We start from the raw sequence: 72089 nt of genomic DNA on the forward strand, positions 1-72089 counted from the left end.
AGCATTCTTGCTGAGAATATAATGTAACTCTAGGTCCAAGAATTCTCGCTGAGCATATGACACAGCACGGGACCCAAGCATTATCGCTGAGAATATAACGTAACTCTAGGTCCAAGCGTTTTCGCTGAGAATATGACACACCACGGGACCCAAGCATTCTCGCTGAGAATATGACACAACCACGGGACTCAAGCATTCTTGATGAGAATATACGTATCTCTAGGTCCAAGCATTCTCGCTGAGAATATAGCACAACTCGAAGTTCAAGCATTCTCACTGAGAATATGATACAGCACGGGATCCAAGCATTCTCGCTGAGAATATAATGTAACTCATGTCCAAGCATTCTCACTGAGAATATAACGTAACTCTAGGTCCAAGCGTTCTCGCTGAGAATATGACACACCACGGGACCCAAGCATTCTCGCTGAGAATATAATGTAACACTAGGTCCAAACATTCTCGCTGAGAATATGACACAGCACGGGACCCAAGCATACTCGCTGAGAATATAACGTAACTCTAGGTCCAAACATTCTCGCTGAGAATATGACACAGCACCTTGCTTGGACCTAGAGTTACGTTATATTCTCAGCGAGAAAACTTGGACCTAGAGTTACGTTATATTCTCAGCGAGAAAGCTTGGATCCCGTGCTGTGTCTTATTCTCAGTGAGAATGCTTGGATCTAGTGTTACAGTATATTCTCAGCGAGAAAGCTTGGGTCCGGTGCTGTGTCATATTCTCAGCGATAATGCTTGGACCTAGAGTTACATTATATTCTCAGCGAGAATGCTTGGGTCCGGTGGTGCGTCATATTCTCAGCGAGAACTCTTGGACCTAGAGTTACGTTATATTCTCAGCGAGAATGCTTGGGTCCCGTGCTGTGTCATATTCTCAGCGAGATGCTTGGACCTAGAGTTACATTATATTCTCAGCGAGAATGCTTGGGTCCCGTGCTGTGTCATATTCTCAGCGAGAATGCTTGTACCTAGAGTGACATTATATTCTCAGCGAGAATGCTTGGGTCCCGTGGTGTGTCATATTCTCAGCGAGAATGCTTGGACCTAGAGTTACGTTATATTCTCAGCGAGAATGCTTGGACATGAGTTACATTATATTCTCAGCGAGAACGCTTGGGTCCCGTGCAGTGTCATATTCTCAGCGAGATGCTTGGACCTAGAGTTACATTATATTCTCAGCGAGAATGCTTGGGTCCCGTGCTGTGTCATATTCTCAGCGAGAATGCTTGGACCTAGAGTGACATTATATTCTCAGCGAGAATGCTTGGGTCCTGGTGTGTTATATTCTCAGCGAGAACTCTTGGATCTAGAGTTACGTTATATTCTCAGCGAGAATGCTTGGGTCCCGTGCTGTGTCATATTCTCAGCGAGAATGCTTGAACATCGAGTTGTGCCATATTCTCAGCGAGAATGCTTGGACATAGAGTTACATTATATTCTTAGCAAGAATGCTTGGGTCCCGTGCTGTGTCATATTCTCAGCGAGAATGCTTGGACCTAGAGTTACATTATATTCTAAGCGAGAATGCTTGGACATGAGTTACATTATATTCTCAGCGAGAATGCTTGGACCCCGTGCTGTGTCATATATTCTCAGCGAGAATGCTTAAACATCGAGTTGTGCCATATTCTCAGCGAGAACGCTTGGACCTAGAGTTACGTTATATTCTCAGCGAGAATGCTTGGGTCCCGTGCTGTGTCATATTCTCAGCGAGAACGCTTGGACCTAGAGTTACGTTATATTCTCAGTGAGAATGTTTGGACATGAGTTACATTATATTCTCAGCGAAAATGCTTGCGTCCCGTGCTGTGTCATATTCTCGGCGAGAATGCTTGGACCTAGAGATACATTATATTCTCAGCGAGAATGCTTGAACATCGAGTTGTGCCATATTCTCAGCAAAAATGCTTGGATCTAGTGTTACGTTGTATTCTCAGCGAGAATGCTTGGACCTAGAGTTACGTTATATTCTCAGCGAGAATGCTTGGACATGAGTTACATTATATTCTCAGCGAGAATGCTTGGGTCCCGTGCAGTGTCATATTCTCAGCGAGAATGCTTGGACCTAGAGTTACATTATATTCTCAGCGAGAATGCTTGGGTCCCGTGCTGTGTCATATTCTCAGCGAGAATGCTTGGACCTAGAGTGACATTATATTCTCAGCGAGAATGCTTGGGTCCGGTGGTGTGTTATATTCTCAGCGAGAACTCTTGGACCTAGAGTTACGTTATATTCTCAGCGAGAATGCTTGGGTCCCGTGCTGTGTCATATTCTCAGCGAGAATGCTTGAACATCGAGTTGTGCCATATTCTCAGCGAGAATGCTTGGACATAGAGTTACATTATATTCTCAGCAAGAATGCTTGGGTCCCGTGCTGTGTCATATTCTCAGCGAGAATGCTTGGACCTAGAGTTACATTATATTCTAAGCGAGAATGCTTGGACATGAGTTACATTATATTCTCAGCGAGAATGCTTGGATCCCGTGCTGTGTCATATTCTCAGCGAGAATGCTTAAACATCGAGTTGTGCCATATTCTCAGCGAGAATGCTTGGACCTAGAGTTACGTCATATTCTCAGCGAGAATGCTTGGACATGAGTTACAATATATTCTCAGCGAGAATGCTTGGGTCCCGTGCTGTGTCATATTCTCAGCGAGAATGCTTGGACCTCGAGTTACGTTATATTCTCAGCGAGAATGCTTGGACCGAGAGTTACGTTATATTCTCAGCGAGAATGCTTGGGTCCCGTGCTGTGTCATATTCTCAGCGAGAATGCTTGGACCTAGAGTTACATTATATTCTCAGCGAGAATGCTTGGGTCCCGTGCTGTGTCATATTCTCAGCGAGAATGCTTGGACCTAGAGTTACGTTATATTCTCAGCGAGAATGCTTGGACCGTGAGTTGTTATATTCTCAGCGAGAATGCTTGGACCTAGAGTTACATTATATTCTCAGCGAGAATGCTTGGATCCCGTGCTGTGTCATATTCTCAGCGAGAATGCTTGGACCTAGAGTTACGTTATATTCTCAGCGAGAATGCTTGGACATAGAGTTACGTTATATTCTCAGCGAGAATGCTTGGGTCCCGTGCTGTGTCATATTCTCAGCGAGAATGCTTGGACCTAGAGTTACGTTATATTCTCAGCGAGAATGCTTGGACCTAGAGTTACGTTATATTCTCAGCGAGAATGCTTGGGTCCTGTGCAGTGTCATATTCTCAGCGAGAATGCTTGGACCTAGAGTTACATTATATTCTCAGCGAGAATGCTTGGATCCCGTGCTGTGTCATATTCTCAGCGAGAATGCTTGAACCTAGTTGTGCCATATTCTCAGCGAGAATGCTTGGACCTAGAGTTACGTTATATTCTCAGCGAGAATGCTTGGGTCCCGTGCTGTGTCATATTCTCAGCGAGAATGCTTGGACCTAGAGTTACATTATATTCTCAGCGAGAATGCTTGGGTCCCGTGCTGTGTCATATTCTCAGCGAGAATGCTTGGACCTAGAGTTACGTTATATTCTCAGCGAGAATGCTTGGGATCCCGTGCTGTGTCATATTCTCAGCGAGAATGCTTGGACATAGAGTTGTGCCATATTCTCAGCGAGAATGCTTGGACCTAGAGTTACGTTATATTCTCAGCGAGAATGCTTGGGTCCCGTGCTGTGTCATATTCTCAGCGAGAATGCTTGGACCTAGAGTTACATTATATTCTCAGCGAGAATGCTTGGACCTAGAGTTACGTCATATTCTCAGCGAGAACACTTGGACCTAGAGTTACGTTATATTCTCAGCGAGAATGCTTGGATCCCATGCTGTGTCATATTCTCAGCGAGAATGCTTGAACATCGAGTTGTGCTATATTCTCAGCGAGAATGCTTGGACATAGAGTTACATTATATTCTCAGCAAGAATGCTTGGGTCCCGTGCTGTGTCATATTCTCAGCGAGAATGCTTGGACCTAGAGTTACGTTATATTCTCAGCGAGAATGCTTGGACATAGAGTTACATTATATTCTCAGCGAGAACGCTTGGACCTAGAGTTACGTTATATACTCAGCGAGAATGCTTGGGTCCCGTGCTGTGTCATATTCTCAGCGAAAATGCTTGGACCTAGAGTTACGTTATATTCTCAGCGAGAATGCTTGGACCTAGAGTTACGTTATATTCTCAGCGAGAATGCTTGGGAGTGTCATATTCTCAGCGAGAATGCTTGGACCTAGAGTTACGTTATATTCTCAGCGAGAATGCTTGGGTCCCGTGCTGTGTCATATTCTCAGCGAGAATGCTTGGACCTAGAGTTACGTTATATTCTCAGCGAGAATGCTTGGATCCCGTGCTGTGTCATATTCTCAGCGAGAAAGCTTGAACATCAAGTTGTGCCATATTCTCAGCGAGAATGCTTGGACCTAGAGTTACGTTATATTCTCAGCGAGAATGCTTGGGTCCCGTGCTGTGTCATATTCTCAGCGAGAATGCTTGGACCTAGAGTTACGTTATATTCTCAGCGAGAATGCTTGGGTCCCGTGCTGTGTCATATTCTCAGCGAGAATGCTTGGACCTAGAGTTACGTTATATTCTCAGCGAGAATGCTTGGACCTAGAGTTACGTTATATTCTCAGCGAGAATGCTTGGACCTAGAGTTACGTTATATTCTCAGCGAGAATGCTTGGACCTAGAGTTACGTTATATTCTCAGCGAGAATGCTTGGGTCCCGTGCTGTGTCATATTCTCAGCGAGAATGCTTGGACCTAGAGTGACGTTATATTCTCAGCGAGAACGCTTGGACCTAGAGTTACGTTATATTCTCAGCGAGAATGCTTGGGTCCCGTGCTGTGTCATATTCTCAGCGAAAATGCTTGGACCTAGAGTTACATTATATTCTCAGTGAGAATGCTTGGGTTCCGTGCTGTGTCATATTCTCAGCGAGAATGCTTGGACCTAGAGTTACGTTATATTCTCAGCGAGAACGCTTGGACCTAGAGTTACGTTATATTCTCAGCGAGAATGCTTGGGTCCCGTGCTGTGTCATATTCTCAGCGAAAATGCTTGGACCTACAGTTACGTTATATTCTCAGCGAGAATGCTTGGGTCCCGTGCTATGTCATATTCTCAGCGAGAATGCTTGGTTCTAGAGTTACGTTATATTCTCAGCGAGAACGCTTGGATCTAGAGTTACGTTATATTCTCAGCGAGAATGCTTGGGTCCCGTGCTGTGTCATATTCTCAGCGAGAATGCTTGGACCTAGAGTTACAGTATATTCTCAGCGAGAACGCTTGGACCTAGAATTACGTTATATTCTCTGCGAGAATGCTTGGGTCACGTGCTGTGTCATATTCTCAGCACGGGATCCAAGCATTCTCGCTGAGAATATAAAGTAACTCTAGATCCAAACATTTTCGCAGAGAATATGACACACCACGGGACCCAAGCATTCTCGCTGAGAATATAATGTAACTCTAGGTTCAAGTATTCTCGCTGAGAATATGACACAGCACGGGATCCAAGCATTCTCGCTGAGAATATAATGTAACTCTAGGTCCAAGCATCTCGCTGAGAATATGACACAGCACGGGACCCAAGCATCCTCGCTGAGAATATAACGTAACTCTAGGTCCAAGCGTTCTCGCTGAGAATATAATGTAACTCTAGATCCAAGCATTCTCACCGAGAATATGACACAGCACGGGATCCAAGCATTCTCGCTGAGAATATAATGTAACTCTAGGTTCAAGAATTCTCGCTGAGAATATGACACAACACGGGATCCAAGCATTCTCGCTGAGAATATAATGTAACTCTAGGTCCAAGCATCTCGCTGAGAATATGACACAGCACGGGACCCAAGCATTCTCGCTGAGAATATAACGTAACTCTAGGTCCAAGCGTTCTCGCTGAGCATATGGCACAGCACGGGACCCAAGCATTCTCGCTGAGAATATACTGTAACTCTAGGTCCAAGCGTTCTCGCTGAGAATATAACGTAACTCTAGGTCCAAGCATTCTCGCTGAGAATATGACTCAGCACGGGATCCAAGCATTCTCGCTGAGAATATAACGTAACTCTAGGTCCAAGCATTCTCGCTGAGAATATAATGTAACTCATGTCCAAGCATTCTCGCTGAGAATACAACGTAACACTAGGTCCAAGCATTCTCGCTGAGAATATGGCACAACTCGATGTTCAAGCATTCTCGCTGAGAATATGACACAGCACGGGATCCAAGCATTCTCGCTGAGAATATAATGTAACTCATGTCCAAGCATTCTCGCTGAGAATATAACGTAACTCTAGGTCCAAGCGTTCTCGCTGAGAATATGACACACCACGGGACCCAAGCATTCTCGCTGAGAATATAACGTAATTCAAGGTCCAAGCATTCTCGCTGAGCATATGGCACAGCACGGGACCCAAGCATTCTCGCTGAGAATATACTGTAACTGTAGGTCCAAGCGTTCTCGCTGAGAATATAACGTAACTCTAGGTCCAAGCATTCTCGCTGAGAATATGACTCAGCACGGGATCCAAGCATTCTCGCTGAGAATATAACGTAACTCTAGGTCCAAGCATTCTCGCTGAGAATACAACGTAACACTAGATCCAAGCATTTTTGCTGAGAATATGGCACAACTCGATGTTCAAGCATTCTCGCTGAGAATATAATGTATCTCTAGGTCCAAGCATTCTCGCCGAGAATATGACACAGCACGGGACGCAAGCATTTTCGCTGAGAATATAATGTAACTCATGTCCAAACATTCTCACTGAGAATATAACGTAACTCTAGGTCCAAGCGTTCTCGCTGACAATATGACACAGCACGGGACCCAAGCATCCTCGCTGAGAATATAACGTAACTCTAGGTCCAAGCGTTCTCGCTGAGAATATGACACAGCACGGGACCCAAGCATTTTCGCTGAGAATATAATGTAACTCATGTCCAAGCATTCTCGCTGAGAATATAACGTAACTCTAGGTCCAAGCGTTCTCACTGAGAATATGACACACCACGGGACCCAAGCATTCTCACCGAGAATATGACACAGCACGGGACTCAAGCATTCTTGATGAGAATATAACGTAACTCTAGGTCCATGCCTTCCCGCTGAGAATATGGCACAACTCGATGTTCAAGCATTCTCGCTGAGAATATGACACAGCACGGGACCCAAGCATTCTCGCTGAGAATATAACGTAACTCTAGGTCCAAGCGTTCTCGCTGACAATATGACACAGCACGGGACCCAAGCATCCTCGCTGAGAATATAACGTAACTCTAGGTCCAAGCATTCTCGCTGAGAATATGACACAGCACGGGACCCAAGCATTCTCGCTGAGAATATAATGTAACTCTAGGTCCAAGCATTCTCGCTGAGAATATGAATGTAACTCTAGGGACCCAAGCATTCTCGCTGAGAATATAACGTAACTCTAGGGACCCAAGCATTCTCGCTGAGAAATATAACGTAACTCGATGTCCAAGCATTCTCGCTGAAAATATGACACAGCACGGGACCCAAGCATTCTTGCTGAGAATATAACGTAACTCTAGGTCTAAGCATTTTCGCTGAGAATATAACGTAACTCTAGGTCCAAGCATTCTCGCTGAGGATATGACACAGCACGGGACCCAAGCATTCTCGCTGAGAATATAACGTAACTCTAGGTCCAAGCATTCTCGCTGAGAATATGACACAGCACGGGACCCAAGCATTCTCGCTGAGAATATGACACAGCAAGGGAACCAAGCATACTCGCTGAGAATATAACGTAACTCTAGGTCTAAGAATTCTCGCTGAGAATATGGCACAACTCGATGTTCTAGCATTCTCGCTGAAAATATGACACAGCACGGGACCCAAGCATTCTCGCTGAGAATTTAACGTAACTCTAGGTCCAAGCGTATAAGCCGACAATATAACGTAACTCTAGGTCCAAGCATTCTCGCTGAGAATATGACACAGCACGGGACCCAAGCATTCTCGCTGAGAATATAACGTAACTCTAGGTCCAAGCATTTTCGCTGAGAATATGACACAGCACGGGACCCAAGCATTCTCGCTGAGAATATAACGTAACTCTTGGTCTAAGAATTCTCGCTGAGAATATGGCACAACTCAATGTTCTAGCATTCTCGCTGAAAATATGATACAGCACGGGACCCAAGCATTCTCGCTGAGAATATAACGTAACTCTAGGTCCAAGCATTCTCGCTGAGAATATGACACAGCACGGGACCGAAGCATTCTCGCTGAGAATATAACGTATTTCTAGGTCCAAGCGTTCTCGCTGAGAATATAACGTAACTCTAGGTCCAAGCATTTTAGCTGAGAATATGACACAGCACGGAACCCAAGCATTCTCGCTGAGAATATAACGTAACTCTAGGTCCAAGCGTTCTCGCTGAGAATATGACACAGCACGGGACCCAAGCATTCTCGCTGAGAATATAATGTAACTCTAGGTCCAAGCATCTCGCTGAGAATATGACACAGCACGGGACCCAAGCATTCTCGCTGAGAATATAATGTAACTCTAGGTCCAAGCATCTCGCTGAGAATATGACACAGCACGGGACCCATGCATTCTCGCTGAGAATATAACGTAACTCTAGGTCTGAGCGTTCTTGCAGAGAATATGACACACCACGGGACCCAAGCAATCTCGCTGAGAATATGACACAGCACGGGACCCAAGCATTTTCGCTGAGAATATAACGTAACTCTAGGTCCAAGCCTTCTCGTTGAGAATATGACACACCACGGGACCCAAGCATTCTCGCTGAGAATATAATGTAACTCTAGGTCCAAGCATTCTCGTCGAGAATATGACACAGCACGGGACCCAAGCATTTTTGCTGAGAATATAACGTAACTCTAGGTCCAAGCATTCTCGCTGAGAATATGACACACCACGGGACCCAAGCATTCTCGCTTAGAATATAATGTAACTCTAGGTCCAAGCATTCTCGCTGAGAATATAACGTAACTCTAGGTCCAAGCGTTCTCTCTGAGAATATAACGTAACTCTAGGTCCAAGCGTTCTCTCTGAGAACATAACGTAACTCTAGGTTCAAGCGTGCTCGCTGAGAATGTAACGTAACTCTAGGTCCTAGCGTTCTCGCTGAGAATATGATAACTCTAGCCCCAAGCGTTCTCAGTGATAAATTGACAGAAGTCATGATCCAATCTTTCTTGCTGAACATACGACACAACTCATGGCCCAAGCGTTCTCACTGTAAATATGATACAAGTCGAGGTCGAAGTGTTCTCGCTGAAATTTTAACCCAGTCCACAGTTCAGGGGATTATTTCACTTGATACTAAATTGCCGATGTATAATACTCGTATTTTACTTTGTTCCGAAAACAGTTTTTCTATAACATTAACTTCCGTTACATATGTAGTTATGATTGCAAAGATCAACTGATCTTCAGTAACCGTATTTTAATCTCTTTATGAATAAAACGGTAAGGAATATAGGTAATGGAAACTACTGCACTATACACCCATATTCTTCCTTTTCCCACTTTAGAAACAAATCAGCTCATATTCCGTGTATATCATACTGACAAACCGCTATAAAATAACAATAATCCATAGTTAGTTAGTTTTAATTTGTGTTACAAGATTTGGTAATGAGTGTTCATCTTTTATAATTCAAAATTAGAGCTTACTATTTATAAGCAGCAAGTCGATTACATAATTTATTCTAAAAATCAGTCTCTCCTTTTTTCAAAATTTCCGAGAATCAATTTCACACTCCTTATAAGAGCAAATGTCACATAACTTCTTTTCCACATTCCCAATGTATTACATAGAAATTTGAAAAAAATCACTTACAGATGAAAAAGATTGTACAAAAAGAAGTTTAAAAAAATATTTGGTTAAAGGACAGTGCTTTTCTTTTTTATCCCATAGAAAATCCTTTGTTTTGTACCGGAGAGTACAATTTGCAGCGACAATGGGCCAATGACTGGAAGTTTTGTTGGAATGGCAAGGACTTGCTTGTGTCTGTAGTAGTTGTCAGCGGATCGTTGGCTGGGATCGGAATTGTGGCCAATAGCAAATAGCGGACCTGCCCGATTCTTTTGTTTGACGTTTAACAAGTGGAGCCTGACAATCTCAGCTACCCCTCCACCCACCCTCATACACAACCCTCTCCTTGCAACCAGCTCAAGGTGATGAACTATTTTCAGTTATGATAGATCTCTGAAGCATCCAGATACAAGTTATTAGTGCGCCCGTTAGACTCTCCAATATTCATCAATAGACTTTCTAAGTAAGTTTTACATTTGGATTCTTATACTTGGTTTTTTAAATTTGGATTTTAAATTTTTTTAAATTTTACTTTTGGATATCAAAACCTTTTGGGTTTGTAACTTTTTAGATCCATGTTGAATTCGGAGTAAATAATATAATTTTTATTATATATTAGTATTTGAAGTAACGTTCAAAGGATTTTCATTTCTAAGCAATTTAATTTTACTATTCAACTTGTTTAAAGTAAAGTAAAATAGTAATTACAGTGTTGGATCAAGATTTATTATAGAGGCGTATTTTGTGAATTTTTAGTTGAACACTTACAGCAAGGATAGATACATTTTTAATTTGAAAGATAGCCAGACTCTTTATTTAGTTTTTGTATGTGAATAAATATTAAATTCAAAACAAGAAATCATAAAACCATTTTGTAAATTTTGTAAAAGAAATAAAAACATCGAATGAAACCGTGGTTTTTGAAAAATATTGCTATTATTTTTTGGAATTATATTAAATACTATTTATATAAATTGACATTTTACTGTGTATCGTAATTAATTAAGAATACGGTACAGCTTAATGCAAAATAATCGGAAAACATACCTATAATAATAAGAATATTATATGTATATATATATATATATATATATATATATATATATATATATATATATATATATATATATATATATATATATATATCTTATTCTTGCGCGTGTGTATAAGTTTTTTATGGAAAGTTATGAAAATGTATATAAATGAAGTATCTGTTAAGTTTTAAGTTGTTTGCCCAATTACAAATACTAAATTCTAATTAAACTCTAAACAATACAGACTATTTATGAATCCTGTATAATTTTCAAAACATAGTTTAAACATAAGGTGTTTCATTTTTTAATACTTTAAGTGAGCCTTTATAATGAACATAAAAATTAAATGCAAACCGATTTATACGATTAAATTATAATTTTGGGTTAATTTCAAAGTTGTCTACACATACAAAAGAAATTTACTTTAGAAAGAAGACAGGAGCACAAAAACCTTCCCAGTTATTATCCTTTAAAAAAAAAAATATATATATATATATATATATATACGTATATATATATATATATTTAGTTTCATTTGTAAAGGGTTATGAAATTTATCTAAATAATCAGTCACGACTAAAGAGAAACCACCTTCCCACCGTAGGAAAGGAAGTGTAGTAATACAAACCATACTGTAAAGAGTACCGACTGTCTGGTTACACGGTGGTATCCGGTGAGCGGGTACCGACTTCCGCTCCCATGCAGCTGTTAGACAACAGGACATGATCATCATTTTAATTTCTCACTAATCATGCTGATAAAAAAATATTAGTACTCACCAATCACCAGCAGAGATTCGCAATAGGCGTGGTCCAGGAAACGGAGGGGTATGGTCCAAATACAAAATCCTCGAGTGGAGATTTTGATACTCCGGGGAGTTCTTAGAAGTCTTCATGTAGTCGTAGAAGTTAACGAATAAATATCGGGTGTGCGCATAAGTGTGTTGTGTGCAGTGAAATACATTAGGCGTTATAGTATACCGTGTCAATTCCCAGTAAATATGTAAGTTAAGAAATGTATTTAATTATAAGAAATAACATTAGGTAATATCAGAGTTTTATCAATCGTATTAATACGTTTCATTTAATTTTTCATAATACTTGTACATACAATCTATCAATTTAATGATTATGTGCAGATATGAAATTAATAGTTTGTCATGAAAACAATTTATAAATTCCATATAAGATATGTAAATTGTTCTTAATAATTAAGAAAAAAAAATTGAAAAAAAAATTCATTCGAGTTCATTACGTAAAGACTTATTTAATTTTAAATGTTTAAAGAAAAATATTTATCCTTACTTAGTTTGCAAATGAAAGTACCTCAAATATACTATTTTGCAATATAATATTTAAGTTAAAAACTTGTCATTAGAATCTATGAAAGTCTGCTTGTTATTAGAAACAAATATTACATTTTGTTGAAGATTAATACTAAATTGTTATGTGTAAAATGTATACTTCTGATGTTAAGTAATGTTTTAAACTATAACAAAAAATTAAAGTTTTTAAATTAAATAAAATTTGTTTTAGTTCATGTTAGTGTGTTGTATTGCCGATGGAACCTACTAATAAATCCTCTTACATTAGGCAATCATATAATTTCATACTCAAACTGTACGTGGTAAATTGACTCCAGTCTCTAAAACAACCGAACCTTACACTTTGTATGCCAGATTTTCCATAAATGTTGTGTGTAATATATTTATCAGGTAAAATACGTCTGGAAAATCAAGAAATAGTTTTGTATATATATACATATATATACATATATATACATATATACATATACATATATATATATATATATATATATATATATATATATATATATATATATATAAACCGATTTTGATGAAATTTTATGTGCATAAATACATAGTAGGTTTGAGAATAGGTTGTTATACATTTTTCATACCCCATAAGTGATAAAGGTGCCCCAGCAATTAAATGAAGGAGATAACAGATTTTCTAAAGTGTCGCAACAAATGATTTTATTTTTATTACATTTAATCAAAACTGTATTTACACATCCTAATCCTAATATATTATAAATGCGAAAGTGCTTTCAGAAAAACAATTTCATTAGCAAAAAATGCGGGCGTTAAGGAATTGAATCCATCTTGTTGTAATAATAAATATGTAACGAAAACGAGAGTTTTAAATGGTTTTAGAACATTACGATAATTATTTATTTTATTAATAATTAATTAAAACTCAAGATTTAACTAAGCAATTATATAATAGGTAATCATGGTGACGGCAGAAATGCCACTACTTCCTTGGTAGTTAACCCAAGACCGATTTTCAGCAAGTAAATATATTCTGGCTGGCAAGTTATATAAGAATAATAAGTTACAGAGATATAAGTAAACATTGCAATATAAATCTCCGAGAAAGAAGAAATGTTGTCATTTCATCTTCTACAGCATGACACTTAACTTCACTCTCGAATGTTCTCTGTCTTTAACTTCCAAAATAAAACTTTCCTCTCTCACCGTCTTAGTTCACAACGTTTGAATATTTTAATATGTGACTTATAAAGAATTTATACAATTGACAGTCTTCTGTGGTTCCGGAATACTTGCCAAGGCAAACGAAAGGTCACATGAAATTTCATTTCTTTTACAAATCACGAAAGTATAAGAGTCCACTATGTTTGTGTATATGAATAGTAGAATTAAAATATCAAGATTACTAAGTACTACATGGATTTTATGTTAAAACTACGTTTTCACCTTTGAAATAAAATTTGAGTTACTATCTGTCTCCTAAACATTTCGATTCATTATGAAAACTTTTATAGTGACAATAATTGTAATTATACATTCCAGAAGAAGCACAATTTAACAATGAAATATAAGTCGTTAAACAAGTTGTCTAAAAATTCATTGTTTTCAGCAATATTTTTCGTCTGGTTTGGTTTTGCATATTTACAGATTTGCTTTATGCAACAAGAAACAAGAACCGTAGATTATTTAAAACTCCAAAAGTGCAAAAATCAGGCTAAAGCAATCCTTCTTGTAAAGTGGTCCCAAACTTTTTAATAAACTCCGAATTATATAAAAAAATAAAATTTTTTAAAACTTCTGTTGTTAAGTAAAACGTTTTTTTCTTTCCTTAAAATATTTTGACTTTTTAATAGCAACAAACACCTAGAGGAATTAATCTTAAAGTATACTTATTCCGAATTTTTCAAATTTTTTTTGTTTACACTCTAAGAGCGTAATGCTTTTATGGGTAAGAGGTACTTTAGGTTTAAAAAATAAGTTGTTATATAAGTTAATATTTTATTTTAGATTTTGTATACAGTGTTAATAACTTGAAGGAGAAATTTAGTTGATTTCGTAAATACAATTATTTGTTGTATTTTTACAATCTGCATAGATAAGATGTTTTGTTTTATACGTACGTCTCAGTGTTCTATCTATAGTCCTAGACTCAGACATTAAACTATTAGTCTCATTAATTACTACTGACGAACATATTTGTAAATGTCTTGTTTTATACATACGTCTCAGTGTGCTATCTATAGTCCTAGACTAAGACATTAAACTATTAGTCTCATTAATTACTACTGACGAACATATTTGTAAATGTCTTGTTTTATACATACGTCTCAGTGTGCTATCTATAGTCCTAGACTCAGACATTAAACTATGAGTCTCATTAATTACTACTGACGAACATATTTGTAAATGTCTTGTTTTATACATACGTCTTAGTGTGCTATCTATAGTCCTAGACTAAGACATTAAACTATGAGTCTCATTAATTACTACTGACGAACATATTTGTAAATGTCTTGTTTTATACGTACGTCTTAGTGTGCTATCTATAGTCCTAGACTAAGACATTAAACTATGAGTCTCATTAATTACTACTGACAAACATATTTGTAAATGTCTTGTTTTATACATACGTCTCAGTGTGCTATCTATAGTCCTAGACTAAGACATTAAACTATGAGTCTCATTAATTACTACTGACGAACATATTTGTAAATGTCTTGTTTTATACGTACGTCTCAGTGTGTTATCTATAGTCCTAGACTAAGACATTAAACTATGAGTCTCATTAATTACTACTGACGAACATATTTGTAAATGTCTTGTTTTATACATACGTCTCAGTGTGCTATCTACAGTCCTAGACTCAGACATTAAACTATGAGTCTCATTAATTACTACTGACAAACATATTTGTTAATGTCTTGTTTTATACATACGTCTCAGTGTGCTATCTATAGTCCTAGACTAAGACATTAAACTATGAGTCTCATTAATTACTACTGACGAACATATTTGTAAATGTCTTGTTTTATACATACGTCTCAGTGTGCTATCTACAGTCCTAGACTCAGACATTAAACTATGAGTCTCATTAATTACTACTGACAAAAATATTTGTAAATGTCTTGTTTTATACATACGTCTCAGTGTGCTATCTACAGTCCTAGACTCAGACATTAAACTATGAGTCTCATTAATTACAACTGACGAACATATTTGTAAATGTTTGTCTTGTTTTATACATACGTCTCAGTGTGTTATCTATAGTCCTAGACTAAGACATTAAACTATTAGTCTCATTAATTACTACTGACGAACATATTTGTAAATGTCTTGTTTTATACATACGTCTCAGTGTGCTATCTACAGTCCTAGACTCAGACATTAAACTATGTGTCTCATTTAATTACAACTGACGAACATATTTGTAAATGTCTTGTTTTATACATACGTCTCAGTGTGTTATCTATAGTCCTAGACTAAGACATTAAACTATTAGTCTCATTAATTACTACTGACGAACATATTTGTAAATGTCTTGTTTTATACATACGTCTCAGTGTGCTATCTACAGTCCTAGACTCAGACATTAAACTATTACTCTCTTTCCTTAGAGTGTATAATATATATATATTTTGTAAATCAAAATATTATTTTAAATAATTTCCCTTAAAAAAACCTGTAAAAGGTATCAGAAATTGTAAATTAATTGGAAATTTATTACAGTGTCTTGAGTGCCCGTTCTAGGTTGGAACGAGTTCGCCTGGCTGAATGGGTATGGCCTAAACATCAGGCATGCTACTAATTGACCTAACACTGTTGGATCGTCATAAATTTTATGAAACATTTTAGTTCTAGCATCATATAACACATTAAGACCACCCAAAAATATTATTTTATGGTAAGAAACACGAGTAGTATAAATGTATAAATATGGTATATGTTTTGATCAATTCAATTAAACCAAAATTAGTGATTTAAATGCTAATTCGACGTTTTATTCAAGGGCAAACTTAAAAAAGAAGCATTAGTCGAACAATTAAATTTGAATTCGATGAATATTTACAAAATGATTATATCTAATGTCTGTGTGACAAAGAATCTTCTTCAATTTATTTTCAATTAGCAATATTATGTGATACACTCAGCAATCGATTTAGTTTATAACCCTACGTTATGAAATATATTATATATGTTTTTCTTACCTTAAGTTTAAAATCAACCACTCTCATTCATGTAAACATAGATTTTACTAGTCTAATTATATTACAGATTGTCAAATTAAAATTCTACGAAATTTTAAATAGTTACCATGGTTTGGTCAACAAATAATATTAATAATAGGTTTATGAAATAAGAAAATTTTGATCAAATTCTAACTCGTATAACAAAATATTTCATAGAAAATGTATCTATAGTGAGGCGTTGTGTGAGTATTTCAGTCTATCACGTCACAAACTAGGTATACTCTTTTTAAATTTGTCTTTCGTAGAATTCTAGATTATCCAGGGTAGTGTTTAAACTGTTGTATTGATTATCAAATGTTTTATGTTTAACACAATTTATTTATGTTTTTATAAACGAGATTCGAGCTATAGTAAACTCAAATAGAATTAGCAGGCAAAGGTTAACCTTTGATAATAAACGCGTATGTAATATTATAAAGAATAAGTTATAGAACTGTAAAAAAGTTGGACATAGACCTACCAGTTTTATTTTTCATACAGATCTAGGCTCAATAGTGTTATTTGTTATAGAAGTCACTTTCAGCTGAATTTCATCAAAGAGGCTGATAAATTTGTTTACATTTAATTTTGAGATAATATTAGGTATATAGTTCTTAATCAGTAGGGTAATACGGATAGCAAACACAAAGGTACGTCTAACTTTTACTCCAGATTGCGATAGTGATAAAATTGAAACATGAAATTCGTTGGAAATATTGTCTAAATACTGTCTAAATACTGGTATAATACATACCTTAATAAACAAAGCTGTAAATGTTTGCAGGTAAGGTACTCAAAAATTGGTTGGCTTCCTTGATGTTGTAATGAGGCATTTTAAAATGTAAAAACAGAGGAATGACTAACGTGCCTAAAAAGCCGATCCTTTCCATTCTACAGTCTGAAAAACAAAACCTATTATGAACGATTTTTTAAAAAGTTTTCCTGATCTTAGAAAGAATTTCACCTTATATGGGGAATTGGTGCTTTTTGCCTTTGTAGGCTTCTCAGTCCGACGTATGTAGTACATTTTTTCATTGGGACAAGGCAAATTGAACTATGGCACTAGAAATATGTTACAGTGAACATATATCACAAGAGCTGGTAGCAGACGAGTATTAACCAAAGAAGGTTTTCAAGACCACCATATCTATACATTTCTATTAATCGGGACAATAAGACAAACTCAAATGTGACACAGTAAACACATTACACCAGAAGTGAATTTCAACGGCCGTTGATTTCAATCTGCTATGATTGTCTGTTCTGTGCTATAATGTCTGCCTCCCTATAACTGTATTCCTTACACCTGTATCCCTTACACCTGTATCCCCTACACCTGTATCCCTATCCTACACCTATATCTCCCACACCTGTACCCCCTACACTTGTATTCCTTACACCTGTATCCCTTACACCTGTATTCGATACTCCTATGTCCCCAGCACCTGTATCCCCTACACCTGTATCCCTATCCTACACCTGTATCCCGTACACCTGTATTCCTTACACATGTATCCCCTACACCTGTATCTCTGTCCTATCCCTGTACCTCCTACACCTGTACCCCCTACACCGGTATCCCTATCCTATACCTGTATCTCCTACACCTGTATTCCTTACACCTGTATCCCTTACACCTGTATTCGATATTCCTATGTCCCCTTCACCTGTATCCCCTACACCTGTATCCCCTACACCTGTATCCCCTACACCTGTATTCCTTACACCTGTATCCCTATCCTACACCTGTATCCCCTACACCTGTATCCCTATCCTACATCTGTGTTCCCTACACCTGTATCCCCTGCACCTGTGTTCCTCACACCTGTATCCCTTACACCTGTATTCGTTACACCTATATCCCCTTCACCTGTATCTCATATATCTGTATTTCCCCATTAAAGCTCTTAAGAATCCAAGAACAGTAATTTCCATGATTTAGTTTACGAGTTGTCAAGTAAATGTATATAACTTTCCTAATCGCGTTCGAATATAATTCGTAGTCATGTGGTAATGGGCTTCGTTATTGGTTTTTCACTTGACATAAAGACAATTTTCATCACTTTAAGTTATTTATCCAAAAATAAATGTACTGGGAAGTGCTTATTTTATTAAAATTTACCAACTTTTAACTCAGAATAATAATTGTTACGTACATGATTTCAGTATTTAATATATGTTACTTCCCACTCCAAGTGTATATCTCTACAATATAACGAAGTAAATTATTGTTCAACATAAAATGTCAGAACATTTCTGAAACAAGCTATGATGATAATAAGTCTCTGTATTAATACACCTGTAAACGTTTACTGAAGTAGTATATCTCCGATCTCTGAAGTTGTAAGCGTATTTGAAGTATTGTGAATGTTGATCAACATCTTTTAGTTTCTGTTTAAATAGTTTCTGGTAGTGCAGAACTTGCAATTGAACGTTGGCGGTGAATAGATAGCCAACATCTTGAAAGTCATAGCAGTTTGCTAATGAGCCCTACAAGTTTCCACAAAAGTTAAGATGGTTACCGTTTGCACATTTCTTTGTCTTTTAAACAAACTCATAAAGTGTTCAAGAAAATTCTTTTTCCACTGTATTTCATGTATATTAGGTTGCAAGGTGGCCATTGAACAATAGGATTGAAATAATAATAGTCACTACCGTCGTAAAACAAGTTTAGGCTTACGGCCCTAATAAGTCATATATTGGATCACATACATACTGTATGTTCTTGGGCAGTTATCAGTAGCTCTTAGAGCTGCATTACCTAATTGAATTATATAGGCCATTACCTTTCAGAGGTTGGTTTACACCAGAGGTTGTGTGTACACAAGAGGTTCAGTGACATAAGGTTTAAGCCCAAATTTGCGTTGATTCAGTTTGGTTAAACAAGGCAGGAGTACACCACACCACGTGCACCAGGCTTCGCTAACATTAAATGCAAAACTTCAAGTATAGCTCATTTAATTGTTGACAAATATAACGACAAACTATCAAAAGTAAAAAATATGTTTATCCTCTAGCAAACATACGATATGTGTCAGCCAACTCACTAGTTATCAGACTGAGTCTATAGACAAATTCTCGAAATATCTTGGTATAGTCAGAGGAATCGAAATTTATTGAGCCCACGAGTGATAGGTTGTGTTATCACTCAGCCAACTAAGAGTGAGGTCTACCTTGTTCTTGTATACGGTATACTAGAAGAAGATCTCAAATATCTTGGTATAGTCAGAGGAATCGAAATTTATTGAGCCCACGAGTGATAGGTTGTGTTATCACTCAGCCAACTAAGAGTGAGGTCTACCTTGTTCTTGTATACGGTAAACTAGAAGAAGATCTCAAATATCTTGGTATAGTCAGAGGAATCGAAATTTATTGAGCCCACGAGTGATAGGTTGTGTTATCGCTCAGCCAACTAAGAGTGAGGTCTACCTTGTTCTTGTATACGGTATACTAGAAGAAGATCTCAAATATCTTGGTATAGTCAGAGGAATCGAAATTTATTGAGCCCACGAGTGATAGGTTGTGTTATCACTCAGCCAACTAAGAGTGAGGTCTACCTTGTTCTTGTATACGGTAAACTAGAAGGAGATCTCAAATATCTTGGTATAGTCAGAGGAATCGAAATTTATTGATCCCACGAGTGATAGGTTGTGCTATCGCTCAGCCAACTTAGAGTGAGGTCTACCTTGTTCTTGTATACGGTAAACTAGAAGAAGATCTCAAATATCTTGGTATAGTCAGAGGAATCGAAATTTATTGAGCCCACGAGTGATAGGTTGTGTTATCGCTCAGCCAACTTAGAGTGAGGTCTACCTTGTTCTTGTATACGGTATACTAGAAGAAGATCTCAAATATCAAATTGTTATCGTATCATATAAGTTAGATTTCTAGCTACTGATTGCAATAAACGTTTTAAGGTCACAATGTATTGATACTGCATACTTTTACTGTTGCATTCACTCTCGGATGTGTTTGTACATTTCAAGCCTTGATTACTCAAGGGGTACAAGAATGGAAACGAAACAGGAATATTTCCATTACAATGAACAGCCGAAAAAGATAAATGCACTCTAAAAAACTACTTGAAACAGCCTAACAATTGCTGAACAACAAGAGAACGCTTTTAGGGTGAATTTATACAGCTTCCTTTTGAATTTCAAGTGTTCCTTTCCACTTTACGGTGCTCACGAAACATGGGATTATTATAGTTATTACAGATAAAACAACTGAATGAATAAGATACATGCGATTCGGTTTACACTTATTATTGTGTGGTTTACTATCAGTTTAAAGGAAATTAAACATCATGTAACTGAAATACTGGCTACATCAAAACATCCGTAAATGGTCGTACACTTTACTTAATTTAATCTTTGTATCTGGTAAAATATATTTTCAATCTTTCATGTTCGCCTGTATAATGCAATTCTCTGCAATAGGACCAGGACCGGCATCCAGAAAGATATGTCATTAGAGTTATTGTAATAAGTATTTCATTCAGAAATGGACACAATGGCTATGTACAGTAGCTTAAGCACTGAATGCTGAACACATAGCAACAGATAAACTGGAAACTGATGTCTCTTGGATAAATGTCTATTTTTCACTCAAGAAAATAAATATAAATATTGTGTTTAGAACAGTCGAATGACTTTGAAGAAGTCTAGATGTCATATTTTAGGGGTTGGAAAACTTTATTTGTAACAAAAAATAACAAATTTTTCATCAGTGACTTTTAAATCTAAGCTCTTAACTCTTAGCTCTAATTTTTAGTATTGCAAATAAAGATGACTGCAAACATTAACTCAAGGAATAAGACTGGCTTAGGGTTGTATTTATCATTTTTGTTATTATAAATTTGAGTATTTTTAGAAAAACTAATCAAAGGTCAGAATATAAATAATTTTTAATATAGTTCTACGAAAACAAGACTTACTTAAATTGTTTGATAACACTTTTCTCTATAGGAAAGTTTTGTAATATTTCATTAAATTGCATGGTAAGATTTTATATTTTATATGAGCATGAAATAGGTTACAAATAAGCATAAATATGATTACATGTGATAAACATTAGAACATGTACGGACTCAAAAAACGGAATATTGTTTATTTGTAATGAAGTTAAATTATCAATGATCATGATAAAAATAAAGAAAGAGAGAGACTTTTGACATTTCTTTATTTCCCCTGCTGTGATTTAGACCATGGGTCCAATCTATTATAACAACAGCTACAAAATACATTTACAAATACATATGACTTGTGGTGACAATATTTTTAATAAAAGTTTTTCTTCAAACAGATAATCAACAGATAATAATGATTATTGCTATTTATATAAACAACAACATTAATTTCTAATAAAAATCAACATTTTAACTTACACAATTTTTATGTACTGAATTATTACAACAGTTGGTTTTTACTCACAAATCATCATAGCCTACCTTTTTAAAAACATACTTTTCATTTTTTTAAAACTGTTTTTCACTATTACAATTGCTGATACTATCTTTCAATGAGTTTTACAACGTAAGTGACTGAGTATGAACAGAATTAGTATTTATTACTGTTCTATGTAAAGGAAATTGCAAGGTATTTTCACCAAATCTTGTTTGGCGTAAATGTACATCTCTCATAAAGTTATACTTCTCATGTAGGTACCCTGGCTCTTCTCTTTTAAGTGTTTTGTAAGCTAAATACAGCGTATTATATTCTAATCTTTCTTTTATTTTCATAACACCCAATTGCCTATAATAATCAGTTACATGTTGATCTGATCTTAGTTTAAAAATAAATCTTATACAAGCATTTTGTGATCTCTGTAACTTACTTAAAGAGTAGGCTCTTACTTACATCACAAAGAGAGAGAGAACTTTATGGAACTACACTGGTCCTCCTGCATTCCTTTGATCTAATGCTAATGAACGCGTTTTATGTCAGTTATTTCCTAATATACTTAAATAGCTAATCCTAAATTAATAGCGTTTAAAATTTTATATTTACATATAGAACTTGCAGTTGAGCAGTGAGCACCGTGTTCAATGTTACCAGTCTCGTGTTACAAGCTATCATGTTGTAGGTCATCACAGTGAATTATACCGTGCTTGTGAAACTAAGAGCATTACACGTCCGGAGAACAAAGTGGAACAGATGTAAGCAGATTTATCCAATTAGAGCATTAAATGAGCTTCTTACTCACAAAAATACTTAAGACACTCTTTGCTAGTAAACAAGAAACAATATATTGAATAAACGTTAATATTGTTACCAAATGATTATTCGTCAATATTGAAAATCTTAAATAGTTTAACGTACCAAATATTATTTACAAAATAATTCCCTCTAAGTGTGATACTCATACTATCGTAATGTGCATTACGCTTGTTTCCCTCAAATTAATTATGAGCGGTTTATTTATAAAATATGTATTTTGCTTACAAGTACTCAGGAAAGAAGAATGTTTACCCTGAAAAAACTTGAAATATTATTTAAAATTTCAAAAAAGTTGTAATAATAACAGTGAGTTGATGAGCTAAGATGTAGGCGCGCTGTACTACGTCACGTACAGCAGTCGCATATAGCTGTAGGTGCGCTGTACTTGGTCACGTTCAGTAGACGCATATAGCTGTACGCGCTGTACTTGGTCATGTACATCAGTCGTATGTAGCTGTGCACGCAGTACTACGTCACGGACAGCAGTCGCATATAGCTGTAGGTGCGCTGTACTTGGTCACGTTCAGTAGACGCATGTAGCTGTACGCGCTGTACTTGGTCACGTACATCAGTCGTATGTAGCTGTGCACGCAGTACTACGTCACGGACAGCAGTCGCATATAGCTGTAGGTGCGCTGTACTTGGTCACGTTCAGTAGACGCATGTAGCTGTACGCGCTGTACTTGGTCACGTACATCAGGCGTATGTAGCTGTGCGCGCTGTACTTGATCACGTAAATCAGTCGCATGTAGTTGTGCGCGCTGTACTTGGTCACGTACAACAGGTGTATGTAGCTGTGCGAGCTGTACTTGATCACGTTCAGTAGACGCATGTAGCTGTGCGCGCTGTACTTGGTCACGTACAGCAGGTGTATGTAGCTGTGCGCGCTGTACTTGGTCACGTACATCAGCCGCATGTAGCTGTGCGCGATGTGCTTGGTCATGCGTAAAATCATCGGCCTGTGTATAGTCACATGTCAAACCTTTTCATAACAAGTTTGAAATGAATATATTACTCTCTTTTAATTAACAGTTTTGTGTTTGGAACATAAATGCTTACATTTTGCTTACAATTACTACGAAAAAATAAATCGTGGTATTTTTAAAAAATTAAATAAATTTTGTAGATTTAGAAAATCAATATAGAAAATTGCATGTTTGTGTATGGAAAAACTCCAAAAACCTATGTGATTCGTATAGTTCTTAACGGTCCACACAAAGTTATTAATATATATTGACAGCATTTGTTCAAAGGTTTCCTCAGGCATTTATGTCTTACGGAAGCTTGCAAAATTCTGCTCTTTGGATATACTAAGAACGGCCTACTTTGGCTTGGTATATCCACATCTGACATACGGTTTGAGACTGTGGGGCAGCTGTTCTAAATACAAATTCCAACGTGTAGTTAGAAGTCAAAAGAAAGCTGTCCGAATCATTTCAAAATTGAACTTCAGAGATTCATGCAAAAACACCTTCAGGGAGCTTGGATTGCTGACTTTGCCCTGTCTCTATATCCTGGAGGTTGTCCTGTACTGCCGTTCTAAGTGTAACTTGGTTCAAGGCAGGGACGTTCACCAGTATGGGACTAGAGGCAGGGACAACTTCCGCGTTCAACAACACAGAACTGCAGCATTAGAACGTTTACCGTCTGAGGTTGGTGTCAAGCTAATCAATAAGCTCCCTGAAGAGATCAAACAATTGAATGACCAAAAAAAATTTAAAACTCGACTAAGACACCTTTTGGTGTCGAGGGTGTTTTACTCAGTTGACGAGTTTATGGAGAGCCGCTGGGACGAAATTCAAAACTAACACGATCAATCCTCTGGTTCTGGTGTGGCAGTGGCAGGATTGTCTGGTGAGAATGAAGATGAGAGTGAATGAGAGAAACATGTGACTGTGTGCGTGAGTGAATGAAGTGTAGGCCTAACTTTTTATTATTTAAATATTCTGTGACGTTTGTATGCAATTTTATTATTGTTACCGCAATAAAGTTATATTATATATATATATATATATATATATATATATATATATATATATTGATATATATATATTGATATAACTACGAGCACATTGATATCAGAAGTAACATCGATAACAACCGCGACTTAAAGCTATAAGGTTTGTTGCAATTTATCATTATTCATTTTGATACAGTGTATTGATATATCTACGAGCACATTGAGATCATAAGTAACATCGATAACAACCGCGTCTTACCGCTATAAGGTTTATTGCAATTTATCATTAATCCTTTTGATACAGTTTATTGATATATCTACAAGCACACTGAGATCAGGAGTAACATCGATAACAACCGCAGCTTAAAGCTCTAAGGTTTGTAGCAATTTATCATTAATCCTTTTGATACAGTTTATTGATATATCTACGAGCACATTGAGATCAGAAGTAACATCGATCGCAACCGCGGCTAACCGCTCTAAGGTTTGTAGCAATTTATCATTAATCCTTTTGATACAGTTTATTGATATATCTACGAGCACATTGAGATCAGAAGTAACATTGATCACAACCGCGGCTTAAAGCTATATGGTTTGTTGCAATTTATCATTATTCATTTTGATACAGTATATTGATATATCTACGAGCACATTGAGATCAGAAGTAACATCGATAACAACCGCGTCTTACCGCTATAAGGTTTGTTGCAATTTATCATTAATCCTTTTGATACAGTTTATTGATATATCTACAAGCACATTTAGATCAGAAGTAACATCAATAAAAACGCCGTCTTACCGCTCTAAGGTTTGTAGCAATTTATCATTAATCCTTTTGATACAGTTTATTGATATATCTACGAGCACATTGAGATCAGAAATAACATCGATCGCAACCGCGGCTAACAGCTCTAAGGTTAGTAGCAATTTATCATTAAATCCTTTTGATACAGTGTATTGATATATCTACGAGCACATTGAGATCAGAATTAACATCGATAACAACCGCGGCTTAACGCTATAAGGTTTGTTGCAATTTATCATTAATCCTTTTGATACAGTTTATTGATATATCTACAAGCACACTGAGATCAGAAGTAACATCGATAACAACCGCGGCTTAAAGCTATAAGGTTTGTTGCAATTTATCATTATTCATTTTGATACAGTGTATTGATATATCTACAACCACATTGAGATCAGAAGTAACATCGATAACAACCGCGTCTTACCGCTATAAGGTTTATTGCAATTTATCATTAATCCTTTTGATACAGTTTATTGATATATCTACAAGCACACTGAGATCAGGAGTAACATCGATAACAACCGCAGCTTAAAGCTCTAAGGTTTGTAGCAATTTATCATTAATCCTTTTGATACAGTTTATTGATATATCTACGAGCACATTGAGATCAGAAGTAACATCGATCGCAACCGCGGCTAACCGCTCTAAGGTTTGTAGCAATTTATCATTAATCCTTTTGATACAGTTTATTGATATATCTACGAGCACATTGAGATCAGAAGTAACATTGATCACAACCGCGGCTTAAAGCTATATGGTTTGTTGCAATTTATCATTATTCATTTTGATACAGTATATTGATATATCTACGAGCACATTGAGATCAGAAGTAACATCGATAACAACCGCGTCTTACCGCTATAAGGTTTGTTGCAATTTATCATTAATCCTTTTGATACAGTTTATTGATATATCTACAAGCACATTTAGATCAGAAGTAACATCAATAAAAACGCCGTCTTACCGCTCTAAGGTTTGTAGCAATTTATCATTAATCCTTTTGATACAGTTTATTGATACGTATCTCTACGAGCACATTGAGATCAGAAATAACATCGATCGCAACCGCGGCTAACAGCTCTAAGGTTAGTAGCAATTTATCATTAATCCTTTTGATACAGTGTATTGATATATCTACGAGCACATTGAGATCAGAATTAACATCGATAACAACCGCGGCTTAACGCTATAAGGTTTGTTGCAATTTATCATTAATCCTTTTGATACAGTTTATTGATATATCTACAAGCACACTGAGATCAGAAGTAACATCGATAACAACCGCGGCTTAAAGCTATAAGGTTTGTTGCAATTTATCATTATTCATTTTGATACAGTGTATTGATATATCTACAACCACATTGAGATCAGAAGTAACATCGATAACAACCGCGTCTTACCGCTATAAGGTTTGTTGCAATTTATCATTAATCCTTTTGATACAGTTTATTGATATATCTACAAGCACACTGAGATCAGGAGTAACATCGATAACAACCGCAGCTTAAAGCTCTAAGGTTTGTAGCAATTTATCATTAATCCTTTTGATACAGTTTATTGATATATCTACGAGCACATTGAGATCAGAAGTAACATCGATCGCAACCGCGGCTAACCGCTCTAAGGTTTGTAGCAATTTATCATTAATCCTTTTGATACAGTTTATTGATATATCTACGAGCACATTGAGATCAGAAGTAACATCGATAACAACCGCGGCTTAAAGCTCTATAAGGTTTGTAGCAATTTATCATTAATCCTTTTGATACAGTTTATTGATATATCTACGAGCACATTGAGATCAGAAATTAACATCGATAACAACCGCGGCTTAACGCTATAAGGTTTGTTGCAATTTATCATTAATCCTTTTGATACAGTTTATTGATATATCTACAAGCACATTGAGATCAGAAGTAACATCGATAACAACCGCGGCTTAACGCTCTAAGGTTTGTAGCAATTTATCATTAATCCTTTTGATACAGTTTATTGATATATCTACGAGCACATTGAGATCAGAAATAACATCGATAACAACCGCGGCTTAACAGCTCTAAGGTTTGTAGCAATTTATCATTAATCCTTTTGATACAGTTTATTGATATATCTACGAGCACATTGAGATCAGAAGTAACATCGATAACAACCGCGGCTTAACGCTATAAGGTTTGTTGCAATTTATCATTAATCCTTTTGATACAGTTTATTGATATATCTACAAGCACACTGAGATCAGGAGTAACATCGATAACAACCGCAGCTTAAAGCTCTAAGGTTTGTAGCAATTTATCATTAATCCTTTTGATACAGTTTATTGATATATCTATGAGCACATTGAGATCAGAAGTAACATCGATCGCAACCGCGGCTAACCGCTCTAAGGTTTGTAGCAATTTATCATTAATCCTTTTGATACAGTTTATTGATATATCTACGAGCACATTGAGATCAGAAGTAACATTGATCACAACCGCGGCTTAAAGCTATATGGTTTGTTGCAATTTATCATTATTCATTTTGATACAGTATATTGATATATCTACGAGCACATTGAGATCAGAAGTAACATCGATAACAACCGCGTCTTACCGCTATAAGGTTTGTTGCAATTTATCATTAATCCTTTTGATACAGTTTATTGATATATCTACAAGCACATTGAGATCAGAAGTAACATCAATAAAAACGCCGTCTTACCGCTCTAAGGTTTGTAGCAATTTATCATTAATCCTTTTGATACAGTTTATTGATACGTATATCTACGAGCACATTGAGATCAGAAATAACATCGATCGCAACCGCGGCTAACAGCTCTAAGGTTAGTAGCAATTTATCATTAATCCTTTTGATACAGTGTATTGATATATCTACGAGCACATTGAGATCAGAATTAACATCGATAACAACCGCGGCTTAACGCTATAAGGTTTGTTGCAATTTATCATTAATCCTTTTGATACAGTTTATTGATATATCTACAAGCACATTGAGATCAGAAGTAACATCGATAACAACCGCGGCTTAACGCTCTAAGGTTTGTAGCAATTTATCATTAATCCTTTTGATACAGTTTATTGATATATCTACGAGCACATTGAGATCAGAAGTAACATCGATAACAACCGCGGCTTAACCGCTCTAAGGTTTGTAGCAATTTATCATTAATCCTTTTGATACAGTTTATTGATATATCTACAAGCACATTGAGATCAGAAGTAACATCGATAACAACCGCGGCTTAAAGCTCTAAGGTTTGTAGCAATTTATCATTAATCCTTTTGATACAGTTTATTGATATATCTACGAGCACATTGAGATCAGAAGTAACATCGATCGCAACCGCGGCTAACCGCTCTAAGGTTTGTAGCAATTTATCATTAATCCTTTTGATACAGTTTATTGATATATCTACGAGCACATTGAGATCAGAAGTAACATCGATAACAACCGCGGCTTAACGCTATAAGGTTTGTTGCAATTTATCATTAATCCTTTTGATACAGTTTATTGATATATCTACGAGCACATTGAGATCAGAAGTAACATCGATAACAACCGCGGCTTAACGCTATAAGGTTTGTAGCAATTTATCATTAATCCTTTTGATACAGTTTATTGATATATCTACGAGCACATTGAGATCAGAAGTAACATCGATAACAACCGCGTCTTACCGCTCTAAGGTTTGTAGCAATTTATCATTAATCCTTTTGATACAGTTTATTGATATATCTACGAGCACATTGAGATCAGAAGTAACATCGATAACAACCGCGGCTTACCGCTATAAGGTTTGTTGCAATTTATCATTAATCCTTTTGATACAGTTTATTGATATATCTACAAGCACATTGAGATCAGAAGTAACATCAATAAAAACGCCGTCTTACCGCTCTAAGGTTTGTAGCAATTTATCATTAATCCTTTTGATACAGTTTATTGATATATCTACGAGCACATTGAGATCAGAAATAACATCGGTCGCAACCGCGGCTAACCGCTCTAAGGTTTGTAGCAATTTATCATTAATCCTTTTGATACAGTTTATTGATATATCTACGAGCACATTGAGATCAGAATTAACATCGATAACAACCGCGGCTAACCGCTCTAAGGTTAGTAGCAATTTATCATTAATCCTTTTGATACAGTGTATTGATATATCTACGAGCACATTGAGATCAGAATTAACATCGATAACAACCGCGGCTTAACGCTATAAGGTTTGTTGCAATTTATCATTAATCCTTTTGATACAGTTTATTGATATATCTACAAGCACATTGAGATCAGAAGTAACATCAATAAAAACGCCGTCTTACCGCTCTAAGGTTTGTAGCAATTTATCATTAATCCTTTTGATACAGTTTATTGATATATCTACGTGCACATTGAGATCAGAAATAACATCGATCGCAACCGCGGCTAACAGCTCTAAGGTTAGTAGCAATTTATCATTAATCCTTTTGATACAGTGTATTGATATATCTACGAGCTCATTGAGATCAGAATTAACATCGATAACAACCGCGGCTTAACGCTATAAGGTTTGTTGCAATTTATCATTAATCCTTTTGATACAGTTTATTGATATATCTACAAGCACACTGAGATCAGAAGTAACATCGATAACAACCGCGGCTTAACGCTCTAAGGTTTGTAGCAATTTATCATTAATCCTTTTGATACAGTGTATTGATATATCTACGAGCACATTGAGATCAGAATTAACATCGATAACAACCGCGGCTTAACGCTATAAGGTTTGTTGCAATTTATCATTAATCCTTTTGATACAGTTTATTGATATATCTACAAGCACATTGAGATCAGAAGTAACATCAATAAAAACGCCGTCTTACCGCTCTAAGGTTTGTAGCAATTTATCATTAATCCTTTTGATACAGTTTATTGATATATCTACGTGCACATTGAGATCAGAAGTAACATCGATCGCAACCGCGGCTAACCGCTCTAAGGTTTGTAGCAATTTATCATTAATCCTTTTGATACAGTGTATTGATATATCTACGAGCACATTGAGATCAGAATTAACATCGATAACAACCGCGGCTTAACGCTATAAGGTTTGTTGCAATTTATCATTAATCCTTTTGATACAGTTTATTGATATATCTACAAGCACATTGAGATCAGAAGTAACATCAATAAAAACGCCGTCTTACCGCTCTAAGGTTTGTAGCAATTTATCATTAATCCTTTTGATACAGTTTATTGATATATCTACGAGCACATTGAGATCAGAAGTAACATCGATCGCAACCGCGGCTAACCGCTCTAAGGTTTGTAGCAATTTATCATTAATCCTTTTGATACAGTTTATTGATATATCTACGAGCACATTGAGATCAGAAGTAACATTGATCACAACCGCGGCTTAAAGCTATATGGTTTGTTGCAATTTATCATTATTCATTTTGATACAGTATATTGATATATCTACGAGCACATTGAGATCAGAAGTAACATCGATAACAACCGCGTCTTACCGCTATAAGGTTTGTTGCAATTTATCATTAATCCTTTTGATACAGTTTATTGATATATCTACAAGCACATTGAGATCAGAAGTAACATCAATAAAAACGCCGTCTTACCGCTCTAAGGTTTGTAGCAATTTATCAATTAATCCTTTTGATACAGTTTATTGATATATCTACGAGCACATTGAGATCAGAAATAACATCGATCGCAACCGCGGCTAACCGCTCTAAGGTTTGTTGCAATTTATCATTAATCCTTTTGATACAGTTTATTGATATATCTACGAGCACATTGAGATCAGAAATAACATCGATCGCAACCGCGGCTAACCGCTCTAAGGTTTGTTGCAATTTATCATTAATCCTTTTGATACAGTGTATTGATATATCTACGAGCACATTGAGATCAGAATTAACATCGATAACAACCGCGGCTTAACGCTATAAGGTTTGTTGCAATTTATCATTAATCCTTTTGATACAGTTTATTGATATATCTACAAGCACATTGAGATCAGAAGTAACATCAATAAAAACCGCCGTCTTAACCGCTCTAAGGTTTGTAGCAATTTATCATTAATCCTTTTGATACAGTTTATTGATATATCTACGTGCACATTGAGATCAGAAATAACATCGATCGCAACCGCGGCTAACAGCTCTAAGGTTTGTAGCAATTTATCATTAATCCTTTTGATACAGTGTATTGATATATCTACGAGCACATTGAGATCAGAATTAACATCGATAACAACCGCGGCTTAACGCTATAAGGTTTGTTGCAATTTATCATTAATCCTTTTGATACAGTGTATTGATATATCTACGAGCACATTGAGATCAGAATTAACATCGATAACAACCGCGGCTTAACGCTATAAGGTTTGTAGCAATTTATCATTAATCCTTTTGATACAGTTTATTGATATATCTACAAGCACATTGAGATCAGAAGTAACATCAATAAAAACGCCGTCTTAACCGCTCTAAGGTTTGTAGCAATTTATCATTAATCCTTTTGATACAGTTTATTGATATATCTACGTGCACATTGAGATCAGAAGTAACATCGATCGCAACCGCGGCTAACCGCTCTAAGGTTTGTAGCAATTTATCATTAATCCTTTTGATACAGTTTATTGATATATCTACGAGCACATTGAGATCAGAAGTAACATCGATCACAACCGCGGCTTAAAGCTATAAGGTTTGTTGCAATTTATCATTATTCATTTTGATACAGTATATTGATATATCTACGAGCACATTGAGATCAGAAGTAACATCGATAACAACCGCGTCTTACCGCTATAAGGTTTGTTGCAATTTATCATTAATCCTTTTGATACAGTTTATTGATATATCTACAAGCACATTGAGATCAGAAGTAACATCAATAAAAACGCCGTCTTACCGCTCTAAGGTTTGTAGCAATTTATCATTAATCCTTTTGATACAGTTTATTGATATATCTACGAGCACATTGAGATCAGAAATAACATCGGTCGCAACCGCGGCTAACCGCTCTAAGGTTTGTTGCAATTTATCATTAATCCTTTTGATACAGTTTATTGATATATCTACGAGCACATTGAGATCAGAAATAACATCGATCGCAACCGCGGCTAACCGCTCTAAGGTTAGTAGCAATTTATCATTAATCCTTTTGATACAGTGTATTGATATATCTACGAGCACATTGAGATCAGAATTAACATCGATAACAACCGCGGCTTAACGCTATAAGGTTTGTTGCAATTTATCATTAATCCTTTTGATACAGTTTATTGATATATCTACAAGCACATTGAGATCAGAAGTAACATCAATAAAAACGCCGTCTTACCGCTCTAAGGTTTGTAGCAATTTATCATTAATCCTTTTGATACAGTTTATTGATATATCTACGTGCACATTGAGATCAGAAATAACATCGATCGCAACCGCGGCTAACAGCTCTAAGGTTAATAGCAAATTATTATTAATCCTTTTGATACAGTGTATTGATATATCTACGAGCTCATTGAGATCAGAATTAACATCGATAACAACCGCGGTTTAACGCTATAAGGTTTGTTGCAATTTATCATTAATCCTTTTGATACAGTTTATTGATATATCTACAACCACACTGAGATCAGAAGTAACATCGATAACAACCGCGGCTTAACGCTCTAAGGTTTGTAGCAATTTATCATTCATCCTTTTGATACAGTGTATTGATATATCTACGAGCACATTGAGATCAGAATTAACATCGATAACAACCGCGGCTTAACGCTATAAGGTTTGTTGCAATTTATCATTAATCCTTTTGATACAGTTTATTGATATATCTACAAGCACATTGAGATCAGAAGTAACATCAATAAAAACGCCGTCTTACCGCTCTAAGGTTTGTAGCAATTTATCATTAATCCTTTTGATACAGTTTATTGATATATCTACGTGCACATTGAGATCAGAAGTAACATCGATCGCAACCGCGGCTAACCGCTCTAAGGTTTGTAGCAATTTATCATTAATCCTTTTGATACAGTTTATTGATATATCTACGAGCACATTGAGATCAGAAGTAACATCGATAACAACCGCGTCTTACCGCTATAAGGTTTGTTGCAATTTATCATTAATCCTTTTGATACAGTTTATCGATATATCTACAAGCACATTGAGATCAGAAGTAACATCAATAAAAACGCCGTCTTACCGCTCTAAGGTTTGTAGCAATTTATCATTAATCCTTTTGATACAGTTTATTGATATATCTACGAGCACATTGAGATCAGAAATAACATCGATCGCAACCGCGGCTAACCGCTCTAAGGTTAGTAGCAATTTATCATTAATCCTTTTGATACAGTGTATTGATATATCTACGAGCACATTGAGATCAGAATTAACATCGATAACAACCGCGGCTTAACGCTATAAGGTTTGTTGCAATTTATCATTAATCCTTTTGATACAGTTTATTGATATATCTACAAGCACACTGAGATCAGAAGTAACATCGATAATAACCGCGGCTTAACGCTCTAAGGTTTGTAGCAATTTATCATTAATCCTTTCGATACAGTTTATTGATATATCTACGAGCACATTGAGATCAGAAGTAACATCGATAACAACCGCGGCTTAACGTTCTAAGGTTTGTAGTAATTTGTCATTAATCCTTTTGATACAGTCAGTTGATATATCTACGAGCGCATCGAGATCATAAGTAACATCGATAACAACCGCGTCTTACCGCTCTAAGGTTTGTAGTAATTTGTCATTAATACTTTTGATACAGTTCATTGATATATCTACAAGCACATTGAGATCAGAAGTAACATCGATAACAACCGCGTCTTACCGCTCTAAGGTTTGTAGCAATTTATCATTAATCCTTTTGATACAGTTTATTGATATACCTACGTGCACATTGAAATCATAAGTAACATCAATAAAAACGCCGTCTTACCGCTCTAAGGTTTGTAGTAATTTGTCATTAATCCTTTTGATACAGTCAGTTGATATATCTACGAGCGCATCGAGATCATAAGAAACATCGATAACAACCGCGTCTTACCGCTCTAAGGTTTGTAGTAATTTATCATTAATCCTTTTGATACAGTTTATTGATATATCTACAAGCACATTGAGATCAGAAGTAACATCAATAAAAACGCCGTCTTAACCGCTCTAAGGTTTGTAGCAATTTATCATTAATCCTTTTGATACAGTTTATTGATATATCTACGTGCACATTGAGATCAGAAGTAACATCGATCGCAACCGCGGCTAACCGCTCTAAGGTTTGTAGCAATTTATCATTAATCCTTTTGATACAGTTTATTGATATATCTACGAGCACATTGAGATCAGAAGTAACATCGATAACAACCGCGTCTTACCGCTATAAGGTTTGTTGCAATTTATCATTAATCCTTTTGATACAGTTTATCGATATATCTACAAGCACATTGAGATCAGAAGTAACATCAATAAAAACGCCGTCTTACCGCTCTAAGGTTTGTAGCAATTTATCATTAATCCTTTTGATACAGTTTATTGATATATCTACGAGCACATTGAGATCAGAAATAACATCGATCGCAACCGCGGCTACCCGCTCTAAGGTTAGTAGCAATTTATCATTAATCCTTTTGATACAGTGTATTGATATATCTACGAGCACATTGAGATCAGAATTAACATCGATAACAACCGCGGCTTAACGCTATAAGGTTTGTTGCAATTTATCATTAATCCTTTTGATACAGTTTATTGATATATCTACAAGCACACTGAGATCAGAAGTAACATCGATAACAACCGCGGCTTAACGCTCTAAGGTTTGTAGCAATTTATCATTAATCCTTTCGATACAGTTTATTGATATATCTACGAGCACATTGAGATCAGAAGTAACATCGATAACAACCGCGGCTTAACGTTCTAAGGTTTGTAGTAATTTGTCATTAATCCTTTTGATACAGTCAGTTGATATATCTACGAGCGCATCGAGATCATAAGTAACATCGATAACAACCGCGTCTTACCGCTCTAAGTTTTGTAGTAATTTGTCATTAATACTTTTGATACAGTTCATTGATATATCTACAAGCACATTGAGATCAGAAGTAACATCGATAACAACCGCGTCTTACCGCTCTAAGGTTTGTAGCAATTTATCATTAATCCTTTTGATACAGTTTATTGATATATCTACGAGCACATTTGAGATCAGAAGTAACATCGATAACAACCTCGTCTTACCGTTCTAAGGTTTGTAGCAATTTATCATTAATCCTTTTGATACAGTTTATTCATGTGTCCACGAGCATGTTAAGATTAAACTCATTATCTATAAGAAGAATGATTTCCAGATATACGTTTTGTAACGAGTTTTCATTAATACTTTGTAATTGTTTTTTAATATTTCCACTAGCTCGATGAGATTAGAAGCAGTATTATTGACGGTTTCCCGCTGTAAGTTTGGTAGCGATTAAACAGTAATCCTTTCGATGTACTTTATTCATTTTTCCATTAGCACGTTGTAATGTGAAGCAATATCTATGATGAGAACGGTTACAGGCTCTATGTAGGGTAGCAATTTGTTATTATACTTTTTATATAGGTTTATTATATAAGATCTATTATCTACGACAAGAACGCGTTCACTCTATAAGTATATTAGCGGTTTTTCAATAATTCTTTTGATATAGTTTTTTCATTATTTTCTACTAGCACTATGTGATAGGTAGCATTATCTATGATGAGAACGGTTACAGGATCTATGTTTGGTAGCGATTTGTTATTATACTTTTGATATGGGTTTATCATAATTTTCCACCAGAACTTTGAGACAAGAACTATTCTTCACGACAAGAACGCGTTCCCTCTATAAGTATATTAGCGATTTGTATATTGCATTGACGGTTTCCCGCTCTAAGTTTCGTAGTGATTTATAATTATTTGTATCGTTATGGATTTTTATAATTTTCTACTAGCATACTAGCATGTTCTAAATGAAATACTTTTCTACGACATGGCCTATATCTTGCTCTAAATTTGGAAGAGATTTGTAAAGATACTGAGTATGGATCTGTAACTCAGAAAGACTTCTAAATTCTTCCTTTCGCACATAAAGTTTGCACTCAGGGCGCAGATTTGAATCAATCCTATCCAGCTTTTGAGTTTCAGAAGTTTTACTATATATACTTTTACACTCTGCGTAGTGCCTTACATACTACGTCTGATCTCGTCTTCCCTGTCGCCTAATCAAAGTGCCTTTCCAACCATATATTGTTTTACACTCTGCGAAGTGCTTTACGTGCTACGTCTGATCTCGTCTTCCTTGTCGCCTAATCAAAGTGCCAATCCAACCATATATTGTTTTACACTCTGCGTAGTGCCTTACATACTACGTCTGATCTCGTCTTCCCTGTCGCCTAATCAAAGTGCCTTTCCAACCATATATTGTTTTACACTCTGCGTAGTGCCTTACATACTACGTCTGATCTCGTCTTCCTTGTCGCCTAATCAAAGTGCCTTTCCAACCATATATTGTTTTACACTCTGCGTAGTGCCTTACGTACTACGTCTGATCTCGTCTTCCTTGTCGCCTAATCAAAGTGCCAATCCTACCATATATTGTTTTACACTCTGCGTAGTGCCTTACATACTACGTCTGATCTCGTCTTCCCTGTCGCCTAATCAAAGTGCCTTTCCAACCATATATTGTTTTACACTCTGCGTAGTGCTTTACGTGCTACGTCTGATCTCGTCTTCCTGTCGCCTAATCAAAGTGCCTTTCCAACCATATATTGTTTTACACTCTGCGTAGTGCCTTACATACTACGTCTGATCTCGTCTTCCCTGTCGCCTAATCAAAGTGCCTTTCCAACCATATATTGTTTTACACTCTGCGAAGTGCTTTACGTGCTACGTCTGATCTCGTCTTCCTTGTCGCCTAATCAAAGTGCCAATCCTACCATATATTGTTTTACACTCTGCGTAGTGCCTTACGTGCTACGTCTGAACTCGTATTCCTTGTCGTCTAATCAAAGTGCCTATCTAACAATATAATGTTTTTCACTCTGCATAGTGCCTTGCGTGCTACACCGGATTTCGTCTTCTAGCGTTTGCCTGTATCCTACTGGCCAGGACTCTCAAATCCTCTCTTAAAATCAGACACACTGGTACGAATATTTATCCTAAACTGCTATGGAGCCTGGTCTTTCAACAGCTCCATGAATGCCTTGAGTATATAGTCAGGCTTAAGGCCATGAGCTTCTATGAGTCCGTCAAGCTTATCTATAAATGATAGGGCGTATCATTCTCCATTGAATCTAAAATTCCATTTTTTGACCAGACTGCATAGTTCAACACGCTTCTGTTGCCAAATATGTGCGGCTAATCAGGATGTGGATAACCCGATGTTGTTAGCGTTAGCAATCCATTAGACTCTGGTCTGTACAATACCTTGGTTAGTTCCAATGTTCCAGTAACATCTATCGGAAGGAGTTTCACAGACATGTGTGGTATGTCTTTCTTCCTCATGTTTGTGAGTGCTTTCTTCCCTTCTACGAGATTCACATCAACGCTTATCCGAGAAGTCTTCTTACAATATCGTACTCCGTTTCGCATTCTCGTTCACGTTTGTCCTCCCCACCTTGTTTGTGGTGAGCAAGGATGTGGACCCGACGCCAGTGCTCCACAAACACAAAATAATATCTACTCAGAGGCAGAGGCCTACTTGGCTTACTACTCGAATCGGTGGAGTAGTGCCCCACTAACCTAAAATAACAACTAATCAGTGGTATAGTACTACTCAGCTTACTACTCGAATTGGTGTAGTGTTCCACAAACCTAAAAATAATAACTAATCAGTGGCAGAGTACTACTCAGCTTACTACTCGAATTGGTGGAGTAGTGCTCCACAAACCTAACAATCTAATCAGCGGCAGAGTACTACACGGCTTACTACTCGAATTGGTGGAGTAGTGCTCCACAAACCTAACAATAATAACTAATCAGTGGCAGAGTACTACACGGCTTACTACTGGAATCGGTGGAGTAGTGCTCCACAAACCTAACAATAATAATTAAGCAGTGGCAGAGTACTACACGGCTTACTACTGGAATCGGTGGAGTAGTGCTCCACAAACCTAACAATAATAACTAACCAGTGGCAGAGTACTACACGGCTTACTACTCGAATCGGTGGAGTAGTGCTCCACAAACCTAACAATAATAACTAAGCAGTGGCAGAGTACTACACGGTTTACTACTCGAATCAGTGGAGTAGTGTTCCATAAACCTAAAAATAATAACTAATCAGTGGCAGAGTACTACACGGCTTACTACTCGAATCGGTGGAGTAGTGCTCCACAAACCTAACAATAATAACTAAGCAATGGCAGAGTACTACACGGCTTACTACTCGAATCAGTGGAGTAGTGTTCCATAAACCTAAAAATAATAACTAATCAGTGGCAGAGTACTACACGGCTTACTACTGGAATCGGTGGAGTAGTGCTCCACAAACCTAACAATAATAATTAAGCAGTGGCAGAGTACTACACGGCATACTACTCGAATCGTTGGAGTAGTGCTCCATAAACCTAAAAATAATAACTAATCAGTGGCAGAGTACTACACGGCTTACTACTCGAATCGGTGGAGTAGTGCTCCACAAACCTAGCAATAATAACTAAGCAATGGCAGAGTACTACACGGCTTACTACTCGAATCAGTGGAGTAGTGTTCCATAAACCTAAAAATAATAACTAATCAGTGGCAGAGTACTACACGGCTTACTACTCGAATCGGTGGAGTAGTGCTCCACAAACCTAACAATAATAACTAAGCAGTGGCAGAGTACTACACGGCTTACTACTCGATTCGTTGGAGTAGTGTTCCATAAACCTAAAAATAATAACTAATCAGTGGCAGAGTACTACACGGCTTACTAATCGAATTGGTGGAGTAGTGCCCCACTAACCTAAAACTAATACCTCCGAAATACATAAGAGCCGTATAAGTGTCTAGTATTAATTCTATGCCTTACGGTCAATGGTTAACTCGCGTTTCGCTTTATACTATAGTAATAGTACACAGTCATAGCAGGTGGCGACTTCAATGCTGATTTCGATGTAACTACTACAAAGACCACAGCAGTCGAGTTTCTTAATCTACTTCGACAATTTAACTGCTACTGTTTGAACTCTGCACCTACTAGAGGTAACAACTGTCTTGATAATGTTTTTGTAAATTGTAGTTTAGACTATGTAAATTGTAATGTTGTCAAAAATTTTCCGTTTACTGACCATGATGGCATGCTTATTAATTTGAAGGTCATAAATAGATCGATGGCAAAGGGAGCTTCATCTAAACAACATAGTATACTTAAGGCTAATTCCTCTTACAAATTTGTCCTGCCTAGAAAAAGTATGTCTTGTTTAACTGATAGACTTAATCTTGTTAACTGGTCCCTGTTTTCTGCACAGTGTTTTTGTAATGGAGCAGCAATGTTCACATGTTTTTTTACTATTTTGATTAATATTTTGAATTATTTTTTGATTTTAAAACGACCTAAATTTGAAGTAAATGGGGTTAAAGGGAGAAATAGTTGGTATACATCTGACTTGGCAACTTTAAAGGATAGGTTGTTGTCTCTTGATTTTTTGTACAAGAATACTGGTAGTAATACAGTTAAAAATCAGCTGAAAGTGCTAAAGAGAGAGTACACCAATAACATTTCTGCTGCCAAAGTAGCTTATAACAGTCAGCTAATAGATTCTAGCAAGAACAAGTGTAAGGCAGCTTGGTCCTTAATAAAGAAAAACTGTAACATGGCAAAAGGCCAAGAGCCCTTGATCTCACCAAATATGTTTAACAATTATTGTATAGAAGCAGTTGTTGAAGCAAAAAAAGCCATCGAAAAACCTGCTGTTACTACTAAAGCTCTCCTTAAAAATGTTTGCCCAGTTAGTTTAAGTAATATTAGCTTATTTGAGTGGAAATTCGTGTCAACAGATGATGTTCTTAAGGCCGCAAAACATTTGAGTGATTCTTACAGCAATGATTATTATTACATGTCTAATACTCTTTTGAAGCAAATACTACCTTTTATTGTCGAACCTATTACTAAATGTGTCAACTGTTTACTTAAAGAAGGAAATTTTCCTGAAGAGCTTAAAATCTCCAGAGTTTGTCCTATCTACAAGAAAGGTCCGAGAGATAAACCTGAAAGTTATCGCCCAGTCTCAATTGTACCTGTTGTATCCAAATTGATTGAAATTATAATTTATGAACAAGTTGTTACTTTTTTGGAAGAGAAAAACATTTTGTCCAAATTTCAGTTTGGTTTTAGGAGGGGTAAAGCCACGCTTGATGCCATAGATAGTTTGGTTTTTGAAATTTTGCAGGCCTTTGAGAGCAGGGCCTTTGCTCAGGTAACGTTTTGTGACCTGAGCAAGGCTTTCGACTGTGTTGATCACTCGGACCTATTAGAAAAACTTAATTTTTATGGTTTTCGGGGTAGCTCATTGAGGCTTTTCAAGTCCTATCTAGAAAATAGAAGGCAGGTGGTTTTTATCGATGGAGAATGGTCTCAAGAAGTTGTCCTAAAATATGGAGTGCCGCAGGGCTCGGTTTTGGGGCCTTTGTTAATTTTTAATAAGTATTAATGATTTGCCTGTAAATGTTATTAGTAGAACTTTCCTTTATGCTGATGACACAACTTTCTTGAATGTTTCAAATGATATTGTAGAGCTGAATGATTTGGTGAGGAGCTCTTTAGAAGAGGCAGGTGTGTGGTTTCGAGCCAATGGTTATCTCTTAAATAAAAGTAAAACTGAAAATGTAATATTTAGCTTAAGGCCATACAATCAGGAACTTGTAGAGTTGGACACCGTTAATAATGTTAAGTTTCTTGGTATTTTTATTGATCACCAGCTGACCTGGGGAACACATATAGACCACATTAAAACTAGACTGTCTAGAGTTATATTTCTATTGAGACGTCTGAAACATTGTGTAAAGACAGATTATATTAGGATGGCGTATTTCGCTTTCTTTCAGTCAATAATGAAATACTGTTTGCTTGTATGGGGTAACTCTCCAAGGATTGTTGAGATTTTGAAATTGCAGAAGAGGGTTATTAGAATAATTAATGGCTCAGCCCCATTAGATCATTGCAAGCCTATATTCATTAGTTTAAAAATTAACACTGTCGTCAATCTTTACATTTTTGAACTTGCTGCTTACTCCTTAAAAAAATTACCAGAAATGATACTTAATGAAGACCTACATCCATACAATACACGTAATAAAGATAATATTAGTTTTCAACAATGCCGATTAAGTAAAATGTTAAATAGCCATTATGTCATGTGCAAAAAAGTCTATAATAAGTTAAGTTATTTTGTTAAATTGTATAGTTGTAAGGTTTTTCTTAAAAAACTCAATGACTGGCTGTTAGCAAATCCTTTTTATAACATTGAGGAATTCCTAGAACACCCTGGCATAACTCTGTAATATATTGTCCGTTGATCAATACCTTTTTGCTTTGTTGACTCTTTAAATAGTTTATTTTTGTTCTTGTTAACTGTTCTTACTAATAGTCTTTATTTTTTTGTTAACTTGTTGAATTTTTGTGATGTTATCTATTTATATACTTATTTATTAATTAGTTTATAATTATCAATTTTACGTCGTTTTTAAAATTGTTACATTTATTACATTACACGCAATACATGCATTGTTACTATTTTATACCGCTAAGTTTTGTTTTTTTACTGCTCTAGTATGACTAAGAACAATGTAACGTTCAACAATTCTGACATTGTCAATACATGTATATATGTCCATGACAATAAAGTATTATTATTATTATTATTATTATTATTAATAACTCGAGGGTTATTTCTTTCGTTTATCTGCACAAACTGGTGAAAAATTGTAGCATTGTAGCAGGTTATACATTTAGTAGCATATAATGATGGCAGATGTCCTAAATTCTACTTTTTCTTTCTAAATTAGATGTTATTTTGTCATAGAGGTTTAGTCAAAAGAATATTTCGTGATTGTATAATACATATCATAGCACTGCAGAATGAGCTCGTTTATTTATTTCTTATCGTATTCGATAGTTCAGGTTTTAATTTTGTTGTACAATATTACACCATAGTATAATTGCTGTATATTAGTATAATACTCCTAAAACTTGTTAGCAATGTTCCTTTGATAGTTAATAATTCTTCATTGAAAAAAAAACGAAAACTTCAGCAGTACTAAAGGAATATAAGCTGTGTGTACTACATGTTTGGTTAAATTTATAAAAGTAAATATTTCCAAGAATTTACATTATTTGAAGTGCTGTGTATGAGCACTATCACATATCTTTAAATAACTATCCATAAGAAGTACCACTTCTACTTCCACATTAGAGATGCATAATTAACGAACATAATACAAAGTACGTTTCATATTTCTCTAGTATAGCACTCTCCTCTCTACACATAATTCCATTATTTTCTTAGGGGTTGCAGTAACAGTCTGTAACTGATATGATGAGTTTTTATATCATCTGAACACTCGGTTTATATTTTTACAACAACAATGTTTACATGTGTTTTATACATTTTAAAATATCATGTTTATTAATTTTAAGTTTTTATGTTATGTTTTGTTATATTATACGTTTAATTTTGTTGAATTGTACCTCAAGAAGCGTAATGCGAAATTAACAGTACATGAATACTAATACGCTGACCTTTTTCTACATATATATACACTGTATATTAGACGATAGTTCCAATATTTACCATATACTGATATATCATTCTAGGTATATTGTAAAAGTTAATTACTAGGAAAATTTTATTTATAATAATGAGGCTTATGATACAGTTCAATAATATTCATGAGATTCAATTTATTACGTTTTGAGTCGAACATCAACTAAACAAACAAGCAAGTTTCACCTGTTGGGAGATAACGTCTAGGACTAGCAAAGATAACTTAAGGACTAAAGCCTACTTAAGATTCAAAGCTATACCTTCTAGTGACGCCAAGTCACTAACGATATGTTGCTCCTCCCATATCTCCGACGATACAACCAAACATATACCACGTTCTATTGTTAATGTATTTTACCAATTTCTATATTTTATACATTATTCAGCAGTATGTTTACTTGTATTACCTTACCACGAAAATGTAATCCTCCCACTGTTCCTACTCTCTACACAACGCATGTTTCTCCTACATTACACAGTGGTTTAAAATTATACAAAATCTTGTAGGCGAATCACTACCAGTATCGATGTCTCTCACTTCACCTACTCACTACTCAACGCACGTTTCTCCTACATTACACAGCAGTTTACAATTTTACAATATCTTGTAGGTAGTCACTACCAGTATCGATGTCTCTCACTTCTCCTACTCTCTACTCAACGCATGTTTCTCCTACATTACACAGCAGTTCACAATTTTACAATATCTTGTAGGTAGTCACTACCAGTATCGATGTCTCTCACTTCTCCTACTCTCTACTCAACGCATGTTTCTCCTACATTACACAGCAGTTTACAATTTTACAATATCTTGTAGGTGAGTCACTACCAGTATTGATGTCTCTCACTTCTCCTACTCTCTACTCAACGCATGTTTCTCCTACATTACACAGCAGTTTACAATATTATACAATATATTGTAGGCGAGTCACTACCAGTGTTGATGTCTCTTACTTCTCTTATTCTCTACTCAAAGCATGTTTCTCCTACATTACACAGCAGTTTACAATTTTACAATATCTTGTAGGTGAGTCACTACCAGTATTGATGTCTCTCACTTCTCCTACTCTCTACTCAACGCATGTTTCTCTACATTACACAGCATTTTACAATTTTACAATATCGTGTAGGCGAGTCACTACCAGTATCGATGTCTCTCACTTCACCTACTCACTACTCAACGCACGTTCCTCCTAAATTACACAGCAGTTTACAATTTTACAATATCTTGTAGGTGAGTCACTACCAGTATCGATGTCTCTCACTTCTCCTACTCTCCACTCAACGCATGTTTCTCCTACATTACACAGTAGTTTACAATTTTACAATATCTTGTAGGCGAGTCACTACCAGTATCGATGTCTCTCACTTCTCCTACTCTCTACTCAACGCATGTTTCTCCTACATTACACAGCAGTTTACAATATTATACAATATCTTGTAGGCGAGTCACTACCAGTATTGATGTCTCTCACTTTCTTACTCTCTACTCAAAGCATGTTTCTCCTACATTATACAGCATTTTACAATTTTACAATATCTTGTAGGCGAGTCACTGCCACTATTGATGTCTCTCACTTCTCTTACTCTCTATTCAACGCATGTTTCTCCTACATTACACAGCAGTTTACAATTTTACAATATCTTGTAGGCGAGCCACTACTAGTATCGATGTCTCTAACTTCTCCACGCTACTCTCACCATTTACCGTGTAACCTGCGATTCGTATGTTCCTATCATTATCTTACTTAGGTTTCCATCTTTTTCTATTTCAGAAAATTAATCGTGTAAAAAATTAAATGATCTCGTTTTTTTCTAATTATTCCGTAGAACCAATACCAATACCGTACAACTTGTCACACATCATTAGTCAGTTAATGTCTGAGAACCAATAATGTCGTGGAAAATAAATCTAACGCTTTAACAGAAGCAGTCATTCCCCTACGAAGTTTAAAGAAGTATGCAGACAGACTAATGGTGAATGTCAACACCTTCAAAATTAAACCTCTTACGAAGTTGGTTTAGAAACACGAATCATATTTCGTTAATTACTAATATAAGGTAGAAAAACGCTTCACAATGTATTTGCAAAAATATTCGCTGATGTTCCATGTAAGATTTCTTTTCTATAGACGGGTTAATTTCGAGATGTCATACATACAGACATGCGGAAACTACATTTTTTCAATCCCATTGTGTGTGATATAGGTATCGCTTAGGCAAAAAGGTAGAAATCCGCCATACCATGTTCGCGTACAAAGCTTTACTGTTTAATTTTAAATCCCCTATGTAGAAATGAAGTTTCATGCAAAATTTAAATTCTAATTCTACTTATAGTCTACTATGTTGCATATAGAGCCCTCAACTCTTCTTGATCTCCTTCAACGATGTTGGTTCATCAGTACACCATGTACAAAAAACGTCCAGTACGTTGATGATATGTCTCTGTTTCAAGATGGATTCAAATAGAGAACTCGAAGAGATTACATTCATTGAACTCAACGATACAGTTCAGCGTTTCAATGAATTAAACGTCAAATCATATCCAACAAAATCAACTTTCATTCATTGTCGTTTGTTCAATATACTTTGCTTGCGTTAGTAACACACAATTATGTTTTGAGAAAACTGAATAAATGAATAAATGATTTATTTCCATCAGCATCATACAACAGAAATTGCAAATACAAAACCTGGAAATTGACTGGCCACGTAACCAGTAGTGTGGCCAGTTTTTATAAGGCAAAGATAAAAATACAATAATATTTTTTTTCAGTCTAGCACATAAAGTTTAAATATTCAAGAAAGACACTCTCTGCAATGTTTATGCTTTCAAACTCTAAACTAAACTACTTAAATATTGTAATAACTATTCAATAATTAGAACTGTGAAAAGGTTTTTCAAATGTGCGTTAACTTTAATTTATGACATATATTGTATGCTATGGAAATAATTAAACTATATTAACTAATTACAAGATTCAAAAATTCTACATCTTGTTTAGTCATTAGCCAACTTTTCAACAGTGAACAAAATTCCCTAAGTCTAATGCTCTGTCTTATATAATAAGGGACTTGATTAAAATATTTAGGTGCAAGGTAACTATAGGAATGCCTAAAAATGGATTTTTTTACTTTAATTAGTCTAACATCACCTGCAGAACAGCTCCTAGTATTATAGTGATATTAAATTATTTTCTTTATTGCCACTTCTCCTGTAGAACAGACTTAAAACTTTAAACACGAAAATATGACGGAAAGGTAGTATATTTAACGTTTGGTATAATGGAAAGGAGGTTTCCCTTTTCTGCTTTTTAAAAATAATACGTAAAAAATAATTTTGAGAGATTCGTAATTTATCGATCAGAGTTTTAAATGTGCCTCCAAAGCAGACGATACCATATTGTATACGTGAGTGAATTAAAGCAAAATACAACGATCTTAACAATGAAGTTTCACAGAAATTTCTTAAAAAATAAAAAGTTCGAATAGATGATTTTATTTTCCTGTGTAGAGATAATATATGTTCGTCCCATTTAAGTTTGTTATCAAAAATAATTCCCAAATATTTAATGCTTTTCAAACATTGGATTTTTCCACAGTTACAAACAAGTAAATCACAATTAGTGGAATGGAACTTTATCTCAAAAGGTAAATCGCCACCACCTGGATCAAAAAGTATCGATTTCGTTTTATTAACATTTACTTGCATTTTATTAAAATTGCACCGATCCCTTAATAATTTTAAATCATTATTTATGTAATTATTTAACAGTGTTAATTGCTTATCATTGTAAAACAGTACAACATCATCGGCAAATGCAGATATATTTCCCCTCCAACCAATCTTCAATAAGTCATTAATAAAGACCAGGAACAAAGTTGCTGAGAGCACTGATCCTTGCGGAACGCCAACTTTAATCTCTTGTTGAGAACTGTAGCAATTATTTATTTTAACTTGTTGTTTTCTGTTAGTCAAAAAGCTTCTAAACCAATCCAAAGCCACACCCCGAATTCCTGTCGTTTCTAGTTTAGCTAAAAGAATTTCGTGATTTACAAAATCAAAGGCTTTTTTAAAATCGACAAAGATGCCTATAGTTTTATCACCAGAGTTAAAATTATTGTAAATTTGTTCAGTTGCTGAAATCAAAGCATCTTCAGTAGATTTCCCTTTTGTGAAACCAAATTGATTATCACTGAAAAAACTAAATTTATTTAAGTAGGTTAGAACTCTTTTCAACATAAGTTTTTCAAAAATCCTAGAAAAAATTGATAACAAACTAATGGGTCTCAGCTGGTCAATTTTGATAGAATTGTCTTTTTTGTGAATAGGAATGATCGTGCTGATTTTTAATTTTGACGGAAAAATCCCTTTGCTAAAACTTAAATTCACTATATAAACTAAGAATGGTGCTATTACGTCAATTATGTTTTTCAGTAAACAAACACTAAATTGATCGAAACCAGTCGATTTTTTATTCTTTAAATTTTTGACAATTTGTAGTAGTTCCTGTGTAGTGACAGGACTAATGAAAAACGAGTGCGGGTAAGTGACGCGCGCTTGATGGACAGAGCCGACAGTTTGCGTACTCTGTATATTGATAAGATAGTTATTGATTACCTCGGCCACCGCAAGAGACTCAGTCACTATCTCCCCGTTATCTAACTCGACCTTTTGTACGCTCTTATTGATTGCAGAACCAGTTACCTCATTTATTACTTTCCATTGCATGGATGGGTCACCATTACAGTTCTCTATTTGTTTTTTAAAGTGTTGATATTTAGCTCTGTCTATTTCAAGTTTTAAGTCTTTACAAAATTTATTATAATAACATAAGAAATTTTGGTCATATGGCCTCCTTTTAGATATTTTATAAAGTTTCTTTCTTTTACTTATTTTATTTAACAGATTCACCATTATCCATGGACTTCTTAATTTAGCTTTAAATATCCTATTACTATAATCTCTTGTCGTACTACTTTCATTGATAATATTGGTAAGGATGTCACAAAATTTATTATAAATACTGTCAACATCATCATTCAAATAATATATAATGTTCCAGTCAACAAAATTCAATTTAGATTTAACTGATTCAAAACTAATAGTAGTCTTCCGTGATACAAGCGTATTTATATTTACATTTCTATTTATTTTACTTGCACTTGCAAACCTAAGTCCCAACAAACAATGATCAGTCAAACCAAGGTCAAACACAGCAGAGCTATAATTATTTATGTATCTATTTCTTATAAAAATATGGTCTATACAAGATTTGGTGTTTTTAGTTATTCTAGTTGGTGAATTAATTAGGGATAAAAATCCATTATTAGATAGAAGATTATTATAATTTTGTGATTCTGAGGTATCAACTAACAAATTTAAGTTAACATCTCCAATTAAAATAACGTTATTTGGTAATTTATTAAGAAGCTGTGTTAATTCGACTAAAAACTGATTTACTGAATAAAATTGAAATCTATACAAACACAATAATTTAAAGTAAGTATTATTAATTTTGATGTCAAGAAGTAAAGCATCAGCTGTGACCATATCTAGATGAAGTTGATTAACGTTGAATGCGCAATCAATAAAACAAACAATACCACCTGCTCTGTACTGATCATTGCATTTAGCGAAAGCTTTGAAACCTGCTATATTGTACAATTTTAATTCGTCAGAACTTATCCATATTTCACTTAAAATTACAAAGTGGGGCATTTCTTTAATATTATTAAGTTCTACAATAAAGCTATTAAAATTACTCCTCAAACTTCTTATGTTGGTATAAACAAGGTTAAAATCGTCTTTACATCTTACTGGACCGAAAAAGTCATTTAAGTTAACATTATCGGGCATATATCAAACAACAATACACAAAATATCTACAGATTATATAATGAAAACAGAAAAACACAACACAGTTTACCCACTCAAGAAATCTACTTATATGTACTGTCATACTACTTAATCTTAACAAAATCATCATAACTGTTTATTTTTATACATTTTTCTCCAGCCGATTTCCTTATAAAAAATTTCCCATCTCTGACCCATACGTAGGCATAACCAGCCTCCCTGGCCTTTTGTTTGAGTTTAGCTAGAAGTAGTTTATTAGCAGGCGAAAGATGTTCGTTGATGTAAACTTTTTGCGAACGTCACGATGGATTTACCTGGTTAGCAGTTAGCGTTTTCTTCTCCCGGAATGTTGTGAGAATGATATCCCTGGTGGACCTGCTTGAGAATTGTACCACGATTGAGGGGTTGCGATCTTGTTTGAAGGAAGGAATCCTATGGGCGGCAGCGATCTGGTTCTCTTGAATTTCCACCCCTAAAGCTACTCCTACGTCCTTGACGATAGCACAGATGTTCTCCTGGGCTGTTACAGGAATTCCATTAACTTCTATATTACTCCTACGCGAGTATTGTTCGAGTGAATACTCTCCCTCAGGTCGTCAACCTCAGCAGTCAGACCATCATTCTTGATACGAAGTTCGATATTTTCTTTCTTCACCGCTGCCAGTTCTTTTTTTATGTCTTCCATAAGACAGTTGGAGGTGTCTAATTTATCCGAGATAAATTTCACAGCTGCAGAAAGTTCAGCCATTTCAGCTCTATAGGGTTTAAGCTCACCAAAAAATTCGCTCTTAAAATCCTGCATAAGCTTAAACAAGAAATCCTTGGTCGTTTCTTCAGACGCACAACTATCATCACTTTGTAAGGACGAAGATCGGCACTTTTTACATTTCCAATCTCGACCGGATCGAGTAAAAACTGTCCGAGTATTACTCGAGTCAGGGACAGAATGCGCCATATTACGGAGTAATGTACCCATATCTCTTCTGTGGATTGTCATGCAGTGTTTGTTCTAAGTTATACTCACACAATTATGTTTTAAGAAAAATGTCCGAGTATTACTCGAGTCAGGGACAGAATGCGCCATATTACGGAGTAATGTACCCATATCTTTCCTGTGGATTGTCATGCAGTGTTTGTTCTAAGTTATACTCACACAATTATGTTTTAAGAAAACTGTCCGAGTATTACTCGAGTCAGCGACAGAATGCGCCATATTACGGAGTAATGTACCCATATCTCTTCTGTGGATTGTCATGCAGTGTTTGTTCTAAGTTATACTCACACAATTATGTTTTAAGAAAAATGTCCGAGTATTACTCGAGTCAGGGACAGAATGCGCCATATTACGGAGTAATGTACCCATATCTCTTCTGTGGATTGTCATGCAGTGTTTGTTCTAAGTTATACTCACACAATTATGTTTTAAGAAAACTGTCCGAGTATTACTCGAGTCAGCGACAGAATGCGCCATATTACGGAGTAATGTACCCATATCTCTTCTGTGGATTGTCATGCAGTGTTTGTTCTAAGTTATACTCACACAATTATGTTTTAAGAAAAATGTCCGAGTATTACTCGAGTCAGGGACAGAATGCGCCATATTACGGAGTAATGTACCCATATCTTTCCTGTGGATTGTCATGCAGTGTTTGTTCTAATTATTTTTGAACAAATATTGAGTGTATCCTCACTCAATTTTGTTTGAGAAAACTTCATAACTCGATTTTTCATATATATAAATAAGTATTCATTCAGGATTTCAAGCCCAGAAATAAAGTTTTCAGCCTCTCGAATGATAAACGATCACCACATCACGTGTCACGTAAAACGCTTCGTTGAGGCCGCAGATCATTCACCTAATAGATAACAACACAAAACACTACTTTTTGAAAGCACACTGCATGTCAGACATGTCGCGTTTAAGTGAATTAACTAATCGCTGATTTTACGTAATAGGTGAATGACTGGAAAAGGGTTCAAAACATTTATTTTGGTAAACTGCAACTGAATAATTTTTTTTATTCTCTTTTAAGCCTCAGCTCTTAGGCTATTCTGGCTTGTTTAAATCACTGTGGCTGTTATTCCTCTTATGATTGGACCTCCCCGGGACTTGCACCCGTGATCTCTCAGGTTGAGAGCCGTGACTGTATCCACTAGTCTACGCAGGAGGACAATTTACATTTTGCAAAACTTTTTATTTATTTCTCATCCCAACAACCATATTAAATCCATATGGTGCATAGAGTTATAGGTTGTTGCACAAAACACATCTAAACATACAACATAAAACATCATAAAATAACTAAAATAAATCTTGAAAGTTATATATTTTATTATGACTTGTATTTCATAAATTATGTACAATAAGTGCATTAGCTTCAATTATTTGTTATATTTTAAGGATGAAACTTTAATTTTACCAATCACTGAGCCCTTTCCTTTATGTATCTCTGCAGAAATTTACGGGGATGTATCATTGATTCATTATCAAATATAAAGTTATATTGAACTAAATCAATGGCTTTGCATAAATAATGTGAAGGGAAAGCATTCTATTGTAATCCACGGATGTAATTTACTTTAGAGACGGGAACTGGGAAAGTTAAAATAGGACGATACTGATAAAATATGTTCTTTCTCGTGCGTATTAAGTTTCTGTATTTTCTGCCTTTCACAAAAAGTTTCAAATAATTTTTTATGTAATTTTAATGAAAATAATATAAGTCAGAGTTGTTATTTTATCTAATTAAGAATTTTGCAGTGTACTTTGTAAAAACTGAGTTTTATAAAGATAAGGGCAATTTTTTTAAAAGTTGTTAATAGGAGCAAATGTTCAGCGTTACCTTAAGGAAACAGAGAATGATAATGTTAGAGGGATATAATATTTTTGTCTGTTTCTGAAAGCGGTGTAATATATGTTGCAAAAATTAAATAAATATTAAAAACCTTACCTCTATAAAAAACATTTCGATTTATACATTTTAACACCATATTTTTATTTATGTGTAGTGTTTTTACAAACCACAATCTTTATTAAAGAACCAAAATAACTGAGCAACACTTAAAAATCAAACTTATTTGTCTTTAAAAAGTAAAATACTATCATCCAAAAATTTAAGCAATGTTATTATATTAGGTTGGATAGGCCAATGTGTGTTAAAGTATAAGTTGTATTAGTGTAGTATAAATAAATAATAGTTACTACTATATCATAACAAAGTTGCTTAAAATAATGCTGTTTAAACCTCACTGTATTAGCACGAGGTGTTCGAGATCCTGAGGATATAGCAAATTATCAACATAGTTATAGTATGCATATTAATTAGCAATTGAATTCACGTAAAGGTGTTTAAAATAATTATTTTAAAGGCTTAGTATTTTATTTATTAGTAATGACGTACAATATTAGTTATGAAATCCCGTGCATTCATAACGGCGCTAATTATGAATAAAAACATATATACTGAACAATCTACAAACCCTATCTGAAACGTAAACTAATTTCTGATGTAACGTGTGTACACATAACGTAGATATGGTTGGAAGGGTTGATTATATTTGAATATTGACTTTAGCTCCCGTTAACTTTACTTTTATTGCCTCTACGGTTGCTCCACCGTGGTTAGAGATCGTGTCAGAAACATCGTAATGCACTCAACTGTGCACCTGATGGGATAATTAGACTGCCACCTAAACGATGTAAACTTAAGTTTTATTGCCTCTACGGTTGCTCCACCGTGGTTAGAGATCGTGTCAGAAACATCGTAATGCACTCAACTGTGCACCTGATGGGACAATTAGACTGCCACCTAAACGATGTAAACTTTACTTTTATTGCCTCTACGGTTGCTCCACCGTGGTTAGAGATCGTGTCAGAAACATTGTAATGCACTCAACTGTGCACCTGATGGGACAATTAGACTGCCACCTAAACGATGTAAACTTTAAATACCTTATTTGAATCTCTTCAGACAAACATTCCAGAAGTCAAGTCTGAGACAGCGTCAGATACCAGAAGCTGAAAAAAGGAAGGTGAACTGGAGCAAAACCCAGTAAGTGCATGTCTCAGAACTCAATTTGATTTTTACTACTATTTCTCTCACACAATTTTATTATATATGCGCTAAAATGAATTAAAAGACGTTTCTTAAATTGAAAGCTTAACATTTCGTCACTTTTCAGTGACATTATCAAAAGCTTGTGTAAAGTAAAATGTAAACAAATATAAGAATGAAGGTTATAAACGCATTGCAAACAAAAACATTTGTTATCGAAACAAGTAAAATAAAAGTAACTAAAGTAACTGTTCCTAAACACAGAGATAGATAAAAATGTTTGAATGATTAATTTAAAATAACTGTGTCTCAGATCGAATGCAACTATTGATTTTGATTGAAGAGCCATTATGTTAGCTTGTTCATATCCTCTTAGCAATAATTTTGTTTATTCTTTATTTTAATCATTTTGAAACTTCTTAAAATATACGTATAAATATTCTAAACTGTTTTATAAACTGCTCCGATATTGTTTATTAATTATACAACAATTAGTGTTTCAAGACAGATCATGAAGCAAAATTTATTTTTCTTTCCGAATAAAAAAAATTCTATGCATTGAACTTAAGGACTAATATTATTGATTATATTATTAAGTATATGTATCAGAGTTTGAATACGTATAGTATAGAAGATTTAATCAATAAAATTCTATACGCTTAATATATAAACAATATATTATGACAATGATACCTACTAACGTCTGTTTGTGAACGCATATCACGTGTCAAACAAACCTGTTCACTGCTAGTGACATTCACAAGTCAACAATATTGCCTATATCTCTGTCTTTCTTGACTTCTGAATTTCTGAATTCTGTATATTTCTCTCCTTCTTTTTTTGTTCATCTGCAGTGTAGTTTAAACGGTAGAGAGAGAGAGAGAGAGAGAGAGAGAGAGAGAGAGAGAGAGAGAGAAGAGAGAGAGAGAGAGAGAGAGAGAGAGAGAGAGAGAGAGAGAGAGAGAGAGAGAGAGGAGAGAGAGAGAGAGAGAGAGAGAGAGAGAGAGAGAGAGAAGAGAGAGAGAGAGAGAGAGAGAGAGAGAGAGAGAGAGAGAGAGAGAGAGAGAGAGAGAGAGAGAGAGAGAGAGAGAGAGAGAGAGAGAGAGAGAGAGGAGAGAGAGAGAGAGAGAGAGAGAAGAGAGAGAGAGAGAGAGAGAGAGAGAGAGAGAGAGAGAGAGAGAGAGAGAGAGGAGAGAGAGAGAGAGAGAGAGAGAGAGAGAGAGAGAGAGAGAGAGAGAGAGAGGAGAGAGAGAGAGAGAGAGAGAGAGAGAGAGAGAAGAGAGAGAGAGAGAGAGAGAGAGAGAGAGAGAGAGAGAGAGAGAGAGAGAGAGAGAGAGAGAGAGAGAGAGAGAGAGAGAGAGAGAGAGGAGAGAGGAGAGAGAGAGAGAGAGAGAGAGGAGAGAGAGAGAGAGAGAGAGAGAGAGAGAGAGAGAGAGAGAGAGAGAGACTTTGATACTTTCTTTATTTACCCTGCCCTGGTTTGGACCAGAGGTCCACTCTTACACCGGGACAGGCTCAAATTTGTACAATTACATTGTTTTTTTACAGAGTTGTGGCACACAATTTTATAATAACGCACATGAAACATTGACTATTATTTAAATCATTATAATCTTAATTAACTTTATCTAAACTTTAAATTTCATATGTTATTGAATCCTTATGCTTGGCTTCTAGTTCATGAGCATTAGGTTTTCCCCGTCTGTGCTGATATCGTTCCTCGCTAGAACTGATTAGTTAAACGCTTTCGTTACATGGTTGCATTGCAGGCCTTCACTACATGACTTCTTCCACATTTTCCGTTGAGCACACAGCAATGCCTCGTTGAGGATACCGCACTTCCATTCGAGTGAAATCTCGAGAATCGCTTCTGATTACTTAATATCTCAAAAAGATCAGTCGATGATCGCTGAGGTTGGAGATATCCAGCGCCTTATAAAAGTTGTTGCTTCATGCAAGGGTATCACTGACGAAAGTGAGGTCTACATTGGAGCCCATATATTCTCTAATAAATGTTGGATTATCGCCGTTGTTTAGTAGTAAGACATATAAAGCACGACATCGCCTCTGACAATGCTTCGCCCCTCGAGTTAGTTTTCTTACTTTCAAATTCAACGGCCCAAACTTTGAAATCACCTGCATTAACCACAGGAAATTTCGCGTCTTGGGTCAATCTGCCGAGAAGGTTCGTGAATACATGAGGGGTAAGACTTGGTGGGGCATATCATCTGTAGAAGTGAATACGCTGTACCTTTACTATGACTTAGCCCCACTCTGTGTTGTTGGTTTCTTCCTAGATTAGAATTTCATCCAGTTGGAAGCCCATAGGCTTTTCATAGTTACTCGATTCCCTCTACTGATATCGGGTTGGCTTCCCCAACTAAGTTATTGAGGCCCCTGCGATTTCTTCCTTGTTGACCGTAGTGAGTTCCGTCTCATCTTTGAGAGTTTCCTCTATGGTCCTGCAGATTTATTAAGTCTTTGTCTTTCAATCAAAAGCTGTCGCTGCCCTGTATTCGTCTTGTTAACAGCCTCAGCCAGATTACCGGTTACTCCGTGTTTCATTTTCTTCGTGAAATCGGCATAACTCCTTCCCCCTCGCGCAAAAATACGATGCGAATAGGTATTTTGCACTGTTTCCTCTTCTTAGGCCTCTACTTGCTTTTTTCACCACCTTCCAGTCCTCGTGGTCGTGCGATCCACCCCTACCATACCACACTGGTGCCTACCACCGGACTACGAGGGTACCCACTTGGGGTAATATGTGTTTCTGCTTTCAAGATGTTTGGTTTTACTTTCAGGGTTCCTTCCCCTAGCTGTATTTGGTCCACCCAGAGTATTTTATTTCCTTGGTACCACCCATATCTAGGCAGCGTTCCCGGATCTGCAGCCAGGTAAGGGGCTGGTGGGGGACTAGTATCTCTCTTGGGTGTGTGCGTGCGTGGGTAATTAGTAGTGTAAAACTATAGCTATGTATCAGAATATTATTATTCATTAAATACATTATACCTTTTATTACAACATTGCAATATAAATAACTTTGTTTACACCCGCGCTATAAATTATGAGTTACTCTTCTGATGAAATATTCAGTTTTTTTTATTATTGAGGTGTTAAATATTTTAAGTTTTACAATATTACAGCTTACCATGATTAAGATGTATCTTTCCAGTATCACTCCAGCTACGCAAACACATCTTTAATAGCTTTGACACAAGACCTTACAGTGTGACACAATACCTATGACACAATGTGTGCATACATTGCAGTTTAAACCGGTATGGTGGTGAGAAGTTCTACCAATTATTATTGGAAAGTTAAGTTATGCGATATTTTACAAACAATACCAGGCTTCGAGAAAGTTATGAGGCCTCCAGCGAAGTTTTATCATTTACTTCTTTATAAATGTGCGTGACTTTATAGAGAGAAAAAACATTCCTGTGAAAATATACTTTAAACAAAAGCTATCATACATTTTGAAGAAAATATGGAATATATTACCGTAATTTCAAATAATTTTATAAATAGAGAATTGATGAATTGTTATATACGATCATACTAAACAATGGAGCACCATCTTTTAAAACAAAATAAATGTTTAATGGTGAGTTTTTAATATCTATTGCCTCGTGTAATGAGGAAAGTAAGCATCAAGCAAGTGATCAACGTGTGTGAGATACTGTAAATATTAAAATATTATATTAATTATATTCTGAACGATTTACCGTTATTTAGTTTCACTTCATTTAATACGTATTTTCCCAACCCATTTACTTGTTACTGGTTAGTATAAGTTAATTCCGATGTTCTTCGAACTAAATTCTTAGCAGATTGATAACCTAATAGGCACGCGTATTAATTTTTTCTCCCGGAAACTTGGTAGCTGCCAAACCTCGCTACCGAAGCTACATCTCGCGCGCCTTGTCCGCGAGTTGCAGTTCGCTCTTCGAGCTCACTTCTTGAGTTTAAGCCCAATTACTTCATGTCAGACTTCCAATCTACTAATCTTCCCCTTTTCCGACTACTGCTGCATTGTCGAGGCAAGAATGCTGACGCCCGCGTTTGTGAGTCATGATCATCGTAAAGGGAAGATATTTTTAATTATTATATAAGGGAAGTTTTAATATTTATTAATCCATAGAACATTGGAATATTTAGGCCCATCCCATGGTATCGTATTTTAGTTCATTCATACTCTTTTTGGCAGCAACGTGGCAATACTTTGTTTTATTTCACCAACTAAAAGTGGTGCTTTTATGTTTATCTGCCAATATTAAACATATACGTAATCTTCGAATTTCGAGTATTCATTACTACGACCCCATGTGTATTGTCCATTCAGTACAAAGAATAAGTGTACATGTTATGAATTAAGCGATGCATAATGTAGAACGGAATCATTAGTTTTGTTATTAACTAGGAGAATATCCATTATTCCCATTAGAAGATGAGAGAACAAATTCGGTACAAAGAGTAAGTGTACATGTTATGTATTAAGCGATGCATAATGTAGAACGGAATCATTAGTTTTGTTATTAACTAGGAGAATATCCATTATTCCCATTAGAAGATGAGAGAACAAATTCGGTACAAAGAGTAAGTGTACATGTTATGTATTAAGCGATGCATAATGTAGAACGGAATCATTAGTTTTGTTATTAACTAGGAGAATATCCATTATTCCCATTAGAAGATGAGAGAACAAATTCGGTACAAAGAGTAAGTGTACATGTTATGTATTAAGCGATGCATAATGTAGAACGGAATCATTAGTTTTGTTATTAACTAGGAGAATATCCATTATTCCCATTAGAAGATGAGAGAACAAATTCGGTACAAAGAATAAGTGTACATGTTATGAATTAAGCGATGCATAATGTAGAACGGAATCATTAGTTTTGTTATTAACTAGGAGAATATCCATTATTCCCATTAGAAGATGAGAGAACAAATTCGGTACAAAGAGTAAGTGTACATGTTATGTATTAAGCGAGGCATAATGTAGAACGGAATCATTAGTTTTGTTATTAACTAGGAGAATATCCATTATTCCCATTAGAAGATGAGAGAACAAATTCGGTACAAAGAATAAGTGTACATGTTATGAATTAAGCGATGCATAATGTAGAACGGAATCATTAGTTTTGTTATTAACTAGGAGAATATCCATTATTCCCATTAGAAGATGAGAGAACAAATTCGGTACAAAGAATAAGTGTACATGTTATGTATTAAGCGATGCATAATGTAGAACGGAATCATTAGTTTTGTTATTAACTAGGAGAATATCCATTATTCCCATTAGAAGATGAGAGAACAAATTCGGTACAAAGAATAAGTGTACATGTTATGAATTAAGCGATGCATAATGTAGAACGGAATCATTAGTTTTGTTATTAACTAGGAGAATATCCATTATTCCCATTAGAAGATGAGAGAACAAATTCGGTACAAAGAGTAAGTGTACATGTTATGTATTAAGCGATGCATAATGTAGAACGGAATCATTAGTTTTGTTATTAACTAGGAGAATATCCATTATTCCCATTAGAAGATGAGAGAACAAATTCGGTACAAAGAGTAAGTGTACATGTTATGAATTAAGCGATGCATAATGTAGAACGGAATCATTAGTTTTGTTATTAACTAGGAGAATATCCATTATTCCCATTAGAAGATGAGAGAACAAATTCGGTACAAAGAGTAAGTGTACATGTTATGTATTAAGCGATGCATAATGTAGAACGGAATCATTAGTTTTGTTATTAACTAGGAGAATATCCATTATTCACATTAGAAGATGAGAGAACAAATTCGGTACAAAGAGTAAGTGTACATGTTATGTATTAAGCGATGCATAATGTAGAACGGAATCATTAGTTTTGTTATTAACTAGGAGAATATCCATTATTCACATTAGAAGATGAGAGAACAAATTCGGTACAAAGAGTAAGTGTACATGTTATGAATTAAGCGATGCATAATGTAGAACGGAATCATTAGTTTTGTTATTAACTAGAAGAATATCCATTATTCCCATTAGAAGATGAGAGAACAAATTCGGTACAAAGAATAAGTGTACATGTTATGTATTAAGCGAGACATAATGTAGAACGGAGCCATTAGTTTTGTTATTAACTAGGAGAATATCCACTAGAAGATGTACATTATGAATTGTACTTCAACAATGAGACACTAGTAATCATAAAGTAAGATGCACAATGTTTTCCAGGTATGTGTATTAAATAACATAACATATAAAATGGATTTGATGATAATAACACGGAATTAAGAAATATTAGTTATACAATTCTTAATTGCATGATACTGCGAATTCAATCCCAGAAGTATTACAGCTCGTATTTAGAATTGCACGAGTGACGATATCACACAGCACGTGTGAAGGTATATATTACATTTACTTGTCTATAAACAGTTTTCTCAATTCGTGTTAACAGAAACTTTACCCTGTTATTCTTATTTACGACATCATTTAAAACTGTATTGAACACATACAGCAGAAAACTAAATATCTGGAGTAATTCCCTTAAGATTATTATTATTATCAATGTTATACCTGGGGTTTTAACATTTTACTGAAAAGCTGTTTACGAGTTATCGTGGATATTTTTTCCAATAGAATATTCGTCCTATTTTGGATATAACGCAAACGCAAAGGTCTTTATTACTAAAGACCTAATTATATGGAGGTATATTTTACCATGGTCTCCACCTTCTCAGATCGTATAGCTCTAGAAACCGATTTAACATTGTTAGCCTACTTTACTTGAACAAATTTTCAATTCTACGATGAGATTTGCTGCCGCATTTGTGATATTACTTGGAAATTATTACTCAAATACATTGCAGCAGGTACCTACATCAGAAATGTACCCGAAATGGACGCATCTAATATACATTATTTGGTTCCTCGACATGCGCCCTGCGATGCTTACAGAGACTGAAAATACAGTAAGACAAAATGACAGGGTTATAATGTCTTTGCACTAACCATTTTTTTCGAGGACATATTACTAAATGTATACGATTTAATACACTAAACATACAAAAATAGGATTTTGGGGGACTGTCTGGTGTTGTGAACACAATTTCAGCTATGAGCGATACAGCACTGATCATATATAGACTGATGTAAATAACAGTTATGCTGAAGGGATTTGAAAAATACATTAAAATACATTTATGACCAAAATGATCCTTTCTTGTCATGAGATTTACAGAGAAGCTTTTCAAGAAAAGAAATTTACTTTTCAAAAACGAACTTTGATAGGACCCATGAGCACACTAGTCTGGTAATTCAGACTTAAGTTTGAATTGATTAAGTTTTTTCTTATAAAAGTGACTAATTAGCAGCATTTATAAAAGTGTGCTATAAAGGCCTCTAAATATTTCAATACTATAAAATACATGCATACACACAATATTATAGAAAATAAAGACACGACATTCGCCTGAATGAAATACAAAACGTCAGCTCCCGTTACTTCGTACAGCAAGATGAGTGATTTGTAAGGGGAGAAATTACTGTCTTTTGAAAGCGTGACTTCTAATAGCGTTTCTTTCTCCGCTTGACTGAAAACCTCCCCATCAACTGCTGACGGAAGTACTTTGTTGACAGCAACCTTTCACGCAGTGCAGTACTTAATCCAACAAAGCACTGGAAGAATCATCACTGTTTGCAATGCTGTTAACGACATTTTGACAAACAGTTTACAAGGTAAACTGTTACTTAATGAGGCAATTCAAAACGCTTTCCATCATTATACGACTTATCTGAAATAAAATCTTCCCACTTATCTGATACGTCCTGAGAATCTTATAAAAGGCTCAATTGAAAAATCCGGAGTGAATATTGATTATGCAATCTTCAGGATGAAACTACATTTAAAATACTGTACAATATGTTTTTTTACAAGTGCTACCTACATATAAATATACTAATAAATTATTTATGTTATTAAAAATATTTAGAAAAAAAAGAATAATAATTCGATTAAAATGGTCATGGTTTTATTACCAACCATAAAATAATAATACTATACATGCTGGCCATAAAAAATATATTATCGATATGAAATGGTACATTCACTTTAAATTCCAGCAATATTAGTACTTAATAAATATAAATTATTTGTATTTTTTCACTAATAATTATTCACTCCCATTTATATTGTTAATATATTTGGAATCACAAGGCTTTAGAATCCATATAATCTAGAGAAATAAATATACATATATGTTATCTAATTAAAAAATTAGCCTAAAACCTCAGAAACAAGCAATCGTGTACATTTCTGAAATCTAACACTACTTAGGCTACTCATATTAGTAGTTTTCCGTTTTTAAGTACAATTTATTGGTATGAAAACTTTTGTTACATAATCATTATTAATGTAATGCGATTGCATTTACAAAATGAAATATAAATACAAATACAATCGCACATTTACAATACTTAAGCTAAACATTAGATGCTACAACTATCCAATACTTAAAAGTCATATTTCCCTAAAAAGTTTTCTTGAAACAGCCATTTGAAGCAGACTTGCAATTGAAAATATTTTAGTCACGAATCCGGAGCTACTCTTAGTCTTTAAATAAATGAAATTTACGATTTTCTTGATCTTTTTATGGTTACAAATACCTTATGTTAAAAGCAAACGAATATTAGTAGAATGTAATTTATTATATTTCTAAATGTAAAAATCCATAAGCAGAAATCGATTTTTGTAAATTTGATCGAAAGGTTTTTAATATTTTGAAATATATAACGGTACTTTAAGATACATATACATCAATATTAATACTAACTGGTAACAATGAAATTCAAACTGTTTAAGAGTTTAAAAAAGGCAAACAAACCTATGATGATAAATGAAGTGGGTTAAAGACAGATAGGGTTAAACTGTTAATAATAATAAACAGCAAGCTGAACTAGAATAAGGCCCTGCAACCTCAAATAAAGTCCTTAGTTGTGGAACACAAGGAATTGGAAGACCCCATGGGCATTGCGCACCACTTTAACCATTACTTCACTACTATCGCTGAAGAATCACTCCGCACAGTTGTTGGTGCTAGGAATCTATCTGCACTTCCTAACAGCCCACCGTGTCATGAAAATTCTAGACTTCATGAGTTTAGACCTACTGACGGTCTGGAACTGGCTAAAACTATAGATTCTATGAAAGCGAAGTCATCTGCAGAACCGGACAAAATATCACCTAAAATCGTCAAGTTCTGCAAAGAAGAACTGCTGTGTCCTCTCATGCACCTTACCAATCTGTCACTTTCTCAAGGGTTATTTTCTACACGTCTGAAAACAGCTAAAGTCTTACCCCTGAACAAGCGCGGAAAAAGAATGAAATGAAGAATTACCGACCCATTTCCCTGATCCCCACCTTCTCCAAAATCATCAAAGGGTGGTGTTGGCAAGACTCTTCCAGCAATTAAACGTAAGCAGCCTACTTACGAAGAGCCAACATGGGTTTGTAAAAGAGATATTGTCAACTGTGACAGGGCTGGTGGAACTGGTTGAGGCAATCATCGACAATCTTGAAGAGGGAAACATTTTCACTGGAATCTTCATGGACCTAAGCAAAAAAAGAAAGAGAAATTAAGAAATTACTAACGTCTACAAGGGAGAAACCTGCAGAGTCCGATCCTCTCCACTCAATGTTTCCAAGGGTGTGCCACAGGGTTCAGTCTTGGGACAGTGATTTTCATAATGTTCACGAACGACTTCCCCTCGTGCATCATACCCTTTGGGGAATGCTTCATGTATGCAGACAACACTGTCATCCTTTCATCTGACAGGTTTGTGGAGAGTCTCGAGATCGACTACTTTGTTGCAGTTAACGTGGCGGTCGACTGCTGCAACAATAGCGATCTGGTCTTCGATGAAGAAAAAACAGTGCAGCTTGTATTTGGTCACAAGAATAAAGAGATTGCTGTTTTGCCAAATCTTCGTTCCATGGACCACATCAAGCATTTGGGAGTCACCATTGATGTCAATCATTCTCGGCAAAACCACGTCGACATCCTCTGCAGTAGGCTGAGCAGCGTCTTATTCGCCCTGAGAAGAACCCTGGCAGTCAGTTCAATGGAGTCAGCAAGAATTATGGTATTTCGTTGTAAGGTGGCTCATCCGGCACAAATCTAGAGAGCGCTGCTTCTTCAAAAGAAAGCGATTCGACTCATGGTTGGCTTGGGAATGCGAGACAGTTGCAGGACAACTTTCCGGGATTTGGAATTTTAACTGTGGTTTCGAGCTATATCCTGGCTGCAGTAATGTCCGCATGCTCAAGAGGCCCACGTAAACACGCTGAGGTCCATCGGCATAAAACTCGCTTTGCCATGGATTTCCACCTTCCTTCACACCGTTCTGCGATCTTTGAAAAGCGACCAGCATACAGCGGGGCCAAGTTTTTCAATTTTATACCCAAAGAACTGAAGAGCCTAGATTACCCTAAGATGAAGTCTCCTCTCAGGAAGTGGCTGTCACAACGACCCTTCTACTCTGTAAATGAGTTAATCTCTTAGAGAGACTGGGATGTTTTGTGATAAATTATAAACTGATAACTAAACTATCTTTGATTTGTTTATTTTCAATGACGATTTATGACATTTTGCACATTGATCCCTCTCAAATCTTAAAGATTTTGAATTAAGACTTCTCTCTCTCTCTCCCTCTCAACAATTTTATTTATCTTATTATATTATTTATATAAGTTTTATACGCCCGAAAAATACTGCATTTGAAGATTTAGTACTTACTATCAGCATGAAAGGATTTGAAAAATATTAAGTACTTCTGTTCTAAAGTACAGTATGTGCTGAAAAATATAAGTTGTTAAGGGGTAATATGTAAGAAAATAAGAAAAGCAAAGATATTCCATTACAAAAACTTAATGGATAAAAACATGCAAACCACCTTATCGTCACTGATTTTACGAAATAAACTATAATAATTCAAAAACTAGATTTAAGGCATATTTTAATAAAATCTGTTGTGGGTTCAGCTTTTTTACAAATTTCCCTTACGCATTTTTTTACATTAAACATGACAATGAGGAGTTTTATAAATTTTGGTAGTACATTCGGAAATGATGAATGAAGACACTCTTAAACGAAAAAATGGATAATCGTGGAAAAGTTTATATTGAATGGTTCAGTGAGTGTCTAACGGGTTATGTTATTTGAAAATATAGATATAACAAATAGCTATGTATATATATATATATATATATATATATATATATATATATATATATATAATATATAGCTTTTGCTTGATATATATACAGGGTGTCAATTAAGTCTGGAACCTCTTTTTTAATTTTTGAACCGTAATAGAAAGAAATACCAAAGTTCACACGTGCTTACTGGTGATAGTTACGCACACAACTGCCCAATTACCGACCTTATGATCCCTTTGGGGGACGGTCCACAAGGAGTCAGACAAAATTCTTAAATAGCAGCATAGGTCAAGTTTGGTATCGCATTAAAGGTCTTACTTACCAGAGTACAATGCCGCAAACCGGACTTCAAAAGATGGATTCATTCAGTAGTTATAGCTATTTGAATTTTAAAACAATTGAACAATGTAAATTGTATTACAAGTAAACACCAATTTTTAAGTACAGTACCTGTGATCAAAGTAAGTGTTCAAAATGTTCCCCTTACAACAGTAAATTAATCATAAAATAAGGTGTATTTTTGTAGATAAAGAATCATATTACTGTTTTTGCATACGATGACAGCTTTGCTTTATTATTAATGCCTAAATTCAGATGTTTGAAATTTGCAACCAGCGAAAACAAAATATAAACCATTATTGTTTAAAGCGTATTTAATGAAGTCTATAGTACCAATTACAATGTACTAAAGTTGGAAATGTGCAATTGTAATGGACAAATGCTTTATTCAGAAATAATATTTTACATTTTACCTATGTTAGGTTTAAAATTTGTATTTATCCTCGGTAAGACAAAAAATAACCAAATTATGTTTGTTATTTTAATAATTAATTTTATTTATGGTACATATGTGTAAAGGTTATTTGGTTTTTTTTAATACGAAGCCTATATTTTAATTTAAAGTTTTCAATATTAATGACTGAAAAAGAAACATGTGTTCATGAACTTCCATTAACAAGTAAGGAAGCTAATTATTTCATTGCGTAATAACAGTTATACATGTGCTTTTAAATAAGAAAAAGATTTATCCTTCTTTTTAGGTAATAAAATAAAAGAAGGATAATGTTTAAATATATGGTGGATATACATACATTTATGTAATAAACAACAAGAGTTACGATAAATATTACTTTGTGTTGTTATTTGGCCTCTACTAAATTGGCCCTATAAAGATGCAATATAATCCACAACTTGAGACCTTTATACCATTATTAAAACATTGAAAATGTTAAAAACCTTTCCCCACTCAAATACACACCACAAATATTCAGATTTAAAGAGTTAAGAGCAATATGCTTGACAAATAAGTAAAGACAATACCACAAACCATTATCATTTCAAATACAAAGGAATTTAGTAATAATCTTATTCTCCATATAAAGTAAAATATTTACAGTGTTATAAAAATATCAAAATTTCTAATTTCAAATTAATATTACACAATCTAAGTAAATTAGCATATAAAAATACAATCAATAATATTAGTCCTTTGTTTAAAATTTTCAGGGAGAGAAACAATACAATTGTAAGCCCAATGAAACAAATACCTATAGCGATATTTCAGTACAAACATACATACACAGGAAAATCTAAGGTATTTTTAAGAAGGAGATCTAAAGTTGTAAGTAATTTATAGTAGCGTATTTTTTCTCGCGCACTACAAGGCAGTGTCGTCATAAATGATCGTAATTAGTAATTAATGTAAGCCTACACCTTAAAGAACATATAAATGATAAGGCTCACAGAAGTAATTTGGTATTTTTTATGTTTTCGGTAGAATTTAGATCAAATAGTTTCTTTGTTAATTAGGCGTTAAAATTCAAATATAATTCTGAAAATAAATATTTTTAACAACGTATAAAAATTTTTAAATTAATATATTCTTCATGATAAAAACCAATATTTTTAATTTTTTTGATATGGTCTATCAATTTCACAAATATACATTCTAAAAAAAATCAATTTGCCTTAATTATCAATTGAGATGTGTACTGTATTTATAAAACATAACCTTCCTTATTTATAATCCGAGGAAATATTTACCAATAACTTTATTAAATAAAATATTACCTTATTTTATATTACATTTTACTTCTATTTTTGTTATTAAATCAAAGATATATACTAGTAATTTTAGTTATTTTAGCTAATCAGGTTATTACAAAAACATATTTTTATAAAAAAATATTTACGCCCTGTGTTTTTTATCCTGGATTAAACACACAGTAAAGAAATAATATTGAAAACAGAGACCTCGGGCCTGAATAAACCATCACTGCACAATTTATATGCTAATGTCGAGAGAGAATATGAGTTTTCCTCATCATTAAACTTGTATACTATATCTTCGAAGACACCAATCTCCTTCAAAAATATTATAGGTACAGTATTTTTAATGTTTTTTAATAAAATAAGTAACAAATAAATAGTAAAGCTGCAAAACGTTACTTGTTAATAGTTTTTAAGTTAATAATTTAAAAATATACGCAAAGAATCCCGAGAACTAATTATACAGATTGATCTGAAATGTTTTAAGAACCTTAATTTCTATATAAGCGATATCAAAATTGATGATACTGCATGTCATTCCAAAGGATTCACCAAAATATTAGAACTTTGGCTTATGGTGGTAATGAGAAAATTGCAGAATAAATAAATTTGTAATCTAATTGAGATTAATCATACGAGATCTTAACCACCGACTATTATGAAAATGGTAAAAAGATAGTATATAGTAGAGTAGAAGGTAATTTTTAAAGTGGGTGACAATATTTGATTTGAACACACTGTACCCCCCTACACCATCTTACCAACGCTTTTATTCTTTTGACAGTGCTATGAAACCTAAGTTAATACGAATTACGAGTATTAATATATCACGCAGCAAGATATCTGTAGAAAGATACAATAATGAGATAACTAGGATATAACTTCTCTATATCTAACATGTAACATAGTAACAACTGCAGCACATGACCTCAGCGAAGTCTGTTACTTGACACTTGGTAAGGCGTAACAACCTTGTACAGTCCATTCACAAACTACTTGTTCATGTCAAAATAAGGGAGTAACTTCTCTATATCTAACATGTAACATAGTAACAACTGCAGCACATGACCTCGGCGTCTGTTACGTAACACTTGGTAAGGTGTAAATACCTTGTACAGTACATTCACAAACTACTTGTTCATGTCAAAATAAAGGAGTAACTTCTCTATATCTAACATGTAACATAGTAACAACTCCAGCACATGACCTCGGCGAAGTCTGTTACGTGACACTTGGTAAGGCGTAACTACCTTGTACAGTCCATTCACAAACTACTTGTTCATGTCAAAATAAGGGAGTAACTTCTCTATATCTAACATGTAACATAGTAACAACTGCAGCACATGACCTCGGCGTCTGTTACGTGACACTTGGTAAGGCGTAAATACCTTGTACAGTTCATTCACAAACTACTTGTTCATGTCAAAATAAGGGAGTAACTTCTCTATATCTAACATGTAACATAGTAACAACTGCAGCACATGACCTCGGCGTCTGTTACGTGACACTTGGTAAGGCGTAAATACCTTGTACAGTTCATTCACAAAGTACTTGTTCATGTCAAAATAAGGGAGTAACTTCTCTATATCTAACATGTAACATAGTAACAACTGCAGCACATGACCTCGGCGTCTGTTACGTGACACTTGGTAAGGCGTAAATACCTTGTACAGTTCATTCACAAAGTACTTGTTCATGTCAAAATAAGGGAGTAACTTCTCTATATCTAACATGTAACATAGTAACAACTGCAGCACATGACCTCGGCGAAGTCTGTTACGTGACACTTGGTAAGGCGTAAATACCTTGTACAGTTCATTCACAAAGTACTTGTTCATGTCAAAATAAGGGAGTAACTTCTCTATATCTAACATGTAACATAGTAACAACTGCAGCACATGACCTCGGCGAAGTCTGTTACGTGACACTTGGTAAGGCGTAACTACCTTGTACAGTCCATTCACAAACTACTTGTTCATGTCAAAATAAGGGAGTAACTTCTCTATATCTAACATGTAACATAGTAACAACTGCAGCACATGACCTCGGCGAAGTCTGTTACGTGACACTTGGTAAGGCGTAAATACCTTGTACAGTTCATTCACAAAGTACTTGTTCATGTCAAAATAAGGGAGTAACTTCTCTATATCTAACATGTAACATAGTAACAACTGCAGCACATGACCTCGGCGAAGTCTGTTACGTGACACTTGGTAAGGCGTAAATACCTTGTACAGTTCATTCACAAAGTACTTGTTCATGTCAAAATAAGGGAGTAACTTCTCTATATCTAACATGTAACATAGTAACAACTGCAGCACATGACCTCGGCGTCTGTTACGTGACACTTGGTAAGGCGTAAATACCTTGTACAGTTCATTCACAAAGTACTTGTTCATGTCAAAATAAGGGAGTAACTTCTCTATATCTAACATGTAACATAGTAACAACTGCAGCACATGACCTCGGCGAAGTCTGTTACGTGACACTTGGTAAGGCGTAAATACCTTGTACAGTTCATTCACAAAGTACTTGTTCATGTCAAAATAAGGGAGTAACTTCTCTATATCTAACATGTAACATAGTAACAACTGCAGCACATGACCTCGGCGAAGTCTGTTACTTGACACTTGGTAAGGCGTAAATACCTTGTACAGTTCATTCACAAAGTACTTGTTCATGTCAAAATAAGGGAGTAACTTCTCTATATCTAACATGTAACATAGTAACAACTGCAGCACATGACCTCGGCGTCTGTTACGTGACACTTGGTAAGGCGTAAATACCTTGTACAGTCCATTCACAAACTACTTGTTCATGTCAAAATAAGGGAGTAACTTCATATAAAGCAATTAAACGTAAGTAAATTTGAAGTAGCAATTCGATATTGGACATATGCTATCGGTATAAGTTGAAGAATAATATAATGCTATATATAGGAATGAAAACTACATTAAGTACTAAAAATTATGAAGTATAAAAATAAGTTATACCTGACGAACTACATGAAGTTCAGACAAGGAGTATGAACCCGAGCGATGTCACTGCACCGGAGTGGCCTAAGAGCACACAGATGACCAATTTTGTGTTAAAAAGAAAGTTTTTGGTAACGGAGCATAAGAGGAAACTTAATTACTAAAATATTGTTGTAAAATATACACCAGAATTAAATATTACAATAAAGTAACTTTTATATAGAAAATTGTAATGCAATACGATATTATTAAAGTATTATATCTGAATGACTGACTCTAATGTAAATATTTTAACAGTAAGTATTCCTCTAACAAAAAATAACCTCATACGTCTTCTGCAGTTGCATATCATTATGAAGCAACTTTTACTTCAACAATCCCAATATCGTAAAACAAAATGTTAAGCAATTAGAATAGATGCTTATTTTTAGGATGACACAAATAATTTATTAAACTAGATACATAGAAAAGAATATGATGAATTAAAACACTGTTATCTGTCTTGTCTTTATGTCAGTTGTAATACAGCCTAAGCTTAGATATTGGAAAATGCTAAACTTCTTAGGTTATTAACATTTTAGTACCTAAATTGTTTTTTAATAATAATTTATACTTTAGATAATCGTTTGAAAATCTTTAAAAAGAAAAAGAAATGTATTAACCGGGGTTGCGCTCAATCGTCAAAGGTAAATAACAACTGTGACTCAATAGTGTCAGACAGGCTTTGCTGCCAGCTCGGGCAAGGTGGGTTTAGGACAGGTCTCAAGACTCATCTTTAAACTCACGTATCACCGGTGTTCCACCATGTTTAAAACATTACGTATATTATTCATCCCGTCAAGAGTAAATAATAACAACTGTGACTCAATAGTGCCAGACAGGCTTAGCTGCCAGCTCGGGCAAGATGGGTTTAGGACCCGTCTCAAGACTCATCTTTAAAATCACGTATCACCGGTGTTCCACCATGTTTAAAACATTACGTATATTATTCATCCCGCCAAGGGTAAATAATAAAAACTGTGACTCAATAGTGCCAGACAGGCTTAGCTGCCAGCTCGGGCAAGATGGGTTTAGGATCCGTCTCAAGACTCATTGTTAAACTCACGTATTACCGGTGTTCCACCATGTTTAAAACATTACGTATATTATTCATCCCGTCAAGGGTAAATAATAACAACTGTGACTCAATAGTGCCAGATAGATTTTGCTGCCAGCTCGGGCAAGATGGGTTTAGGACCCGTCTCAAGACTCATCTTTAAACTCACGTATCACCGGTGTTCCACCATGTTTAAAACATTACGTATATTATTCATCCCGCCAAGGGTAAATAATAAAAACTGTGACTCAATAGTGCCAGACAGGCTTAGCTGCCAGCTCGGGCAAGATGGGTTTAGGATCCGTCTCAAGACTCATTGTTAAACTCACGTATTACCGGTGTTCCACCATGTTTAAAACATTACGTATATTATTCATCCCGTCAAGAGTAAATAATAACAACTGTGACGCAATAGTGCCTGACAGACTTCGCTGCTATCTCGGGCAAGGTGGGTTTAGGACCCGTCTCAAAACTCATTGTTAAACTCACGTATCACCGGTGTTCCACCATGTTTAAAACATTAAGTATATTATTGATCCCGTCAAGAGTAAATAATAACAACTGTGACTCAATAGTGCCTGACAGACTTCGCTGCCATCTCGGGCAAGGTGGGTTTAGGACCCGTCTCAAAACTCATTGTTAAACTCACGTATCACCGGGGTTCCACCATGTTTAAAACATTACGTATATTATTCATCCCGTCAAGAGTAAATAATAACAACTGTGACTCAATAGTGCCTGACAGACTTCGCTGCCATCTCGGGCAAGGTGGGTTTAGGACCCGTCTCAAAACTTATTGTTAAACTCACGTATCACCAGTGTTCCACCATGTTTAATACATTACATATACTATTCAGCCCGTTACATACACAAATAAAATTATTCACCTTCAAGAACAGTTTGATGTAAAACATGGAAATGGCACCTATTGTTTAAAGTAATGAAATAGTTTCGTCTACTGTGACATCAAACCGTAATATATTTTAAAACTATTCTAGAAGCTATCTAGAATTCCACGAGTCTGCGTCCCATCTGGGACTTTCTCAACCTTTTTTTGCTCTCTTAGGACAAGAAGCTTAGAAAATTGCACCTATTCCTATAAGGACTGGCTTCCGGAGTGACAGGATATTCTGGATGGGTAAGGATAGGAGTAGGGTCTGCTTCCTTTCGAAATTCACGAAGAAAATTTTAGGAATAATCTTAGGTCATGTCCACTCCGAAGAATTGAAAGCCAGCTCTGAACCACCCTCCCCAGTCAAAGCAGGCAGGGGGTGGCACACCCTTACGTCTAGGCTGGCAAATAAATTTTGACTCTTAAGGAATGAACCCTACCAACTCCAACAGTCATCACTCACAGTATACTAGACCTATCGCATTATAGTTGTGACCTGGAATGCCGAAATTTGCGGTTAGTGATGTGCCGCTCCTGGACATCCATAAGGTTGCCCAGATGTAAGTGACACATCGGTTTTTGCTGTACCCAGTGTGGATTCAACTGGGAGATATAAACCAGCCACAAGTAAATCCTCGTAGGATATTCAACCTTAATTAAGGAGAAAAAATAGTGCTCAACTGCCCTGAGTGTGTGAACCCGAGCATGATGTACACAGTTATACTTTGGGAAATTTTTCTACTAACAGAGAGTTACGGCAACTTCAG

The 72089-nt window shown here is 35.4% G+C and overlaps 1 protein-coding gene across 1 annotated transcript; it reads left to right on the forward strand.

Annotated features, from left to right (window-relative positions):
- The first annotated feature begins 17902 nt into the window (after positions 1-17902).
- LOC124353252 (keratin-associated protein 12-2-like) lies at positions 17903-18295 on the forward strand. Its single transcript, XM_046803184.1, has one exon. The coding sequence runs from the start codon at positions 17903-17905 to the stop codon at positions 18293-18295; it is 393 nt and encodes a 130-aa protein (XP_046659140.1).
- The last annotated feature ends 53794 nt before the right edge of the window (positions 18296-72089 follow it).

Source organism: Homalodisca vitripennis, chromosome 1 (assembly GCF_021130785.1).
Source record: "Homalodisca vitripennis isolate AUS2020 chromosome 1, UT_GWSS_2.1, whole genome shotgun sequence".
NCBI classification, from domain to species: domain Eukaryota; kingdom Metazoa; phylum Arthropoda; class Insecta; order Hemiptera; family Cicadellidae; genus Homalodisca; species Homalodisca vitripennis.

Excerpts from the sequence above, each read along its gene's own strand:
- LOC124353252 (XM_046803184.1), top strand. The coding sequence starts at position 17,903 with ATGTATCCCCTACACCTGTATCTCTGTCCTATCCCTGTACCTCCTACA.